Source organism: Onychostoma macrolepis, chromosome 19 (assembly GCF_012432095.1).
Source record: "Onychostoma macrolepis isolate SWU-2019 chromosome 19, ASM1243209v1, whole genome shotgun sequence".
NCBI lineage: Eukaryota > Metazoa > Chordata > Actinopteri > Cypriniformes > Cyprinidae > Onychostoma > Onychostoma macrolepis.
The window spans coordinates 31,289,946-31,362,034 of NC_081173.1; the positions used below are offsets into that span (position 1 = coordinate 31,289,946).

The 72,089-nt window shown below is 35.0% G+C and overlaps 4 protein-coding genes across 9 annotated transcripts in view; 1 reads left to right on the plus strand and 3 right to left on the minus strand.

Annotated features, from left to right (window-relative positions):
- Nucleotides 1–15,815: 15,815 nt before the first annotated feature.
- On the minus strand, nucleotides 15,816–25,464 carry LOC131525120 (uncharacterized). The gene is made up of 4 exons (XM_058752496.1): nucleotides 25,374–25,464; nucleotides 24,941–25,261; nucleotides 24,453–24,521; nucleotides 15,816–17,630 (listed from the first exon to the last, which is right to left on the minus strand). Exons 1-4 carry the CDS (start codon nucleotides 25,432–25,434, stop codon nucleotides 17,464–17,466), a joined length of 618 nt encoding a protein of 205 aa, XP_058608479.1. The 5' UTR covers nucleotides 25,435–25,464; the 3' UTR covers nucleotides 15,816–17,463.
- Nucleotides 25,465–25,489: 25 nt separating this feature from the next.
- LOC131525118 (apolipoprotein L domain-containing protein 1-like) lies at nucleotides 25,490–34,434 on the plus strand. 3 transcript variants are annotated; one of them, XM_058752493.1, is made up of 4 exons: nucleotides 25,509–25,597; nucleotides 25,965–25,993; nucleotides 28,041–28,133; nucleotides 29,974–34,434. In XM_058752493.1, the coding sequence occupies exons 3-4, from the start codon at nucleotides 28,072–28,074 to the stop codon at nucleotides 31,103–31,105; spliced, it is 1,194 nt and encodes a 397-aa protein (XP_058608476.1). In that variant the 5' UTR covers nucleotides 25,509–25,597; nucleotides 25,965–25,993; nucleotides 28,041–28,071; the 3' UTR covers nucleotides 31,106–34,434. The 3 variants fall into 3 exon arrangements, with proteins under 3 accessions (XP_058608478.1, XP_058608476.1, XP_058608477.1); XM_058752495.1 differs by lacking the exon at nucleotides 28,041–28,133 and having other exon boundaries at nucleotides 25,490–25,597; XM_058752494.1 differs by lacking the exons at nucleotides 25,509–25,597; nucleotides 25,965–25,993 and having other exon boundaries at nucleotides 27,619–28,133.
- A 15,307-nt stretch (nucleotides 34,435–49,741) lies between these two features.
- LOC131525862 (uncharacterized) lies at nucleotides 49,742–55,990 on the minus strand. Of its 2 annotated transcripts, XM_058753830.1 has the most exons (3): nucleotides 55,900–55,990; nucleotides 51,857–51,890; nucleotides 49,742–51,033 (listed from the first exon to the last, which is right to left on the minus strand). In XM_058753830.1, the coding sequence occupies exons 2-3, from the start codon at nucleotides 51,865–51,867 to the stop codon at nucleotides 50,169–50,171; spliced, it is 876 nt and encodes a 291-aa protein (XP_058609813.1). In that variant the 5' UTR covers nucleotides 51,868–51,890; nucleotides 55,900–55,990; the 3' UTR covers nucleotides 49,742–50,168. The 2 variants fall into 2 exon arrangements, with proteins under 2 accessions (XP_058609813.1, XP_058609812.1); XM_058753829.1 differs by lacking the exon at nucleotides 55,900–55,990 and having other exon boundaries at nucleotides 51,857–52,515.
- A 12,989-nt stretch (nucleotides 55,991–68,979) lies between these two features.
- The window catches only part of LOC131526423 (uncharacterized), a 15,002-nt gene continuing 11,892 nt past the window's right edge, over nucleotides 68,980–72,089 (minus strand). For 2 of the 3 annotated variants that reach the window (XM_058754734.1, XM_058754732.1), the window contains one exon: nucleotides 68,980–71,548. In XM_058754734.1, coding sequence (XP_058610717.1) covers nucleotides 71,435–71,548 — 114 coding nt within the window. In that variant the 3' untranslated portion in view covers nucleotides 68,980–71,434. The other variant, XM_058754733.1, reaches the window with a different exon arrangement.

Below are 72,089 nucleotides of genomic sequence, written 5' to 3' on the forward strand. Positions count from 1 at the left end.
AACAGAAATATGTATCGGTATAACAGATACCTAATACTGAAATACTCTCTTTTAAATATATTTAATGTTTTTAGTTTTAGTGTTGATTTGACGGCCCACCCCAATAGCTGATACCGCGCTATATTTTTTTCATTGTTTTTGTACAGTTTTTTTAGTTGAAGACCATCCTCAGAGTTTGGTCAATCATGCGGCGAGTGAAAACGAGAACAAATACAGTATAAGATAATTAAAGGAAAGTCAAGAGAGTGTTTAAACGGACATTGTGGTGTACATATTACTGGTCTGTCTACAAAGAGGCCACGCGACACAAGGCCTCGATCTTACTGTTTTCTCTGTTACATGTACATCTATTTCATTTAGAGCTCATACAGTTACGCATTACAATTTGAAAATGGTGTGAAAACAATATTTTCTTTGTACGCATCTCTAAACGTGACTTTAATAAGTAAATCACAAATGTCATGTAGTTGATTCATTGAAAGGTGCATGTTATTGTCCGTTTTAGACGGTCTGCACCAACACACAGACACATGATTTAGGTATTCATCTGACCAAATGTTTTGATCTTGGGAAACACACAACACCAACTGAGAGTTGTCATGATTGTCTGCTCTTCTTTAAGAAAACATGCGGTCAGCAGTTTTTAACACGTCTTAATTCTCTTAATTTTTCACAATCGCAAATGTTTGTTTAGCTTAAATATTAGGGTTTTTTTTTGTTTTTGTTTTTTTGTCAGTTACAAAAGTGGCAGGCGTGATGCTTATATGTATTTTTTAAATAATTATGACAAAGTTACAGGTTTCTGGTACTTGGACGAACCCTTGACAGAGTGTTACTCGATCAGTCCTCTGCGTTGTCTTTTAATAAAATATTCCATTGAATGTCACTAAGACAAATTCTGTAAGAGCATTCATAAATGTATATAAATGTACAAATCTTTATAGAGACAATAAGAACAATACGGTCTAACATCACAAACACAAATGCTTGTTCTAACTCTTTCACACACCAGACTGGTCCCTGGTAAGTACCCCTAAAACTGAGAGATATCTTGACTTTGCACACTCTTCCTGTTTGAATTTGTTTACCGCTCTTGTTGTATTTTCCCCATCTAATGGTAATTGTTAGGCCTTGCACTTTGCCCCCTAGTTTTTTTGCTGTCTCTTTGTCTATATTTCTGCTCATTTGCTTGATTTAATAAATCACGGCTTCAACCCACCCGTCATCTTCATTCGTGACATTTACGTTATATTATTAATATTGTCCTAGTTTAGATATCAGATACGAGACCTATTTCCGTCTACACACAGATTTTCTTTTTAGAAAATTGATAAATACCGCAATCAGAGGTTTCCACTAATCATTTAAGAGATAATATCATGCGTTAAAGCGCACGTCTGTTAAACATCAACGATAGACGAACTGATTCAGTCTGCGTAGCCACGATACGTTACTCGAAACGTCTTAACAAAAATCCTAAAATATCTTAATATAAGAACCAAAATATCTTTCTGCGAGAACTATTTCTCTTTGACCAAAACACGAACCCGCAGCCCTCCGCTTTTGAGTGCAAGGCCCCATCTCAACAACCAACCAACAGCAGACACGTAGAAACAAGACCTCAACAATTTATTTCGCCCGAATGTACAAAAGATCCGTCACTACGGCTACGCTTCATCCCCTGCGAGCAAAGAGCCGCTGTTCCGGATAAACTCTAGATCTGCGAATACTGGGTTTGACAGCGCGGACGGCGAGCTACTGTAAGATCTTGTCAAACGTTATCTACATGGATCGACAGAATCAGCTACAAGAAATCAAATCGCCTGAGCCTGACTCGCTCTGCAATTTTTCAATTAATATTGCTTCGGCGGATCTGAACCATAAACCGGAAATTCCACCGGACCGTCGTGGATTAAAACAGTCAATCAAGATTCTAGGAAACGGCGACAACGCTCTATATCGATTAGGAAACAAAGTTTATCATTTGGAAAGAATCGAGTTCTGAAAAGGATGTCTGACGCCGAGCAAAAGCCGATGGAGCGTGGCGCTGAGGATGAGCAACTGGAGTGCGACTGTGGCGCGGGAAAAACGTGTCCTGTAAAAAGCGCCATAGACTCTATGTTTAAACAGCGTTACAGAGGACAAATGATCGAACTGATGACCGCGGTCATCGAGCATGCGTGCAATCCGAATCATGACTGTACAGGCGAAACTAAACGTGTAAAAAATCTCAAGAAAGAAATTAACTCTGTACGAAGCTTGAAAAATAACCCCTGGCCCGATTTGACCGGCATGTTTATTACCGGCAGAGGCTCAGTCTCTTTAACCGCCAGAAAAATTCTGGATGTTATGTGTGACGATGATATGGATATTAACGAGGTACTCTGTCTGTGTACTTATGTAACAGATTTATGCATGTCACTGGTCTCAAAAAATTATGAAACCATGACCTGTGAAATTGTCGGATCGTTGGTTGATTTTCTATTACAGCAAAACATGTTGGTTTGCAGAGATTTTCTTTTCTGGCTAGACCGCCTGTAATGTCATCGCTATTGTTTGTTTGTAACAGCAATTTGAAATCAATGTATATTCAACAATAAAGTGTTAAAACGTTTTTAAAAATGTGTATACGCCTTTTTCCGATACTACTTACATATGAGCAATTTACAAATATATTTTTCAAATCAATTTTCTAAAAAGAAAATCTGTGTGTAGACGGAAATAGGTCTCGTATCTGATATCTAAACTAGGACAATATTAATAATATAACGTAAATGTCTCGAATGAAGATGACGGGTGGGTTGAAGCCGTGATTTATTAAATCAAGCAAATGAGCAGAAATATAGACAAAGAGACAGCAAAAAAACTAGGGGGCAAAGTGCAAGGCCTAACAATTACCATTAGATGGGGAAAATACAACAAGAGCGGTAAACAAATTCAAACAGGAAGAGTGTGCAAAGTCAAGATATCTCTCAGTTTTAGGGGTACTTACCAGGGACCAGTCTGGTGTGTGAAAGAGTTAGAACAAGCATTTGTGTTTGTGATGTTAGACCGTATTGTTCTTATTGTCTCTATAAAGATTTGTACATTTATATACATTTATGAATGCTCTTACAGAATTTGTCTTAGTGACATTCAATGGAATATTTTATTAAAAGACAACGCAGAGGACTGATCGAGTAACACTCTGTCAAGGGTTCGTCCAAGTACCGGAAACCTGTAACTTTGTCATAATTATTTAAAAAATACATATAAGCATCACGCCTGCCACTTTTGTAACTGACAAAAAAACAAAAACAAAAAAAAAAACTAATATTTAAGCTAAACAAACATTTGCGATTGTGAAAAATTAAGAGAATTAAGACGTGTTAAAAACTGCTGACCGCATGTTTTCTTAAAGAAGAGCAGACAATCATGACAACTCTCAGTTGGTGTTGTGTGTGTTTCCCCAAGATCAAAACATTTGGTCAGATGAATACCTAAATCATGTGTCTGTGTGTTGGTGCAGACCGTCTAAAACGGACAATAACATGCACCTTTCAATGAATCAACTACATGACATTTGTGATTTACTTATTAAAGTCACGTTTAGAGATGCGTACAAAGAAAATATTGTTTTCACACCATTTTCAAATTGTAATGCGTAACTGTATGAGCTCTAAATGAAATAGATGTACATGTAACAGAGAAAACAGTAAGATCGAGGCCTTGTGTCGCGTGGCCTCTTTGTAGACAGACCAGTAATATGTACACCACAATGTCCGTTTAAACACTCTCTTGACTTTCCTTTAATTATCTTATACTGTATTTGTTCTCGTTTTCACTCGCCGCATGATTGACCAAACTCTGAGGATGGTCTTCAACTAAAAACTGTACAAAACAATGAAAAAATATAGCGCGGTATCAGCTATTGGGGTGGGCCGTCAAATCAACACTAAAACTAAAAACATTAAATATATTTAAAAGAGAGTATTTCAGTATTAGGTATCTGTTATACCGATACATATTTCTGTTGTGCAAACATATTTCCTCTATAAAAGCCTACGTCTGTGACCTTTTCATGGGCATGTAGTTTAACGTTATGGTTCTTAATTACGGTCACATTACAACGAGTCGACATAGTCCCTCTACCAAATCTGCCAAAAAGTGGACAAAACAGCAAAATTTTAGCAAGAGGCAGATGCTTATGCTTATGCTTATAAGGGTAGTACGCATAGGCCTAATATTTAATAGCAAATGGAAAACTTTGAAAGAAACGAGTCGTTGGTAAGACAAATAAAATGTGAATATCGTCATCAGCTATCTTGAACAAGAGGTCTAAATCTAGTGACGTAAGGAAAAAATATACACAAATGCCCACGAGCGTAATTGTCTGTATTCATACTGCGATTTTCTTAGAAACTGTGTCTCTTGAGATACATAGGGGTTTTTTTTGTTCTCACAAAATTCCTCGATATTTTGTGTCTGTAACCTTTTCAAGAAGATGTACAACATCAACTTTACTGAATGTGTGGCTTTCAGAGCGATGGCTAGATATGCTTCAGTTGTATGTGTAAATCAACAAGACTTAACATCCTACGAATATGGATATGGATAATTGTCCTAAAAAGTAATACGGACTTAGTCAAACGCTCTCAAGTCGAAATTTTCTTAATTTCATTTATTTCTATAAACACTGAATGCTGACCGCTCTAAGAGAGAGAAGGCCTCACCTAAAGCGTTAGACAAATGCATGAAACCACGATACACGAACAAAAATATTGAATAAAATATGATGAATGAATGTAAAATATGTTTTCTTTGTTCAGTTAAGAAGGTTCGTCTATTGGACCTTAGAAAATAAGAGCAAATCATTTTAAGATCAAATACTTTTAAATGTAGGTTTGTCAAAAAGAAAGAAGAATCTTTTATCTGGTTTAGTTGTGTTTAAAAAGGAAAAAAAAAGAAATAAAATAAAATAAAAATAAAATAAATAAATTGTCTTTCTTAAAAACATTGTGTCAAACTTAATTGGTAACCTGATTCTCACTTCCTCGTGTATTCATCACATATTTATCAGACTTACAAAAGTATCATGATCCTTCGTAGAAGTAATAAAAGTAAATCGTATAAAACAACGAGAACCGATTAATGATTTTGTTAGAACACAACGGGTATGAAACTACATTTGGTAATCTTTTATTCAAACTGTAAAGTAAGTTTATGCTTTAAAATCAGCAAGTATTATAGAAATGCACAATACTTGATTTTGGAAAAAGTTCTGATCTGAACTGCTGACCTTCCTGAATGGTGCCTCTGTGTGTGTGTGTGTGTGTGTGTGTGTGTGTGTGTGTGTGTGATTGGATGGGTGTGGGTGTGGTTGTGAGGATCTGTTTGGAGATGGCATTCCCTATTTTTAAAAACATTTGTCAACCTGATTTCTTTTGTAATATCATGTTTTGACCTTATATTTACTATGAATTGCATCTTTTGTAAAAATAAGAAAAGTAATAAATGAAAATTATATAGATTTACGAGACTTGTGAACCCTTAAAACTTAACATCAGTATTACCACTATTAGTAAGCAGTCTTAACAACAATGCATATGTTTAATACATATTGTAGATACATACATTTAATACATATTGTATTTTCATACCGTCTGACATTCATTTAGCTTGTTCTGTGCTTTTAAAAAGTAATTAAATATTCTCAGGGGGCCCATTGCTCCGCATAAGGCGTTCCTAACATGCGCCTATTCATTCAAGAGTAGTTTACAACCCAAAGAATGCGTGTCGTGGTCTGTAGTTGACTTAAACAAACATTTTAAATGAGCCGGAACGTTATGGGTAAAAGGATTGGTTCCTGCAAAAGTCATAAAATATCTCTTCAAAACGGATACATGACATTTTGTATATTTCTACATATATTATTCAGTAGATAACCAATAGTATATTGATAGTATAGACCTATGATATTTATCACACTGATAAAGGTCGTTTCAAAAAAAAGTATGAACATGTACAACTATATAAGCACCGAACTAGATCACAGGCTCACCCTAGTAATAGTCTAAGATAAGGAAACATTTTATTTAGCCTTTTAAGCGGGAAAATGCTTTGAAATAAAATAAACTAAGTACAATTTTAAATGATAAACTAAAATTTGAACAGGTACTGTTGAATAAAAATCATAATTAATGTTAAATTTGCAAACAGATAAGTAAAATATTTTATTTAAAAACCTGTAAGATTCCGTCTAAACAGTCTTTTAAGTTTGAAAGATCTTATTTACACTCTTAAGAGTATACCTAAATAATAATAATAATAATACATTTTTTTTTTTTTTAAGATGTCTTCGTTCACTCTGAAAAGGGGTAGCAGACTAACTTGACACATGAGCTGTTATGGACCGTAGAGACTCCTCCCGGTCTCTGAGTGGGCCTTGAGCGTTCAATCCATTTCACTACAATGTTTAGCCCTGGGAGGATCTGTGAGTTTTCTTTATATTTAATAAAGTTTATAACTTAAACGTTTTTTGTTTTATTTTTATATTTATCTATTTTGTTGGAAACATTTCATTCGTGGAATAGACGTCATTGCATAAAGATCCTGCCTACCTCTAAGCACTCTGAAAAATGTAAGGCGTTTTTATATTGTCATCTAAACCTATAGTAGATGTTTATTTTATACAGCGTATTATATATAACCAGTTTTATTTGCTACCATCTTCTCTAAAAGAAGAGAATGATGTGTTTTATAAGGTCAATAAACTTAAATAAATGCTAAATACATGTTTAAATGTATTATAAATGATTTGCTTCAGTAACATGTTACTATGGTGTCCTATACATTTTATTACCATATTATTTAAAATAGAGATAAGTCTCTCTTTAGCTTGAAATGTTTATGTATGTGCGTGCTTGTTTATATGATTTATCAGAACTCAAATTTGTATAGTGTCATGGAAGCTACACTGATATAACAATGTAGATGTGATTTATAATGAAATTTCTTGAATCGTCATAATTCAGATTGCTTAAAACAATATTTAATAAAAAAAAGTAAAGCATATGCAGAACATTGTGTGTGATGGGTATGTGTACAGTTTGTACAGTACAAAACCCCCAGAAAACATAAAAACCAACGTGAGCACGCTCATTTGTGTGTGTGTGTGTGTGTGTGTGTGTGTGTGTGTGTGTGAAAGAGAGAGCGAGAGAAACAAAGAGGGTGGGGGTGAGAAAGGGGACAGAGGAGCTTTTCCTACTTCAACCTCCCATTCGGACAATGGTCAACATCGCTCCCAGAATAATGTAAAACTAAATGGTTATTTTATACAGTATGTTATTTATAATCACATTTATTTATTTTTTTACCACCTTCTTTAAAAGAAGAGAATTATGTGTTTTATAAGTTCAGTGAACTTAATTAATTGTTGAATACTTTAAAATGTATGATAAATGATTTGCTTCGGTAGCATGTTTGTTATGACACATATAATTATTTATTACCATATTCATTAAAATAGAGATAAGTCTCTTTAGCTTGAAATGTTTAAGTGCGTGCTTGTTTATATGACTTATCATGATACAAATTGTATAATGACATAGGTATTACACTGATATGACAATGTGGTTTATGATGAAACTTCTTGAGTCCTCATAATTCAGATCGCTTAAAAAATATATTTTATTAAAAATGGTTGAATTTTGGTAGGCGTACAGTAAAAAATAATTTTGTCTATGGAATGTAGTAATACTCCAAATAATTGTACCCACGAGCATAACTTTTTTTTATAAGAAAAATAAAAAATAAAAAAGTTTACTGTGATGGGTAGGTTTAGGGGATGTAATATAAATATTAAAGGTTCTAAATATAATTTAGAAACTGCTTTGCAACAATTTGTTTTGTGAAAAACTATACAAATAAATGAATGGAATTTAAATGTCTATGGAAAGACTCCATAAAACAAGACCGAACATGTCAGGGCCCCAATAGCCCTTACCGTTTGCCTGTTAAAATATTAATTTTTTCACCCTTTACTTATTTCGACGTTGCTGGTTCCTCATTATACAATTTTTGTTACCTAAAACTAGTGTTGATGTTTTGCTTTGTTTTATATTGTGTGTGATCGCACAGTTTATTTATTTTCATCTCAAAGAAGAGAATACGACTCGGGACGAATGAATGCGCACGCGTGCGTGTGAGAGAGAGAGAGAGAGAGAGAGAGAGAGAGAGAGTGGCTGTGAAGGCCTTGAATGAGAAGGCCCGGAGGGCATTTTATGCCATCAAATCACGGTTTGGTCAATTAAAACTAACAACTAAAACATGGAATAAAATATATCACGCAATCATTAAACGAATTCTACTGTACGGGAGTGAAATTTGGGGACCAATAATACATTTTAAAAATGGGGTAAAACATCAATAGAAAAACTACAACTAGAAATGATCAAAAACATTTTAGGGGTCCATAGAGGTACGTCCAATGATCCCTGCTGAGCTGAATTAGGCTTATACCCGCTGAAGATTGAGATCCAGAAGAGATGTGTTCAGTTCTGGCATCACCTCTATCGATCCGATCCTGATTCAGTCCCATATTAAGCCCTCAGCAGAATCTCATCCTCTAAACACGCTCGCTCTTCAGCTAGTCCATAAAACCCAGCTCCTCACCGACTACAGCTACAACCCCAAAGACATTATTAAAGAAATTGGCAAAATCTGAAAGATACTCATGATGAATCTCTAAAAATACACTTTGACCTTCAAAATAAACTCCAATGCTACTCAATCCTAAACAGAAGCACTAAATTTGCCAATTATTCATTGATTAAACCATTTAAAGAAAGACAAATCCTCTCCAAATGCAGATGAAGTAACCATGATTTAGAAATAGAGAGAGAAGACACAGCCAAACATGGACAGAGCGAGAGCAGAGGATCTGTAGACACTGTGATCTACAGCAAATAGAGAACGAGAAACACTTTCTGCTGATGTGTCCTAAATAACACAATGTGAGGGAAACATTTCTCCCCAGATTTGAAGCCCTGATCCCATCAATTACTGAACTTAATGATACTGAGAAAATGCCCTTCTTACTTGGAGAAGATGATAACACAGCTGCACTCGCTGCTAAATATGTATTAACCATTCACAGTGTTAGATGTTAAACACGATTAACTTGAGACTGACTTACTTTATCTTTTCATTTATTTAGATGGATTTTATTGTTATTTAAATTCTTTTTATACAACCAACAGAATATATGTGTGAGCGTTGCTTGTGTCTTAAAATTGTTTATTTATTCTGCTTTTACCCTTAAAACCATTATCTTTTTCCATAGATAGAGAGAAAGAGCGTGAGGGTGGGGACAGAGAGAGAACTTTTTACAACTAAACACAATTTTTTGTATACCTCTCATTCGAAGAATGGGGTTCCTTGCGAGAGGAGGAAAAATTTTTTCTCTTGGAAAAATGTAAGAGGTTTTAATTTATTTCCAATTCATTATTAAGAGAATTATTTAATTTCATTTTATAGAGTCATCAGATTATATGTTTGTCTTAAAACTAACCTGATAAAATTGTTTATTTATTCTGCTTTTACCCTTAAATTCAATATATTTTTCTCAAGGACCCATAGATAGAGAGAGAACGTGAGGGTGGAGACAGATGCCTTTTTCCAACTAAACACTTTTTGTAAACCTCTCATTCATAGAATGGTAATGCTTGCAAGCGGAGGAAATATTTTTTCTCTTGAAGAAAAAATGTAAGAGGGTTTTAATTCATTCCCAATTCATTATTAGGAGTGTTATTTAATTACATTTATAAAACCAACAGAATATATGTCTGTCTTAAAACTGACCTGTTCAAATTTAATCTGTTCATCCTTTTACATACATCTCCCATAGAGAGAGAGAAAGAGTCCATAACACACCAGGCCTCGGAATGCAACCAGATACCGCTGCCATGTGGTCCACAGATGGGCAAACCCCCACCGGTTGAGCATAAAATCTTCAAAACAATACTTGACAGCTCATTTATGGTTTTACACTTGTACAAACAACATATCTCATCCCCGGATGACGTAGGAATTTCACGCATTCCAATCCTCACATCTGGAACGCATTAACGGGTCAAGGGGTCAACACGACGTGGGTGGTCGCTATGTGGGTGGGCCGTGTGGGGGAGGGGGAAAGGTCAAAAGGTCAAAGCAATAAATCTTTTTGTCACTATGTACTCCCTATATACTACTAATAATCTTTTGATTATTTATAATATCTTCTTAAAGAAAATTTTTAAAGAATGATTTTGGCACAATAGCTCGGCACAGAAGGGGGCGTCATTGTGCCAATACATATTCTGCATTCCCCATTTTTGTTCCCCTGCATAAAACCAGTTACTGTGAAAAAACACTATACATTTTTCTAAAGGAATTATTTACTTTATAAATGTCATAACCACTTTTGTTAGAGTAATTTTTTGTTTTTTAATGATGTCTTATAAAATTGAATTTATTAATATTGTAGTTTTGTTACTTTTTGTGTTATTTAACTTTAAAATTTAGAAGCAGCACAGTGTTTTATGGACTTTACACTCTTATTGTTCATTATATACCAAATGAATTATTACATGTTAAGGATAAAACACAATGTATTTTTATTACCTCACTGTGACTGTAATTCTTCTAATCAGATACAAATTCAAGATATGGGGGCAGAAAATGTTATGTACTTATAGAATTTCATATAGTTTCACACGAAGATCGAGCACCGTTTTTTTTTTTTTTTTTTTGCTCCAAAAACCATCATGATTACAAATTTGATTTTATAACACTTCAATAAACAAGAAGTTAACATTAAGAGACTTACGTTTACCTTACGTTTTAGACACCATATTTCCTGTTTTTGCTCTATTTCACTAACAGAAATAATTCCAAACACAGCCTCAGAGCTGTTTTGTGTCTCTGAGAAACATGAGGCGTTTCGTGCCTGAATGAATCAACTGTTTAAATTATTCGGTTCAATCGCAATGACTCACTTATTAACAGAGACTTGCTGCCACCTACTGGTGGTTTTAATTTCACATTTATAGTATTTTTTTTTATTTTTTAAATAATTTCAAATATCAGTATTCAACGTTTTATGAATCAAAACATTATTTATTCATTTGTAACTGCAGATTAAATTATTCCATGTCCCTCAGAGCTGCATTAAACAGTATGTAAATATATCTAAAAGCCACTTCAGATGCAGCTTCTGTGTTTCCTCTGCATTGCAAAGATGGATTTTGTTGATACTGATTTCATTTGTTTGGTAACAGCCCAAATATCTTCTTATAATAATTGTCTGATTAAATTTAACTCTAATTTAAAAAATTAAAATTTAAGTTTGAAAATTCATATATAAAAAAGTAAATATTAGCTTTTTTTAAACTAAAACAATGTGTTTTATATAACTACTACAATAAATAATTATATTTATAACTCAATAAAACAATTTTTTTTTTAATTATCTCTGGGCAAGTAACTTTTATACTCGGACAAGTAAATGACAAATTGACTTGTCCGAAAAACAATCTCATAACAATGCTTAATGTCAAGCCCTGCATTTACAGCAGCAGTTAAGCAGCAGAATCCAGCAGCAGAGTGTAGGTGTATTTGTGTTATTCTCATCCTTTCCTGAAGATAGTACTTTGAGATTTCAACATACACCTGCACAGGCTGCTGACTTCCACACTTTTCAAAACCTTCTCCACTCTTCTTCACCCTCCTCATCCTCAGCCTTCATCAACCTTAACAGCTGACGACTTTGCCACATTCTTCATAAACAAAACAACAACTATCAGCAGTCAATTCTCCCCATTACAAACTGACAAACACATCTTAACAAGCACACACGGAGGGGGTGCCATTCAAAACATTGAACTCCCATTAAAATCACCGAAGCTGTTACACTGTGGAATGAGTATATTACTTACAGATTCATACACACATCTGCACTTTATTGTTTCTGACGAGAGAATTTGCCAGAAAGAGGTATTAAGTCAGCAAACCAGTGATTTTAGCAATGCCTCATCTGAACACCTCTGATTGGTCATTGTATTCATAAGCTCAACAGCATCGTGTGTGATTGGTTATAATGCAGCGCTGTACAATTTGTGCCGGAACACGCCGGATCCGGATCCAGCACCTCCGAAATATGATTGGGCACCTCATTTTGTCGGATCCCCCTCCTCACGCACCAATATGAAAGACGTTTGTGCTGACCTATAGTGTGCATATATGAAAAATCCTCTATAATGGCTGCGCTTGCGGCACATCTACATTTGAAATAAAGAACCTGAGTGCGCAAAAGACGCGACATGTGGACTTCTTTGCTCTCACGTAATTTTGTATGTATTTGGCCACTTAGGCTCAACAACAAACTACGAAAAATAACTCAATATGATACCTGCTAGGCGGCTTTGAATGTGACCGTGAGCGGTCAGCCTTGAGACCGCCTCTGGAGCGCGCGAGTACCAGTTAGCTTAAAAAGACGTGCATTTTTGTGAAGATGCAACAATGACCCGATTAACTGTCCCGAAATGCGAGTGAAAGTCTTGGATCAGCGACAGCGTGCAGCAGCTCGTTGTATTGCAGACGAGATGCACTGATGTGAAGCGGCTTTGAGAGAGTGCACTGTAAAAAATTGCTGTAAAAAAACGGCCATATTCTGACAGTAACATCCTGTTTTTTCATTACAACAGTAAAATTCCGTAAAAAAATAATGAATTCTGGGCAATATTTGTTGTTTTCGAGAAAGTATCTTTCTGCAGTCCTGTGAAGTAACAGCCCCAGAGTCGACACTCAGAGACTGTGTTTCAAATCACACCCTACACCCTCATTCACTATTCCCTACATGAATTTACTAATATAGCCCACCTGACAGAGAGAATGAACACTAATGAGTGAATTCAGCCAATGATGAACAGCTGCTGTGAACAAGCAGAATCACTGGAGAAAAGAGAAAATGAAACTACAACTGACTTCAGCCACAGCCTTAGATGAAATCAACTGAAATAAAACAGCAGAAGATGATTAAACAACTCCACAAACAGCATTACAGTTTGACTTTATTTCTGCCACATATCTATAAAATTACTTGAGAATTAATAGACATTTAGATACTTTATTGAAAATGTTTTGTGTGACCTCACCATTATGGCGATCAGCGTTTGCTTTAATGGGCTCTTGTCTTGACCCTTGACTTTTTAATTTTAGATTTTTTTTTTTGGCTGTTATAATTGTGTTAGTAAAAAGCATATGTTATAACAACAAAAACCAAAAAAAAAAAAAAATTGTAAGTAAGTGTTTTGGATTGTAATCATCCTAAAGCAGCATGCTTCTCTGACCTTCTTCCATCTTTAATGAAGTGGTGTGGCTTTTTTTAATTAGTTTCATGTTCTGATATGTGCTATGATACTACAAAGCAATCTATTATGAAAAATTGTAAAACATCTTGTGCACAAAACCTTCAGTACTACGACATAATTGAGACACATACAGACATCAAGAATCAGCATATTAATCTCAACAATGGTGAGTCAAAATCTTCATGCTGCAATGCATGCTGGGTACCAGCACAGTACAAAACTCACCCATGACTCCCAGCATGCATTGCGACATGAATAAATTATGCCACTGAATTGTCCTCTTATTTTCTCTAATTCTTTCTATTTGCTTTTATAATTGCTTTTGTTTTTGTGTTGAGTTATAGTAGCGGGTTTTGTGATGTTCAGAGTTCATCTGTTTATTTATTTTGGTTGATAGTCACCACTGTTGAGATTCATACGCTGATTCTTGAGGTGTGTGTTTCATAGCACTTTGGAGCTTTTTTTTTTTTTAAATCGTCAGTAATGTTTTTAACAATTTCACATAAACGAGCAAAATCATCATGTAAATTATTTCATCACTTTGGTAACAGAAGAGACGCTGGAGAAAAAAAAATCAGTGAATATAATGTTTAATGATGGTTATGTCGTTAGCATAATATAATCAACAATATTACAGATTTTGTTTTGGTTCTTTTTGCCATAACACATGTGTTTTAAAACACATGTTTACAGCAATCAAAGAAAAGTTAATGTTAAAAAGTCAAGGTTCAAGAGCCCAACTAAAGCTAACACTGATCTCCATCATGGTAGTTAAAAAACAACTTGCATTTCTGTGAACTTCTGACAGAAATAGCATCAGTCTGGTTAGTAATGTGTGAAGTAATGCTGTTTTAGGAGTTGTTTAATCAGATCTTGAGAAATTTAATGTCTTCTTTATTTCAGTTGATTTCATCTAAGCTGTGGCTGAAGTCAGTTGTAGTTATTGTGTTTCTCTTTCATTCAGTGATTCTGCTTTTTAACAGCAGCTGTGCATCACTAATGCTCAATCATCACTTAATTAATCACAGAATTATCTCATTAACTTCAGCACTGATTCAGTGTTACTCTAACACTCTGTAGTGTGCACACATTACAAGTGTTCATTTAAAACTGAGGATTTTGTTGTGGACTTTAAAGGGTTAAAGATGTAAGAAGAGAAAAACACAGCATGGAATGTAATTTAACAGCAATAAACTGTAATTAATTTACGGCAACAAACTGTAGAAAAACAGTAACTTACTGGCAACCGTGCTGCCAGTAGATTACCGTTAATTCAAAGAAAAACAGCAATTTACTGTAAAACGTAACAGTCAGATTAACCAAACTAAAAAGTTATTTTTACTGAAATATTAGTAAAGGTCCACAGAAAACAGTAATGCAAAGTCATGAACTGATCAGGAGAGTAAATATTAATCTGAACTGTATTAATGTGTTTTTGTACAAGAGAGATCTGTTAGTTTAATGTAGTTTTGTGGGTCACCGTTGTGCTGGAGAGTAGAGCCTGTGCTTCAGTCAATGATGAGCCACAAACACTGATGTTCTGCTGCTTTTTATTTTTTATTTTAAACTGTGCAGTTGCTTAAGCAGCGATGATCTTTTTGTTAAGTGCTCCAGCACATGTGCTGTAGCTGATGATGAACTGAAACAATTTGAGTTAAAGACATGTTTTTAGTTATTTAAAGTGTTTGCAGTTTCATAGTAAGAAATATATTTTCTCAGTGGACTCAAATGATATAAGTTCACATTAATAATGCCATTTGAATACCACTATTTTAAAATTGAACTGTTTGAACCAATTGGAGCAGAGTTCATTTCCATGGTAGAATAACAGTAACAGGCTGTAAAAATTAAAAGCTGTAAATTAATGGTAGAGGGCTGTAAAATAACAGTACATTACTGGCAACTCTGCTGCCAGTACATTACTGTTATTTAACGGCACAATTTTTTACAGTGTGGAAGAGAGAAGACGCGGTCCAGCTGAATCACTCACGCTGTTTTCATCTCATTTAATCTGCTAAATTGAGTGGATTTATTTACTCATATAACCTACTTGCTATATTGAATAAATGTTTGCAGGAATTTCCCTCATTATAAACTTGAAAGCTGCGGGGATAAACTACGATATAAACAGTTCTTGTATTTCTGCTCGTCTCGTCTCTTTTTTTCTGTTCTTCTTTCTCTTTCTTTCAGTGATTCAGTTTGTTAACAGCAGGTGTTCTTCACTAATGCTCAATCATCACTCAATTACTAAACTAATTATTTCCTTAACTTTAACACTGCTTCTGTGTTACTTTTTTAACACTCTGAGTGTGGATTATATATACACTGGGAGTGTTGATTTAACACTGGAGGTTTTACTGTGTACAAATCATACAAAAATACAAACCAACAAAACAGAATTTCAAAAAAATGTTTTTATTTGTTTCGTTTTTCACAATACATTCTCTTTCAAATCAGATTTACAAATAATAACAATGCAAATACCAGACAAAGCAACATTGGTGAGGAAAAACTCTCCAGTAGATGATGATGATGATGAAATCACTGTAGGAGACACTATATGCTACATTAAAAAGAAATATTATTTAAACACACATATTTAAAAAGACAATTGTACAAAATATACAATTACATATAAACTATAAAATTGTACATCCACATTTAATTTGACACATATTCATGCTTTACAATGAATGTTTTTTTTTTTAAATTAATTTTTAGAATGTATTTTTTTGTGATTTTTAATTAGGGTTAGGGTTAACCCTAACCCTCTTGTGTCTGACGAGGTTTAGCATTGCTAATAATCAGGTTTTCTGTCAGAAAATGCACAAACACGTGTGATTTCTTAGTTTTACTGCTCTTTATTTGATCAGAACTCCCAACAAACACATTTAACATTGAAGACATTTTATTTGAACAAGCTTTATGTGCCATGGTATTTACACTCTCTTGAAATCAGCTTAAATGTACATATTAAAGTGCCCCTATTATGGATTTTTGAAAATTACCATTCATGCAGTGTGTAATGTAGCTGTATTTGAATGTAAACAGTCTGCGAAGTTGTAAAGCTGAAAGTGCAACATGAAGTTATTTGGTGAATTCCAAACAGAAGCCCTTTGAAGTGTGTTCTTTTAAGGGTGTAGGGCATTACTGTCTCGTATAAGCATTTGGAACTCCCTTGGTGAGGGCAATGACAGACCAAACGTTACCTTGACAACGCTGCATGTGCGTGCAGCATTCAGCACTCCATAAATTGTTGCAAATAAATATTTAATCTCATTATTATTATTTTATTTAAATATTGTCTCACTGTGTCTTATTTACTATTAAACCTTTTCAAACTAAACGTGCTTAAACTGACTTACAATACCATCTTAAATCATATTTCCATCACAGACAAAAAATATTTTGTATCAGATTAAAATAAAGACAAATTTAATCAGCCTATTCTACTTACGTTTGTATGTGAAGTGAAATTAACCCCAACTTTGCTTTAAAATGCATCGTAAGAGCTCCTAACTGAAGATCACATGATCACAAACAGAATTCAGTTCTGTGAAGTGACCATCGCATGTTCCCTTCGCTAACGGACTTCTGGAAGGGCCCTTCGTGAAGGCAATCAGTTGAACGTCCCTACAAATGGTGTCCCCTTCCCAAAGTGCCCTTGAAGGGCGCAAAAAAAACGTTTGGAATTCGCCCATTTTCTCTCAAAGAAACAAAGTCAAACAAATCTGACCAATCAGAGCAGAGTAGCCTCACACAAAGGAGGGGTTTGGAAAGATGAATCTTCGAACGAATCGTTTAAGAATCATGCACAAAAGAGTTAATGAAAGTGCATGTTTTTTGATCTTGCATGCATGCAAACCTATTGTTGAGGCCTCTCAAAACCAAATTATGAACCTTTCAAATAGCATAAAAGGGGCACTTTAATGCTCCTCGAGAGCTTTGCCACAACAGAAGTCTAAGTGAGATCTGAACCACATTGGTGAGTCACCATTCAGTGGTAACATACAACAATGCTGATTATTGTGATAGAGTAAAGCACACAAATTTAGTGTCATCTAGTTTTTTTTTTTCAATCAGTCAGACCAGCACGTTTGGCTGCGGTCCATCCTTTCTGCCAACCGTAAAAGTGAATGATTCCTCCTGTAATGACTGTAGACAGAAAAAGCACAAACACAGCCAGACCAACACCACCGAATATCATCACACGCTCCGTCAGCATCACCGCGACTATAGAGGCTACAGACAGACAGACAGATAAACCAATTAAACTACAGAACAAAGAAACAGATAGTTCAGACACTGATTCTACAGTTGTGCTGGGTTTGAACTGTGATAAAATTGCATTACAGTTTTTCTCGATTGCTAAGACACATTTCTTGAAAGCTGCTCTCCTTTTCTCTAAACTGTGAACACAAAACCCAATTTTCAAGCTACATTCACAAAACCTCAGACTCTTCTTGCAAAACCAAACTTTCACCTCAAAACAGTTCAATCTGTGCTCAAAACTGAACCATGTTGTCAAATCGTGCCCCGAGTCAATCAAAATTAAAAACACTACGTAGAAAAATAGAAAACACAATGCTCAGGACATGAAGCTGGAGAAATAAATGTTTATTGTTCACTGTAGGCTAAATGCATGTTGCAAAAAAATAAAAAACCTGTCCATTTAGCACTTGTACAAAAAGACAAAACAGAAATCTTGTGTATTTACACGTAGCACTTGTAAAAACAAACAGAAATATTATGCGTTTGCCACTTGTGTACAGTAAGGCCATGTAAAAATAAAGTACAAAAATATACATGGAATACTAGGTCTACAAACAGTTAGACCAACCCTCCATTACAATACTACAGTACATTGGTACAGTGATGTACTGAAACATATATTTACTTACAGTATACTGTGGTACAGTATATAGTATGTCATACAGTAATTGCTGTCAACATTTACATACTGTACTATAATGTCAAAAAAAGGTAATTACCTGTTCTCTTCTCTAAATCTTCGGATTATGGTGGACACAGTGAATCTACTGATGTTTGGTTGTACCCTTTGTCCAGCCTCCCTCATGCTCATACCATGGACAAGAACATGGTCAATCACAGTAGCTCTGATTTCATCAGATATTACTGTTCTTTGTCTTCGCTGACCACCTCGACCTCCTCTCACACGAACTCTTCCTCTCAGATTTCTATCCATTGTAGGGCCTCACAAACCAGTGCTCTCTGAACTGGCTTACTGTATATGTTCCCCAGAGGCGGACAATCCAGGGGTCAGAAAGTAAAAGTCCTGCCATATTTGTGTTCCACCCATGAACTCAGCAGCTGATTTCACCAGAGGAGGAACCAACTCATTCCTTTCAAGTCACAAGCAAGTCTCAAGTCAAATCCCAAGTCCTCAAAGAGTTAAAAGTTAATGAGATAATTAAGTGTCTCATTAAATGATGATTGTGCATTAGTGCTGAACACCTGCTGTTATTGAGAATTACAGAGGATCAGATATTAATGTTTTATTGGTTAAAATGTTACCACCATCACAGAGATCAGTGTTTGCTTTAGTTGGGCTCTTGGCCTTTGACTCCTGTGTTAGATTTTTTTTTGCAGCAATACATGTATTGCTGTAAAGTAAAGAGATCAGGGTTGCAAAACGAGCAACCATGTTTTTACAGCTGTACTGGCTGGTTTTTTTTTTATTTTGTTTTTTATGTTGTATGTTTAGGTTTTGAGAAGTCAACCCTGTGAAACTACAGCATGCAAGAAACCTGTTGTTCTAATAGTTACGATGAATTCATTTGAAATCTACTGTATTTAACGCATATAAACACTTGAACTCTTCTGGTATTTAGACGCACGCAGACATAATGAACCAGTATATGAATCTCAACAATGGTGACAAGCAACAAAATTCTTCATGCTGCAATGTATGCTGGGTAAGACCATAGTAAAAACTCCCATCATGCACTGCAGTATGAATTAATATTGTCACCACCGTTGAGAGGTGTTCATGTCTAAAAGCCTGAGCTGATGCAGTTCTTCCTCCTAATATGTAATCGCTACAGTAGCATTTGTTTAATAGGACTTTTTTTCCCCTGAATTTCAGTAATAGCTGAATATCACTCAATAAACCAAAGCAAGACACCTTCATGATGCTCATTCAAATGTTTTAAAAGCGGAAAACTTAAACTAATCTGCTACATCAAGTTCTTGATTCAGCAATGCGCAAATGTTTGCTGTGAAACAATATTGCACTTGCTTAAAAGCAAATTACTTTGGTTTACTAAAAGGGCCAAGAACCCAACTAAAGCAAACACTGATCTCTGTGATGGTGGCATCATTTTAACCAATAAAACATCAACATCCGATCCGCTGTAATTCTCAATAACAGCAGGTGTTCATCACTAATGCACAATCATCATTTAATTAGACACTTAATTATCTCATTAACTTTAACTCTTTGAGGACTTGGGATTTGACTCGAGACTTGCTTGTGACTTGAAAGGAATGACTTGGTTCCTCCTCTGGTGAAATCAGCTGCTGAGTTCATGGGTGGAACACAAATATGGCAGGACTTTTACTTTCTGACCCCTGGATTGTCCGCCTCTGATGTTCCCTCACATCATTAGCCACAAGTGTGATCAATTTTGAGTTGTTGTGTTCAAGTGGTGACACCCGTGCTTTAATTGTGTTTGACTTTTGTCACCTGTGCTCACCATTATGCAGCACGGGTGCATCACAATGAAAATGTGTTGGCAAGTTGTGTCTAAACAGGTGAAAAGTGCTTATGGTTTTGCCAAAAGAGTGATTGATTCAATCAGTGGGTTCAGGCAACTGAGCATTTGGTTCAGACAATAGGGTTTAGTGTTTTAGCAATTGAGAAAAACTGTAACATCTGTGATGCACAAGTAGTTATGTTGCTCAGTAATTATGAACAATTACACTTATTTTTAAAAAAAAAAGGGGTTTTTAATTTGCTTTGATGGATGCATGAAGAACCGTTAACATCCATGTAATATTTCCATTGGACAAATAGGTTCTCTGCGTAGCCTATAACAAATATATTACAGTTTTTCTGGATCGCTAACACACTGTAACTGATTCATTTGGCCCAATTTTCCAAACCATTCATACAGTTCTCGAAACAAAGACACATTTCTCAAAACTTTTAACACATTTCACCTGCTTTCACGCATGCTCCAATTTGCTCAGTGTTTTCTGCAAAACTCTACACAATAACAGCATCATTTTGCACAGGTTTAACCATGTTATCATTTAGAAAACACAAACACACAATATAACTACCTCAAGACTCACAAAACAAACACAAATAGCACAGATTTATCCGTGTTTGAACATTCAGTAGCAAAACTGATTACACAGCAGTCAGAATCTCAGGATGATATGAACAATATGAACAGGTGGTTATGTGTTTTGGAAAATTAATCCTGGTAGTGGGAGACAAACAGGAATAGGATGAGAAAAGAAAAATTACTGTAAGGGGATGAGGTCAAAGGTCATTTGTTCCTGATGAAATATAAAGCACTATAGTTGAGCATGTTCTTGTGCATGGAATGAGCATAAGGAAAGCTGCCTGCAGGATCAAATACTTACACATTACAATTACACTACATAGTAGCAGTACTTCAGATGAGATAACTTTCACTCACTGTAAAAAAAAATCTGTTAAATTTACGGAAAAATACCGGCAGCTGTGGTTGCCAAAATTTTACCGTGAAAAAGACGGTAGCAACATTTTAGGATTTACAGAACTGTTTAAATTTACAGTGAAAAACCGTATCTCATTAACTGATACAATGTTATTACACAAACCTTTCAGTTAAGTCATTTTATTTGCAGAAACCGATTACGCTTAAATTATCCAACAACCATTTGTTTATAAACTAATATTTATAATGTTTATGTAATGTGAGCATAAGAGTATTGAGAACTATTTTGTTTATGTCCATGAAGAAAAATTTATTGATTTATGCAAAGTCATCAATTCAACTCAAAACTCTTGCAAATAACAGCAGCACACATACGTGATTAAAATTAATAAAGAGATTCTCTTTACATCAATAACTACACAGTTACTGCCTTTAAATAAAGCAACACGCAGCATAACATCAGTGTCTCTCTGTCCGTCCTTGACTTAAACACAGGCTCTACTCTCCAGCACAATGGTGACCCACAAAACACAACAGGAAGTTGACTGTTAGGTTTTACAGTATTTTGCTGTTTATTTTCTTGATTTTACGGTGAAATACCGGCAGCTGTGGTTGCCAGTAATCTACTGTTTTTTTACAGTTTGTTCCGTAAATTAAATGTACGGTATATTTCTGTTAAAATTAAGTTCCACAGAATGTTTTGTCATCTCACAAATTTAACCCCTTTAATCCCACAGCAAAATCCTCAGTTTTAAAGAGCACTTCTATGTGTCCACACTACAGAGTGTTGAAGTAACACCGAAGCAGTGATGAATTAATGAGAGAATTAAGTGATTAATTAAATTAGGATTGAGTTTATTGATGAACACCTGCTGTTAACAAGTAGAATCATTGAAGGAACGAGAAACAAGAACAGAGAAACAAAACTTACAGCTAAAGCCAAGATGAAATCAACTGAAATAAAACACATGAAATCTCTCAGTATTTCAGAAGAGGGTGATTAAACAACTCCACACCAGCATCTTATTACTAACCACTTTTACTTTATTTCTGTCAAGTGTACAAAAGCTCTTATTGAGTTTTTAGTTGTTGTACTTTCATTTGAAGTCACCATATTGGCGATCAGTGAGTGCTTTAGTTGGAATCTTGAATCGTGACTCTTTAACATTGGGTTTTTGGTTGCTTTTAATTAGCTGTGTTTATTAAGCACAATTTTTAAAGCAAAAACACCAAATTAATCTATCATCATCGGAGACTGATGTTTGGGATGTCGAGACCATCATGATGTAGTTTAATTCACTGATTATCCCATGTTAAGTCTCCTGTTAAACATGTGATATGTTAATTGCACCATTAATTACTACAGTAATCAAATGTTGTGAAACAGTTCTAACCAGAATATGCACAAATAAATATATTGAACTACGGCAGAACTTAAACACACACAGACATCAGCAATCAGCGTATGAATCTCAAAATTGGTGACTATCAAAAACGATATTAAAAAATTAAAAAAACGGTTCAACTCTGAACATCACAAAACAGTTTACTGAAAAGTAACAACAAAAACAACACCAAAATAAAAGCAAATAAAGAAAATATTAAGAACATTCAGCTGCATAATTTATTCATGCTGCAGTGCATGCTGGGAGTTTTGTACTGGCACCCAGCATGCTTTGCAGCATGAATTGTTTTTTTTTTATTATTAATAGTCACCATTGTTGAGGTTCATGTGCTGATTCCTGATGTCTGTGTGTTTCTAGATGGTGCTGTAACTCTGAAGGTTTTGTGCATAAAAGGTTTTTAAATTCTATCATAAGGGTTTGTCAGCTTAACTTGTAATGTTACTACCATAAACAATATCAAATTAATTACAAATCACCCACATTGTTTGATACTAACTGAGATCAGTGCTCCAGGTCATTAGAAGATGATCACCACTTTTAAGTCTTAACCAAAACTACAAACTCTCTTGGCTTTTCTTGTCATAACGAATGTGCTTTACAAACACAGTTATAACAGCCAAAGAAAAACTAACTTTAAAGAGTCAAGGGTCAAGAGCATAACAAAAGCAACCACTGATCGCCAAAATGGTGAGATAAAACAAAACATTTGAAATAAAATATAAAGCTCTGTTAATTCGTAGATATCTGACAGAAATGAAGTCAAACTGGTTAGTAATAAGTGGAGCTGGTGATGCTGTTTGTGGAGTTGTTTAATCATCCTCTGTTGTTTTATTTCAGTTGATTTCATTTAAGGCTGTGGCTGTATGTCAGTTGTAGTTTTGTTTCTTGTTCTTTCCTTCAGTGATTGTGTTTGTTAACAGCAGATGTTCATCAGTGTCTGAATTCACTCATATGTTCTCAATCACTCTGTCTAGTGGACTATATAGTGAAGTAATGTAGGACTAGTGAATGAGGGTGTAGGGAGTGGTTTCAGACACAGTCTATGAATGTCGACTCTGAGACTACTTTCTCGAAAACAAAGGTTAGATCTATTACAGTTATTCACTGTATTTAGTAAGGAAACTTACTCTTAATCATTTAACAGATTATTACTGTGGTATTTTACAGTTTTTTACTGTTAAAATCACAATAATTTTTTACAGTGTGTTCTTTGTACTGTAAATACCGTATAGCACACAGCCTCAAACTCGTAACTGTTGAATTGATTTGTAGCCAAGTACTTTTTACATGTATTTGTGCAGAACTGAGAGTCGACTGGCAGAGAAAGTCTTTTCTCAGAAGACTAAGAAACTGCTATAGTATAACAAATAAGGATATTACCAATACTGTAATGCAACTTGGCAGAGGATGCTGTATTTATTTATTTACTGCTGTACAGAAACTGACAGGATATTCCAATGTGTGTTTACTGTATAGTCAGTTGTTTGGTTTATGTACTTTTCTCTTCAAGTGCTTTTCATCTACTGTAAGATAAGTTTACAGTAGTGTAATGAAAGTAAACTTTTCTTAAAGCTTATTGGTGAATTTTACTGTATCTGCACAACTCTATTTATGCTGTATACTGTAACAGACATTGACTAGCAAGATGTTTCCCAAAAGGAGGTTTTTGTGACAGTGTTTTGAATTGATCTCACTAGTGTTCTCTAGTCAGGAAAATAGTCTGTGTATTTGACAGCTTTGTGTGTCGTCTGAGCCCAAAGATTAGATTCTGACAAAAGAGAATATGTTTTTGACTAAAACGTTTGACTTTGACCTGGAAGTTTGAAGTTTGCACAAGTTGGTGTGTAGTTTTGAGATTGTGTTTATAGTTGTGAGAAAATGGTGAGTTGTTTCATGAATTGTGTGTTAGCAATCGAGAAAAACTGTAATGCACTTGTTGAGTTCCTGAAATAAAATAAAATACGAGCAAGAATGATTTCTGCTCTCACCTGTGATCTCAACATCCTCTGGCGGTTCTGTGACGGAATGAGCTTTGTCTTCTCTGTCTGTCAGCTCGTCTGAAAATATTTCAATTATATGATCACTTACTCAAACACAAAGAGTTTCAATATTATTATAACAGCAAATCCTCAACAACACACATGATTTTAGGAATCATTTACAGCATAAAAAAAGAACATCCACAGAATCTTTCTACTGCACAAAAGGTTCTTTATAGTGGAAAACAGTTCTACAGATGATTCAAATGTTCTTCACACTAAGAAAGCAATGCTTCTTTTATGAACTAATCACTAGAAGGTTCTTTATGGAAATAAAATGGTTCCTCTATGGCATTGCAGTAAAAAAAAAAAAAAAAAAACTTTATGGAAACTTTATTTGTGACATAGATGATTGAAATAAATTAAGAAACCGTCAAATAATTCTCGGCATTAAAAACATTATGAAGATTTGAGAGAAATTGAAAAGCTGTACTAACCCTCCATCACTAGTCTGATGGGTTTATCAAAGTGCATTTCATCTAAAAACATTGATGTTCCACAGAAATAAAGACCTGAATCTGACTCTGTTAGATCAGTAATAACTAGCGAGGCTGTGTTGGTCCCTATTCTTGTAAATATGCGATAGTTTTGATAGTTTTGAAAGGTATCAGAGATGGTAGACAGCAGTAGTGTTAGTCGTCCAGTATCAGGATTCTGGTGATACCAGGCCGTTCTGATTTTGCCGGTCATGTTGCAGTTCAGACTGATCTTTTCGTTCAGCCGGAATCGTAACAGAGTCACATCATGTCCTGAAACATCTGGAAAACATCATAAACTGATCATTTGAAATGATTTAGATAAAACATTAATTATATTTAAAAGATAAAAAAAAGATCAATAATGTGAAATTGTAAAGGAGAATAAATTTACCACTGGAGCTGATCTGAACAATCCTGTACGAAAAAACACAAAAGAGCATGACCTTCTCCATTGTCTTCCGTCTGTAAAAGCACTGATCAAACTGCAGATTTCATTGCAGTGCAGAGACACTAAACCACGTGTTTCCACTTCCTTTCTTAACGCTGTGCAAATCAACAACCTATAGTATCTCAAACTGTTTGAACCGATTGCCTTAAGTTTTAAAACCAATAAATGTGAGTACTGTAAACTCCTATACATTGAGTCACTTATATTTTTTAAGTGTTGTTTAGTCAATTAAAAGTTTACTTCACTCAGTCCGTTTGAATTCAGGTAATATAAGAGCTTATGTGTTAAATACTTTCAGTTTTGTTTTACTTTGTCACCGTTTGCTAGACTTTCAGTAATTTATGAAGTGTTGATGCCTGACCAAAAGATTCAATCAGAACTTTTACCATGTATGTTTTCATGTTTTAAAATATAAATCCAGTCTGTGTGTTTTTGTTATTATAGTAGGCTACAGTTGCATTTCTGTTTGTGGAAAACTAAACCTGCTATTGATGCTTTCTCCTTTTTCATAATCATGTCAACTGGAAAACAAAGTGAATTCAGTGGATACGCTTAAACCTAAGGTAAGCCAGTTTATTTTCTGTTTGGAAAAAAAGCACATTATTTAACCTCTTAACTGTCACCGTCCACCCTGTGGGACGCCTACCTTTACTTCACTATTTTACAATTAAATCCTAATCTAATCATGACAAACTATATATCGTTGGAAAGGTCTAAGACTCCTAAATAGGTATTTTACCACTTTTTCTGTTAAAAAATTATGTAGGAAAAGTAATAGATTAATTTATGACCAGAGGTGTCAAATCCAGGGTCAGAAAGTAAAAGTCCTGCCATGTGTTTATTCCACCCATGAACTCAGCAGCTGATTTCATCAGAGGAGGAACCAACTCATTCCTTTCAAGTCACAAGCAAGTTTCGAGTCAAATCCCAAGACCTCAACGAGTTGAGGTAATTAAGAGATAATTGAGAGACTAATTAAATGATGATTGTGCATTAGTGATGAACACCTGCTGTTATTGAGAATTACAGAGGATCAGATGTTGATGTTTTATTGGTTAAAATGATGCCACCATCATGTAGATCAGTGTTTGCTTTAGTTGGGCTCTTGACCCTTTTAGTAACTGAGAATGGATTGCTTTTAAGCAATTGCAATATTGCTTCACAACAAACATTCGCACATTGCTGAATTAAAAGCTTGAGGAAGCAGATGAGCTTACACTTTTGGCTTTTATGTCACTTGAATGAACATCATGAAGGTGTCTCTCTTTGGTTTATTTACTGACGTTCAGCTGTTACAGAGCTGCAGGAATTTACTATTAAACAAATGCCATCGTAATATTAAATATTGGAAAAAATTAAGAATTATATTGCTCAGGCTTTTAGACATGAACACTTATCATACGATCCTCAACAGTGGTGACAATAATTATTCATACTGTGGTGTTACCCAGCATGCATTGCAGCATGAAGCATTTTGTTGATTGTCACCATTGTTGAGATTCATACGCTGGTTCTTGATGTCTGTGTGTGTCTGAGTAGGACTGGAGTTTAAATGTTTAAATGCATTAGATTTAAAATTCTTTCTCTATAACTACTACAGCAGCAAATTCATTGCATACTGTGGTTTCACAGAGTTGTTTATTCAAAAGCAGAACATAAATTTAAAAAATGAAAAATGTTGTATGTGTATATATATATATATATACACAGTATATTGGATGCAAACAGGTAAGCACCTGATGATTACCTCATCATATGAAAACAACTAACAGTTGCTCACTGCACAGCACTGATCTCTCCGCTTTACAACAGCACATGCATTGCTACAGAGAGATCTAACACAGGAGTCAAGGGTCAAGAGCCCAACTAAAGCAAACACTGATCTACATGATGGTGGTATCATTTTAACCAATAAAACATCAACATCTGATCCTCTGTGATTCACAGTAACAGCAGGTGTTCATCACTAATGCACAATCATCATTTAATTAGTCTCTCAATTATCTCTTAATTACCTCAACTCGTTGAGGTCTTGGGATTTGACTCGAAACTTGCTTGTGACTTGAAAGGAATGAGTTGGTTCCTCCTCTGGTGAAATCAGCTGCTGAGTTCATGGGTGGAATAAACACATGGTAGGACTTTTACTTTCTGACCCTGGATTTGACACCTCTGTTTATGACAAGAGTGCACCTGAAAAAAATCTACATCATGACATGAATTCTGACCTTTGTCACAGAAAGTCTTCTTAGTTGCCTTTTTCTCTATCACGAATTAGAAATCATAAGAAATTATTTATCAGTAGAAAACTTAAAATTTCAAAATTCATCCTTTGAAACCCATTTTAAAATCAGACATTGCATTACCATGTAAATGGTACATTAAAATCATGTTACAAAATATTTTCATTCATGAATTATAAAAAATTAAGTTTGGATAGTGCACTATAATGTCTCTGTTCAAAACTGTGGGTGACAGTTAAGGGGTTAAGATAAGTGGCTATGCATGCAATATTTCCTATATAATTTTTCTTAATCACATAGTAAATACTTCTAAGAGCAATATTCATACTACTTGCTCATGAATTAGTTAATTAATTTTCACTTTGATCAGAGACTAGCAGAAATATATCTGTCTGTCAGTGATGGATCACTTCAAATCAGGGTTTGACACTTGTGGAAATCAACTAGAGGAGACATATAAACTGTAAGCATTTCTTGCTCTAAGCTTCAACTTTATAAATATGTATTATGTAATTTATGTTTGTATTACTTTTAGTTGTTAAAATGTGGTCACACAGTGTACTTTACCAGAACATGTTCTCTCTGTGGTAATCACGGTGTTATGGTTGGGACATGCGCGTACATGCAGAGGCGGACAATCCAGGGGTCAGAAAGTAAAAGTCCTGCCATATTTGTGTTCCACCCATGAACTCAGCAGCTGATTTCACCAGAGGAGGAACCAACTCATTCCTTTCAAGTCACAAGCAAGTCTCAAGTCAAATCCCAAGTCCTCAAAGAGTTAAAAGTTAATGAGATAATTAAGTGTCTCATTAAATGATGATTGTGCATTAGTGCTGAACACCTGCTGTTATTGAGAATTACAGAGGATCAGATATTAATGTTTTATTGGTTAAAATGTTACCACCATCACAGAGATCAGTGTTTGCTTTAGTTGGGCTCTTGGCCTTTGACTCCTGTGTTAGATTTTTTGCAGCAATACATGTATTGCTGTAAAGTAAAGAGATCAGGGTTGCAAAACGAGCAACCATGTTTTACAGCTGTACTGGCTGGTTTTTTTATTTTGTTTTTATGTTGTATGTTTAGGTTTTGAGAAGTCAACCCTGTGAAACTACAGCATGCAAGAAACCTGTTGTTCTAATAGTTACGATGAATTCATTTGAAATCTACTGTATTTAACGCATATAAACACTTGAACTCTTCTGGTATTTAGACGCACGCAGACATAATGAACCAGTATATGAATCTCAACAATGGTGACAAGCAACAAAATTCTTCATGCTGCAATGTATGCTGGGTAAGACCATAGTAAAAACTCCCATCATGCACTGCAGTATGAATTAATATTGTCACCACCATTGAGAGGTGTTCATGTCTAAAAGCCTGAGCTGATGCAGTTCTTCCTCCTAATATGTAATCGCTACAGTAGCATTTGTTTAATAGGACTTTTTTTCCCCTGAATTTCAGTAATAGCTGAATATCACTCAATAAACCAAAGCAAGACACCTTCATGATGCTCATTCAAATGTTTTAAAAGCGGAAAACTTAAACTAATCTGCTACATCAAGTTCTTGATTCAGCAATGCTCAAATGTTTGCTGTGAAACAATATTGCACTTGCTTAAAAGCAAATTACTTTGGTTTACTAAAAGGGCCAAGAACCCAACTAAAGCAAACACTGATCTCTGTGATGGTGGCATCATTTTAACCAATAAAACATCAACATCCGATCCGCTGTAATTCTCAATAACAGCAGGTGTTCATCACTAATGCACAATCATCATTTAATTAGACACTTAATTATCTCATTAACTTTAACTCTTTGAGGACTTGGGATTTGACTCGAGACTTGCTTGTGACTTGAAAGGAATGACTTGGTTCCTCCTCTGGTGAAATCAGCTGCTGAGTTCATGGGTGGAACACAAATATGGCAGGACTTTTACTTTCTGACCCCTGGATTGTCCGCCTCTGCGTACATGTATAAAAAAAAAAGGCTTTCCAGCAGATGTTAGACAATGACAGATTCACTGCATGTGATATTATAAACATGACTCCCCCAAACTATACTCATGCTTAAACTGTGTCAAATACATGAGAACAGAGAAATCGCAGTTTATTAATGATAATCCACTAATGATTATAAGCATGTTTGATTTGTATTTCTGGAAAATAACATTCAAAACATTTGTTGCCACATGGGAATCCAAGTAAAATTAATTGCCTGTGAGGGCATGCATGTCCCCAGTTGACTGATAACACTGGCTATTTATAAAATGCACAAATTTGAAATACTCTCTAATATTCCAGGAAGCTTCACATTTTTGATGTCTTCAAAACAAAGATAAACAAATTGAACTTAGATTTTGACAGAAAGCATCAGTCACTCACTGGTCAAATAGAGAAACTCACTACCATCACTGATGAACTGGAATCCATGCACAAGAACACTACAGTGGGCAGTTTGACAGGAGCAACAATGGGAGCAGCTGGAGGAATCGCATCTATAGTGGGTCTGGCTTTGGCCCCGGTCACATTAGGTGTTTCTTTAGGTCTTACTGCTGTTGGTGGTGTTCTTGGAGTAGCTGGAGGAGCAACAGGTGCAATATGCAACTACAGGAACAACACCGAGCAGAAACGCCTACGAGAGACTATTGAGGAGATCACCAGTGATTTCCAGAACACAATAAATGCAATGCTTGAGATTCTGAGAACAATAATTAACAGCACAGAGGACATTCAACAGCTGGTGCAGCAGGATATGAATCATATACCAGCAAGGATGATGGAGGGAGGAGTAGATAGAGTGAGAGGTGTTTCAGCCATTTTAGAACTTCCTAAAGCTGAAATGCCCCAAAAGAGTGAAGCGGCTAAACAGTTTGACGAAGCTGTTTATTGGACTAAAGCGGCTCGCACAGCCTTCCAGTCCTGTCCAGGTGCTGTCAAAAAAATTAGTTCATCTTCAGAGACTGTCAAAAACATTAATTTGACATCAAAGGTTGCCAAAACCATGCGTTTGTCTTCAGAGAAGGTCAGAATTGTCAGTGTGTCTGCAAAAACTGCAAAAGCTGTCCGTTCAGCAGCAGCGGTCAGTGGTGTAATCTCAGCTCTGTTTGTTGTTGTTGATGTTTACTGCATTGTTCAAAATTCAATGGAGATCCATGAAATGAATCAATCAGTAGGCAAAAGAACTGCTAAAAATATCAAATCAGATGATTTGAAATTCATTCATCAGATGAGAGAAACAGCGGCTAATTTTCAAAAGACTCTAAATGAAATTAAAGACGCTAGAGACACTGCTATCATAGAGTTTAATAGAGAGCTGAAAAACGGCACTTCTTTCCTGGTTAGACAAAAGCACAGAGGCAACTATAATGCTCTATTGAGAATTGTTCTGATCAGCATTATTCTTGTTTTCTTAATCTGTAGGTTTTTGGATTAACTCTTCACAAATAAACCACTTGATCTGGGTTGTATTTTGTTGCTGTTTTTTGTTATACATGTTACCATAGTGTAATGTAATTCAACCTTCACTGTGAAGAGAACTGTCATGAATTTTTCTCTACTTCTGGATCCAGTGTACTGTATAATTAACAAAAACTAGTACAAAGAAAACAAGGTGTGAAAAAAATATTTATATTCAAACATGTACAAATTGTGTTCAGATGGTGCTGTTTGCTGACAGTATCACTGTAAAAAATTGCTGTAAAAAAACGGCCATATTCTGACAGTAACATCCTGTTTTTTCATTACAACAGTAAAATTCCGTAAAAAAATAATGAATTCTGGGCAATATTTGTTGTTTTCGAGAAAGTATCTTTCTGCAGTCCTGTGAAGTAACAGCCCCAGAGTCGACACTCAGAGACTGTGTTTCAAATCACACCCTACACCCTCATTCACTATTCCCTACATGAATTTACTAATATAGCCCACCTGACAGAGAGAATGAACACTAATGAGTGAATTCAGCCAATGATGAACAGCTGCTGTGAACAAGCAGAATCACTGGAGAAAAGAGAAAAATGAAACTACAACTGACTTCAGCCACAGCCTTAGATGAAATCAACTGAAATAAAACAGCAGAAGATGATTAAACAACTCCACAAACAGCATTACAGTTTGACTTTATTTCTGCCACATATCTATAAAATTACTTGAGAATTAATAGACATTTAGATACTTTATTGAAAATGTTTTGTGTGACCTCACCATTATGGCGATCAGCGTTTGCTTTAATGGGCTCTTGTCTTGACCCTTGACTTTTTAATTTTAGATTTTTTTTTTTGGCTGTTATAATTGTGTTAGTAAAAAGCATATGTTATAACAACAAAAACCAAAAAAAAAAAAAATTGTAAGTAAGTGTTTTTGGATTGTAATCATCCTAAAGCAGCCTGCTTCTCTGACCTTCTTCCATCTTTAATGAAGTGGTGTGGCTTTTTTTAATTAGTTTCATGTTCTGATATGTGCTATGATACTACAAAGCAATCTATTATGAGAAATTGTAAAACATCTTGTGCACAAAACCTTCAGTACTACGACATAATTGAGACACATACAGACATCAAGAATCAGCATATTAATCTCAACAATGGTGAGTCAAAATCTTCATGCTGCAATGCATGCTGGGTACCAGCACAGTACAAAACTCACCCATGACTCCCAGCATGCATTGCGACATGAATAAATTATGCCACTGAATTGTCCTCTTATTTTCTCTAATTCTTTCTATTTGCTTTTATAATTGCTTTTGTTTTTGTGTTGAGTTATAGTAGCGGGTTTTGTGATGTTCAGAGTTCATCTGTTTATTTATTTTGGTTGATAGTCACCACTGTTGAGATTCATACACTGATTCTTGAGGTGTGTGTTTCATAGCACTTTGGAGCTTTTTTTTTTTAAAATCGTCAGTAATGTTTTTAACAATTTCACATAAACGAGCAAAATCATCATGTAAATTATTTCATCACTTTGGTAACAGAAGAGACGCTGGAGAAAAAAAAAATCAGTGAATATAATGTTTAATGATGGTTATGTCGTTAGCATAATATAATCAACAATATTACAGATTTTGTTTTGGTTTTTTTTGCCATAACACATGTGTTTTAAAACACATGTTTACAGCAATCAAAGAAAAGTTAATGTTAAAAAGTCAAGGTTCAAGAGCCCAACTAAAGCTAACACTGATCTCCATCATGGTAGTTAAAAAACAACTTGCATTTCTGTGAACTTCTGACAGAAATAGCATCAGTCTGGTTAGTAATGTGTGAAGTAATGCTGTTTTAGGAGTTGTTTAATCAGATCTTGAGAAATTTAATGTCTTCTTTATTTCAGTTGATTTCATCTAAGCTGTGGCTGAAGTCAGTTGTAGTTATTGTGTTTCTCTTTCATTCAGTGATTCTGCTTTTTAACAGCAGCTGTGCATCACTAATGCTCAATCATCACTTAATTAATCACAGAATTATCTCATTAACTTCAGCACTGATTCAGTGTTACTCTAACACTCTGTAGTGTGCACACATTACAAGTGTTCATTTAAAACTGAGGATTTTGTCGTGGACTTTAAAGGGTTAAAGATGTAAGAAGAGAAAAACACAGCATGGAATGTAATTTAACAGCAATAAACTGTAATTAATTTACGGCAACAAACTGTAGAAAAACAGTAACTTACTGGCAACCGTGCTGCCAGTAGATTACCGTTAATTCAAAGAAAAACAGCAATTTACTGTAAAACGTAACAGTCAGATTAACCAAACTAAAAAAGTTATTTTTACTGAAATATTAGTGAAGGTCCACAGAAAACAGTAATGCAAAGTCATGAACTGATCAGGAGAGTAAATATTAATCTGAACTGTATTAATGTGTTTTTGTACAAGAGAGATCTGTTAATTTAATGTAGTTTTGTGGGTCACCGTTGTGCTGGAGAGTAGAGCCTGTGCTTCAGTCAATGATGAGCCACAAACACTGATGTTCTGCTGCTTTTTATTTTTTATTTTAAACTGTGCAGTTGCTTAAGCAGCGATGATCTTTTTGTTAAGTGCTCCAGCACATGTGCTGTAGCTGATGATGAACTGAAACAATTTGAGTTAAAGACATGTTTTTAGTTATTTAAAGTGTTTGCAGTTTTATAGTAAGAAATATATTTTCTCAGTGGACTCAAATGATATAAGTTCACGTTAATAATGCCATTTGAATACCACTATTTTAAAATTGAACTGTTTGAACCAATTGGAGCAGAGTTCATTTCCATGGTAGAATAACAGTAACAGGCTGTAAAAATTAAAAGCTGTAAATTAATGGTAGAGGGCTGTAAAATAACAGTACATTACTGGCAACTCTGCTGCCAGTACATTACTGTTATTTAACGGCACAATTTTTTACAGTGTAGAGTCCAAGACAGTAAATAGCCTTGAAATGGACTTTAAATAAGACCCTGTTTAAACCTGCTATTAAGATGTGTTTTGGTTGATCGCTTATTGTGATTATTTTCTTTCCTTTTAAAATTTGTCGGCATTAAAAGGCATTGTGTCTATTTATCTTGTTAATCATTCTAATTCTTTTAGCCTCATGGGAAGCTCTAGGGAGAGGGTGCAACGTTTTCTTGTAAATATGTTCACCCCTGTTTTTGGTTAGCAAGAGAGTAGAGGGAAGCTTATGTTGTTTATTTCTTTTACCTGTTTAGGTTATTTAGTTCTCCTTCTGGCAGTTAGTAACCTTTTTGTTTGTTGTTTTAGCTAAGAACCTCTCCTAAAGATTAATTGCTTCCATTATTCTTATGTTGTGTTATTAAAACAAATAAATATTTGTATTTTCCACAACAAGTAATTGTCTTATTTCTGGGGTCTGAAGGGATGTTTTCTATTCTATTCCTCCATGTATTCTATTTGTTTCTCTTTTTGGTTAATTTTCACCTGTTACGCCCTCTCCCAACCCTAGACTGGGAGAACACTAGCAACCGTTTGACAGCATGAACACTGTCAAATGATACTGTGGCCATTCATTTGATCACTTCTTGCATTATGGCAGTAAATAATTTCATGAGTAACAACTTTTTAAAGTTAAACAAACATAAAACTATCCCATTAGTTAAAACTATCCTATAAGGGGAAGCCATGGCCTAATGGATAGAGAGTCGGACTTGTAACCCTAAGGTTCAAGTCTCAGGTCTCAGGTCCAGGTGTCAGGTTGTAGGTGGGGGGAGTGAATAACCAGTGCTCTCTCCTCCTTCAATACCACAACTGAGGTGCCCTTGAGCGAGGCACCGAACCCCCAACTGCTCCCCGGGCGCCGAAGAATAAATGGCTGCCCACTGCTCCGGGTGTGTGTTCACGGTGTGTGTGCGTTCACTGCTGTGTGTGTGCACGTTGGATAGGTTAAATGCAGAGCACAAATTCCCAGTATGGGTCACCATACTTGGCCGTATGTCACTTTCACTTTCACTTTCACTTTCACTTTAAATATCCTATTAGTCGATTAGTTGGTCCTAAGACTAAAAGAGCAATGTGGTTTAACAATTTGGCCAAATTGACTGGACGTCAATTTGTGGGAACGTCATATTAACTCGTGGCAATGTGATATTATGTCGTGGCCACGAGATCATTTTGTCGAGGTAACGACATCCTTATGTCGTGGTCTCGAGATGCTATGTTGAGGGTACAACATCCATTTCTCGTGGCTATGACTTCTTATGTTGAGGGAACAACATATTTTTCTCGTGGCCACGAGTTTAATGCGTAAACAAACCTACGTGACCATAGCAACCCAGGATTATCAGAGATGGATAAAACTTTTTTTTAACATTAAACGTTTCATTTAATATTTGTATATTTTTATCACTTTTATTGTTGTTTTTTACCTCCACCATCAATTCATAATTATTATTTCACAGTCTGTGAAAGTAATAATAATAATAATTATTATTATTATTATTATTATTAGGTTATATGAACTTGTTAGGGCTATATTTTTATATTTATTTAATATAAATATAATATTTTATTATTTCCTCTTTCAAATGGTGTATCGCTTTACCTAATTAACGTTCTGTATAATTATGCTGTTTGCTACCATATATATTGCAAATACTGTAAACGCCTGACAATTATGCCAATACTTTATGATTGCAGGCTATTTATGCCAGTGCATGATGATAAATGTGTTGTGTTTTCATTTACAAATGAAAGTACGTGAATGATTCATTCCTCAATGAAACACAAGGCAGTAGGCTATAATATTAATAATTATTAATTTGCAGAAAAAAAATATATATGTTAAATTCAACCTTTAAACTGTATGTCCAATTGGCTATAAATTCCAGTCAGCATAATCAAAGCTTTATTGGCATGTCAAGTATTTACAGTAGGCTTATTTACAAAACTAGTCAGAACGTTATGTAAAGAGATCGAAATGAAGGGGGAAAAAAACTAATATAAAAATATAATAATAGGCTAATAATAATAATAATGATGATGATGATGATGATGATGATAATAATACACAAATATTACGGAAAAAAATATTACATTAAAAAAGTTAATGGACAGTTAATGGAAAAATGTTTTCTTGTAGGTCTATTTGATTTTATGTACACTGTAAAAAATGATTGTGATTTTAACAGTAAAAAACTGCAAAATACCACAGTAATAACCTGTTAAATGATTAAGAGTAAGTTTCCTTACTATATACAGTGAATAACTGTAATAGATCTAACCTTTGTTTTCGAGAAAGTAGCCTCAGAGTCGACACTCATAGACTGTGTCTGAAACCACTCTCTACACCCTCATCACTAGTCCTACATTACTGCACTATATAGTCCACTAGACAGAGTGATTGAGAACATATGAGTGAATTCAGACACTGATGAACACCTGCTGTTAACAAACACAATCACTGAAGGAAAGAACAAGAAACAAAACTACGACTGACATACAGCCACAGCCTTAAATGAAATCAACTGAAATAAAACAGCAGAGGATGATTAAACAACTCCACAAACAGCATTACCAGCTCCACTTATTACTAACCAGTTTGACTTCATTTCTGTCATATATCTACAAATTAACAGAGGTTTATATTTTATTTCAAATGTTTTGTTTTATCTCACCATTTTGGCGATCAGTGGTTGCTTTTGTTATGCTCTTGACCCTTGACTCTTTAAGGTTAGTTTTTCTTTGGCTGTTATAATTGTGTTTGTAAAGCACATTAATTATGACAAGAAAAGCCAAGAGAGTTTGTAGTTTTGGTTCAAACTTAAAAGTGGTGGTCATCTTCTAATTACCTGAATCACTGATCTCAGCTAGTGTCGAACAATATGGGTGATTTGTGACTTTATGTTGTTTATGGTAGTAATATTACTTGACAAGTTAAGCTGACACACCATTTTGAAAGAATTTAAAACCTTTTATGCACAAAACCTTCAGAGTTACAGCACCATCTAGAAACACAGACATCAGGAATCAGCACATGAACCTCAACAATGGTGACTATTAATAATAAAAAAAACAATTCATGCTGCAAAGCATGCTGGGTCCCAGTACAAAACTCCCAGCATGCACTGCAGCATGAATAAATTATGCAGCAGAATGTTCTTAATATTTTCTTTATTTGCTTTTATTTTGGTGTTGTTTTTGTTGTTACTTTTCAGTAGACTGTTTTGTGATGTTCAGAGTTGAACCGTTTTTAAATTTTTAATATAGTTTTGATTGTCACCAATTTTGAGATTCATACGCTGATTGCTGATGTCTGTGTGTGTTTAATTTCTGCCGTAGTTCAATATATTTATTTGTGCATATTCTGGTTAGAACTGTTTCACAACATTTGATTACTGTATAAATTAATGGTGCAATTAACATATCACGTTTAACAAGAGACTTAACACAAGACAATCAGTGAATTAAACTACACCATGATGGTTTTGACATCACAAACATCAATCTCCGATGACGACAGATTAACTTGGTGTTTTTGCTTTAAAAACTGTGCTTAACAAACACAGCTAATTAAAAGCAACCAAACAAAAACCAACATTAAAGAGTCATGATTCAAGATCCCAACTAAAGCACCCACTGATCGCCAATATGGTGACTTCAAATGAAAGTACAACAACTAAAATCTCAATAAGAGCTTTTGTGCACATATGACATACATAAAGTAAAAGTGGTTAGTAATAAGATGCTGTTTGTGGAGTTGTTTAATCACCCTCTTCTGAAATACTGAGAGATTTCATGTGTTTTATTTCAGTTGATTTCATCTTGGCTTTAGCTGTAAGTTTTGTTTCTCTGCTCTTGTTTCTCATTCCTTCAATGATTCTACTTGTTAACAGCAGGTGTTCATCAATAAAGCTCAATCCTAATTTAATTAGTCACTTAATTCTCTCATTAATTCATCACTGCTTCAGTGTTACTTCAACACTCTGTAGTGTGGACACATAGAAGTGCTCTTTAAAACTGAGGATTTTGCTGTGGGATTAAAGGGGTTAAATTTGTGAGATGACAAAACATTCTGTGGAACGTAATTTTAACAGAAATATACCGTAAATTTAATTTACGGAACAAACTGTAAAAAACAGTAGATTACTGGCAACCACAGCTGCCGGTATTTCACCGTAAAATCAAGAAAATAAAACAGCAAAATACTGTAAAGCCTAACAGTCAACTTCCTGTTGTGTTTTGTGGGTCACCATTGTGCTGGAGAGTAGAGCCTGTGCTTAAGTCAAGGACGGACAGAGAGACACTGATGTTATGCTGCATGTTGCTTTGTTGAAAGGCAGTTACTGATGTAATGAGAATGTTCTTGCTAGTTTTAATCACGCATGTGTGTGTGCTGCTGTTATTTGCAAGAGTTTTGAGTTGAATTGATGACTTTGCATAAATCAGTACAATTTTCTTCTTGGGCTTAAACAAAATAGTTCTCAGTACTCTTATGCTCACATTACATAAACATTATAAATATTAGTTTATAAACAAATGGCAGTTGGATAATTTAAGCGTAGTCGGTTTCTGCTAATAAAATGACTTAACTGAAAGGTTTGTGTATTAACATTGTATCAGTTAATGAGATACGGTTTTTCACTGTAAATTTAAACAGTTCTGTAAATCCTAAAATGTTGCTACCGTCTTTTTCACGGTAAAATTCTGGCAACCACAGCTGCCGGTATTTTTCCGTAAATTGAACAGATTTTTTTTTACAGTGTACTTTATGTAACATTTAGCCTACACTGTAAAAAATTGCTGTAAAAAAACGGCCATATTCTGACAGTAACATCCTGTTTTTTCATTACAACAGTAAAATTCCGTAAAAAAATAATGAATTCTGGGTAATATTTGTTGTTTTCGAGAAAGTAGTCTTCTGCAGTCCTGTGAAGTAACAGCTCCCAGAGTCGACACTCAGAGGCTGTGTTTCAAATCACACCCTACACCCTCATTCACTATTCCCTACATGAGTTTACTAATATAGCCCACCTGACAGAGAGAATGAACACTAATGAGTGAATTCAGCCAATGATGAACAGCTGCTGTGAACAAGCAGAATCACTGGAGAAAAGAGAGAAATTAAACTGCAACTGACTTCAGCCACAGCCTTAGATGAAATCAACTGAAATAAAACAGCAGAGGATGATTAAACAACTCCACAAAAAGCATTACAATTTGACTTTATTTCTGCCACATATCTATAAAATTACTTGAGAATTAATAGACATTTAGATGCTTTATTGAAAATGTTTTGTGTGACCTCACCATTATGGCGATCAGTGTTTGCTTTAGTTGGGCTCTTGACCCTTGACTTTTTAATGTTAGATTTTTTTTTGGTTGTTGTAATTGTGTTAGTAAAAAGCATGTATTATAACAACAAAACCAAAAAAAAAAAAGTGAATGTTTTGATTGTAATCATCATGAAGCGGCCTGCTTCTCTGACCTTATTCCGTCTTTAATGAAGTGTGGCTTTTTTTAAACTAGTTTCGTGTTGTGATATGTGCTATGATACGACAAAGCAATCGATTATGAAAAATTGTAAAACATCTTCTGCACAAAACCTTCAGTACTGCGACATAATTGAGACACATACAGACAACAAGAATCAGCATATGAATCTAGACAATGGTCAGTCAAAATCTTCATGCTGCAATGCATGCTGGGTACCAGCACAGTACAAAACTCACCCATGACTCCCAGCATGCACTGCAACATGAGTAAATTATGCCGCTGAATTGTCCTCTTATTTTCTCTAATTCTTTCTATTTGCTTTTATTATTGCTTTTGTTTTTGTGTTGAGTTTTTGTAGCATGTTTTGTGATGTTCAGAGTTCATCTGTTTATTTATTTTGGTTGATTGTCACCACTGTTGAGATTCATACGCTGATTCTTGAGGTGTGTGTTTCATGACACTTTGGAGCCTTTTTTTTTTTTTTTTTTAAGTTGTCAGTAATGTTTTTAAGAATCTTGCATAAACTAGAGCAAAATAATGAGCAGACTGTTGTTACATCATCAATTTGGTAACAGAAGACACTGGAGAAAAAAAATCTGTGAATATAACGTTTAAACCTCTGTGTTATGTCATTAACAAAACACAATTAACAATATTACAGATTTTGTTTTGGTTCTTTTTGCCATAAAACATGTGTTTTAAAACACATGTTTACAACAACCAAAAAAAAAGTTAATGTTAAAAAGTCAAGGTTCAAGAGCCCAACTAAAGCTAACACTGATCTCCATCATGGTAGTTAAAAAAACAACTTCTTACAGAAATAGCATCAGTCTGGGCTGCGTTTCCCAAAAGCATCATAAGCTTAAGTACATCGTAGACCCATTGAAACCAATGGAGCTACGATCATCTTAAGCTTACGATGCTTTGGGGAAACCCAGCCCTGGTTAGTAATGTGTGAAGTAATGCTGATTTAGGAGTTGTTCAATCAGATATTGAGAGATTTAATGTTTTCTTTATTTTAGTTGATTTCATCTAAGCTGTGTCTGAAGTCAGTTTTAGTTCTTGTGTTTCTCTTTCTTTAGTGATTCTGCTTGATAACAGCAGCTGTTCATCACTAATGTTCAATCATCACTTAATTAATCTCAGAATTATCTCATTAACTTCACTGATTCAGTGTTACTCTAACACTCTGTAGTGTGCACACATTACAAGTGTTCATTTAAAACTGAGGATTTTGTCGTGGACTTTAAAGGGTTAAACGTGTAAGAAGAGAAAAAAACAGCACGAAATGTAATTTAACAGCAATAAACTGTAATTAATTTACGGCAACAAACTGTAGAAAAACAGTTACTTACTGGCAACCGTGCTGCCAGTACCGTCAATTCAAAGAAAAACAGCAATTTACTGTAAAACGTAACAGTCAGATTAACCAAACTAAAAAAGTTATTTTTACTGAAATATTAGTGAAGGTCCACAGAAAACAGTAATGCAAAGTCATGAACTGATCAGGAGAGTAAATATTAATCTGAACTGTATTAATGTGTTTTTGTACAAGAGAGATCTGTTAGTTTAATGTAGTTTTGTGGGTCACCGTTGTGCTGGAGAGTAGAGCCTATGCTTCAGTCAATGATGAGCCACAAACACTGATGTTCTGCTGCTTTATTTAAAGACAGTAACTGTAGAGTTGCTTAAGCAGCGATGATTTTTTTGTTAAGTGCTCCAGCGCATGTGCTGTAGCTGATGATGAACTGAAACAATTTGAGTTAAAGACATGTTTTTAGTTATTTAAAGTGTTTGTAGTTTTATAGTAAGAAATATATTTTCTCAGTGGACTCAAATGATATAAATTCACATTACAAATGCCATATGAATACTAATATTTTAAACTCAAACTGTTTGAACCAATTGGAGTTCATTTCCATGGTAGTATAACAGTAACATGCTGTAAAAATGAAAAGCTGTAAATTAATGGTAGAGGGCTGTAAAATAACAGTACATTACTGGCAACTCTGCTGCCAGTACATTACTGTTATTTAACGGCACAATTTTTTACAGTGATAAACTTAATTCGAATGCTGGTTACATCGCGTGCCATTGCCTACAGTCCGGTAGCTTATGGTCAATATAATAATTTAATTATGTCATAATTTCTATAATAATTAATATAATAATTTCTTAATTCAAAATAAAATATTAATGAATCCATCTCTGATTGCTATGGTCACGTAGGTTTGTTTACGCATTAAACTCGTGGCCACGAGAAAAATATGTTGTTCCCTCAACATAGCATCTCGAAGCCACGACATAAAGATGTCTTTGCCTCGACAAAACAATCTCATGGCCACGACATAATATCACGTTCCCTCAAGTTAATATGATGTTCCTACGAATTAATATCTCGTGGCCACGACATATTATCATGTTCCCACGAGTTAGTATGTCGTGACCACGACAAAACTAAGTGAACCCAAGACATCCCCTCCCGGGCACTATAGCTTTACACTGGCTTCCTTTCCATCTTTTTCCTGAATGCGGAGGTTGTGCCTGACTCGTAACTAAAAGGATGCTTTACATTTCCAGTCACCAGCATTTCTAGTCAAATTAGCATATTTTCCAAGCCGATAATCTAATGTTAAACCTATTAAAATGGTTTACAATGACTGTCTTTTGTCAGTTCTTCATCTGTCAGAGTGTGTAGATGACACAAGGCTGCCAAAGTCACCCATATTGAAAACAGATGGGCGCTTATAGAATAGGTTCTTGTGGAGACCTGGAACTGAAGAGCATCCAGTCGAAGTTAGAATTTGTAATGACGACGCTCATCATTTCCTAAGGAAAAAGGTGGATAAGTCCTCCTCATTACATACAAACCTAATTATATTGACAGTTCTCTTGTTTATTATACACTATCAAGAACTTTAAGATCATCTAATACTGCAGGTTCCCATGTATAGACAATAGAAAATCAGTGATGCGGCCTTTGCAAATAATGCTCCAAAATTATGGAATAGATTACCATCAGATAGGGAAAGCTAGTACACAGCGTTAGATTAACACTCAGTATTTATATAAGTGTTAAAAAGTTAACTACTTAATTAAAAAGGTTAATTATTAAGTGATCAGTCGAGTGACGATTGAGCATTAATGATGAACACCTGCTATTACAGAATTGGTGAAGGAACAATGAACAAGAGAAACCAAAGAACTACAACTGACTTCCAGCCAATGCCTTAGATGAAATCAACTGAAGATTAAGAAGACATTATGGGGCTGTTTAAACAAAACTTTTTATGTGTTTTGGCTGTTCATTTACACGACAACACAATTTTGGGGACCTGAAAATGCAAGCATTTGAAAATGGGTTACAAAGTGCAAAGTTTTGAAAACGATGCCTTTACCTTCTCCATGTAAACAACAAAAACGTGAATGTGTGAAAACACTGACGTCATGCACATGTGTATTATTTGTTCACACAGACATATTACGTTTTTGCTGGGTGTTTCTTGACATCGCCAACCACTAGCCTGGCTTGCATAATACAGATTTTTAGTCATTTTCACAGATTTGTGTGAATGGGGATCAATTTGACAACATTGTCATCTGTTTTTAGTACATCATTGTCATGCTAACATTCATCTCTCAATATCAGCAGAGGAGGAGTAAACAACCTTACAAACAGCATTATCAGCTTCACTTATACTAACCAGACTGACTTTATTTCTGTCAGACATCTACAGAAGCTCTTTTTGAGAATTAACAGAGCTTTAGGTGTCTTATTTAATGTTTAGTTTGAAGTAGTCAGCATTATGAAGATCAGTGTTTGCTTCAGTTGGGATCTTGACCCTCGACTTTATCTCTGGCTGTCCCCTTGAGATTTGGTCATTTGATGTTAAAAATAAAATTATATGTAAATTTTTACAACTAATATTATAATATAAGTTTGAAGTTCAAACCTGCTCATTATATAGAACGATCATATTCCGTCACAATACTTGACTGGTACTAAGAAACTGGAAATATTTTGCCAGGTCTGGCCTTTCTTCACAGTCTTCCAGTCTATTGTATTGTATCCATTTTAAAGTTTATTTATAAAGGTCTTCACAGTTGGTTTCCTCAATACATGTCTGATCTTTTCTATTACAATCGTACATCCAGACACCTCCGATCATTCATGTTACAGCTGAATGTCTTGCCACAAACTGAAAGGTCAGTGTGCCTTTTCAGTTGCTACTCCATGACACCGTATATTAAGTCAGTGCCCACATATGATGGTTTTAAATAACTCACTTATTTGTTGTTGATTTTTTATGTGCTTTATAAATGAAAGTGACTGACTGAATGAAACACCTTTTCTTATTTGTCACTTTGAAGAAAAGTGAAGTTAGAGAAGAGAAAAGATCCTGGAGCAATTAATGCAGATTTACTTTTATCCATTTTGCTCAGTATACAGTATTTAAAACATTTGATGTTTTGATGAATTTTAGTTGATGTATGAAGTCTGTTGATGTATAAATTCCAGAGGTGGGTAGTCCAGGGGCCAAAGAATAAAAGTCCTGCCATATTTTTGTTCCACCCATGAACTCAGCAGCTGATTTCACCAGAGGAGGAACCAAGTCATTCCTTTCAAGTCACAAGCAAGTCTCAAGTCAAATCCCAAGTCCTCAAAGAGTTAAGTTAATGAGATAATTAAGTGACTAATTAAATAATGATTGAGCATTAGTGATGAACACCTGCTGTTATTGAGAATTACAGAGGATCAGATGTTGATGTTTTATTGGTTAAAATGATGCCACCATCATGGAGATCAGTGTTTGCTTTAGTTGGGCTCTTGACCCTTAATTCCTGTGTTAAATCTTTCTTTGTAGCAATGTGAGATCAGTGTTCTACAGTGATCCGATGTTCACCCTGAGCTGGTTTGATTATATCCAAAATAACTTTTTTTTTTGTTTATTTCATTTATATGTTCAGGTTTTGCATAATCAACCCTGTGAAACTACAGCATACAAAGATAGTGTTTTTTTTTTTTAAATCTATGTAATGCATATAAAAATTTGAACTCCAGCAATATTTAGACACACACAGACATCAAGAACGAGCATATGAATCTCAACAATGGTGACAATCAACAAAATGCTTTACGCTGCAATGCATGAAAAACTCCCATCATGCAATGCAATATGAATAATTATTGTCACCACTGTTGAGGATGATATGATAAATGTTCATGTCTAAAAGCCTGATCCTTAAAAGGTTTTTTTTTTTTCTCTTTTCAAGATCAAAGTATTATGGTAGCATTTGCTTGATATGCCTCTTTTTTCAGTTCTGTAACAGTTAAATGTATTTAATAAACCAGAGAGATTTAAACTAAGAATGTTCACTCTTCATAAATTATAATCTGAAAAGATCAGCATAAACTAACCTGCTACTTCAAAGTTTGATTCAGCATTGCACAGATGTTTGCTGTGAAACAATAATGCAATTGTTTAGAAGCAAATTTCCCTAAATTACTAAAAGGCTCAAGAGCCCAGCTAAAACAAACACTGACCACAATTATGGTAGCAATGTTTTTTTTTTTTCTCCAGTTAATTTCATCCAAAGCTGTGGCTGAAGTAAATTGTAGTTCTTGTGTTTCTCTTTTCTTCAGTGATGTTGATTGTTAACATCAGGTGTTCATCACTAATGCTCAATCAGCACTTAATTAGTCACTTAATTATCTCATTAACTTTAACTCTTTGAGGACTTGGGATTTGACTTGAGACTTGCTTGTGACTTGAAAGGAATGTCTTGGTTCCTCCTCTGGTGAAATCAGCTGCTGAGTTCATGGGTGGAACAAACATATGGCAGGACTTTTACTCTTTGGCCCCTGGACTACCCACATCTGATAAATTCTGAAGTCTGGTCAATCAGGGTATTTTTCTTTCATTCATTTTTTTTTTTTTTTTTATTTAATATTGAAAAAAGAAAAATGAGAAAATGGCTCCTTTTTCGTTTTTTCATTTTTTTCCAGAAAAAAATAATAATCGAAAAACGAGAATTCAGCTTCAGTTTTTTCGTTTTTCGTTCAGGGATAGAAAAATTAAAAACAGCTTTGATATTCGATTTCTACATGTGGGCGGGAATGAAATGCCCCTTTCTGCTGATTGGTCAGCTGAAGATCAATCCTTAAATGCATGGATGACCAAGAATTTTCTTAAATTAAACACTGATAAAACAGATCTACTTTTGATTGGCCCTCCTAAATGTACATCCCGTCTCTGTATTGGCAAAATTAATATTGCTGGTTCTTGTGTTCAACCTTCCACCTCCGTTAAAAACCTAGGTATACTTTTAGATTCTTCCCTGTCTTTCTCTTCTCATATTGCATAACTCACTGCATCTGCCTTTTTACACCTTTGAAATATTGCTCGTTTACGTTCATTTTTAAATATCAATAATAAAAACCTTATTCGGAAAGGCACGGGTAATGGCTTCAAAACGAATAACGGATTTATCCGAATAACAGAAAAAAATATTCGGCAGAAACAATTACGTGTTTGCTGCAGCACTACATTAGTGAGGACTGTTGTTAAGATTTGTGCAATATTAATGGATAGTACTGCTTTGATAGCGTTTGACACAGTTTGGTACAGATAATATCACGGTGATCATTGAGTTTGTGTAACGAATGTGATCTCCTCAGCAATACACTATCCGCGCGCTCCTTTTTTGATTGCTGCTGTCAGTGCCGGTGAAGAAGTGTTGCCAGATATTGCTACAAAAAAAACCAAACACAAATAATCTCCTGAAAAATGCACCAAAATAAGTTTAAATCTTGTATTTTGCAAATAGGAAATAGAATCTCTAACCTCAACCTTCATCTTCCCACTTTATTAATGCCCTAATTACTTTATTAACGCTGTTACATTAAGTATTAAAACAAGTCCAGCGATGTTTAAAATAACTAGATCTGGCAACATGGCGGAGCGGAGGCTGCACTTGCGCCAAGCTCCTTCACTCTTTCTAGTCAGCCACATGCAGAGGCGGACAATCCAGGGGTCAGAAAGTAAAAGTCCTGCCATATTTTTGTTCCACCCATGAACTCAGCAGCTGATTTCACCAGAGGAGGAACCAAGTCATTCCTTTCAAGTCACAAGCAAGTCTCAAGTCAAATCCCAAGTCCTCAAAGAGTTAAAGTTAATGAGATAATTAAGTGACTAATTAAATGATGATTGTGCATTAGTGATGAACACCTGCTGTTATTGACAATTACAGAGGATCAGATGTTGATGTTTTATTGGTTAAAATGATGCCACCATCATGGAGATCAGTGTTTGCTTTAGTTGGGCTCTTGGCCTTTGACTCCTGTGTTAGATCTCTCTTTGCAGCATTACATGTGTTGCTGTAAAGTAAAGCGATCAGGGCTGCACAATGAGCAACCATGCTTTTACAGTTGTACTGATTGTTTGTTTTTCTTCTTTATGTTGTATGTTTAGGTTTTGAGAAGTCAACCCTGTGAAACAGCATGTGAAGAACTTGTTCTAATAGTTATGAATTCATTTGAAATTGACTGTATTTAATGCATATAAACACTTAAACTCTTTTGGTATTTAGACGCACGCAGACATAATGAACCAGTATATGAATCTCAACAATGGTGACAACCAACAAAATTCTTCATGCTGCAATGTATGCTGGGTAAGACCGTAGTAAAAACTCCCATCATGCACTGCAGTATGAATTATTATTGTCACCACCGTTGAGGATCGTATGATAAATGTTCATGTCTAAAAGCCTGAGCTGATGCAGTTCTTCCTCCTAATATGTAATCACTACAGTAGCATTTGTTTGATAGGATCTTTTATTCCTGAAATTAAATAGCTGAATATCACTCAATAAACCAAAGCGAGACACCTTCATGATGCTCAGTCAAATGATTTAAAAGCAGAAAGCATAAGCTAATCTGCTACATCAAGTTCTTTGCTGTGAAACAACATTGCACTTGCTTAAAAGCAAATTACTTTGATTTGCTAAAAGTGCCAAGAGCCCAACTAAAGCAAACACTGATCTCCATGATGGTGGCATCATTTTAACCAATAAAACATCAACATCTGATCCTCTGTGATTCTCAATAACAGCAGGTGTTCATCACTAATGCACAATCATCATTTAATTAGTCACTTAATTATCTCATTAACTTTAACTCTTTGAGGACTTGGGATTTGACTTGAGACTTGCTTGTGACTTGAAAGGAATGACTTGGTTCCTCCTCTGGTGAAATCAGCTGCAGAGTTCATGGGTGGAACAAAAATATGGCAGGACTTTTACTTTCTGACCCCTGGATTGTCCGCCTCTGGCCACATGAATTTATTCAGCGACATGATTTTAAATAATTTTTCATGTTTTCAAATTTTATTTTTGAACATGAAACATTTACGGAGGTCTGGACCTCATAGCTGGCTATGGGCCTGGATGTGTAAATTGAATGAGTGTAAAAACGCATTACATTTACCCTTTTCGTGAATGGCATTACATTTAATTACACAAGACAAAGAAAAGCGATGTTCGAACAAGGCTTTTGGAGTATCTAAATTATTTGTTACATTCTGTTGATAAAAAAATAAAAATAATAATAATAATAAAAAAATAAAAAACACTCATAAATGATCACAGACTCCTGCAACACATGATCTAAAGTTCAAGCGAGCTTTATTGTCATTCTGCTATGATAGGCTACTGAACACTTTTTTTCCATTTCTACTAGTGGTCTTATTTAAGATTATGGATGCTTGTCTCTTGTCAAATTTGTGCACAAAGTTTCACTGGAAATTTTTTGATAAAGTTTTAAATAGAAGATATTTACAGTTATAATTTTAATAAAAAATAATACTTTCTTTAGTTATACAAGGCATGTTTGTTAAATGAAAACTACGAATTGAACAGATTTGCATTTAAAATGGTATTTTCATGTAATTTGACGAACTTCTGGTGTAAGCCACGCCCACTTCCGGATCTATCCGAATACAGATACAGATACAAATAATTTTGAGATTGTCACAGATACAGATATAGATACAAATAATAGCTCCGCTGCACACCCCTACAGTCTACTACTCTTATGAGAGTTTGTTGACATGTAGTTGCAACATTACTTAAGTGTCAACAGAATGTTCAAAAGGGACCATCAAAATAAAGTGTTACCCAGATTTGTGCAAAACTTTGGCGATATTTTCTAAATGTCGATAAAATAGCATTCCAAAATTACGCTGTTTCCATTAACCAATGTTACGTAAAACGTAACCTTTTGCCTCTCGCGATAAGTCATGGCAACGGATTTTAGTGGGATTTTGACGGATTTTGCCTATATTTCTTCAAAGGAGGTGTATATGCGTGTATCTTTACACAAGCAGCGTGGAGAGCCACTTCAGAAACGTGCGTGGCATGGCTGGTATAAACACAAGTATTGACTAGAGTGGCCACAGTCAGCTTCAGTGGCCATATTAGAGCCAAACTGCACTGCAGACGTGTGCAGACTACAGTAAATTATTTCATACACTATGTGACCTGTAAATGCAAAAAATTTGAATTCTCTTTTGAAAGGTAATGGAAACGCAGCTCATGGTTTCACCCCTCAGTATATATCGGATCTCATTCACACCTACACCCGTACACCCGTTGCTCTGTATCTGGCCTATTACTAGTCCCTCGGTACAAACTAACATAATTTGCTTGTGGGGCCTTCTGTACTGCTGACCCCACCCCTGGAATTCTCTTCCCCAGCATATTCAGAACCTTTTATCATTACATGAATTCAAAGCTCATTTGAAAACGTATCTGTTTACTTTGTTTTTCTAGTTTTCCTGTCTTCTGATCTGGTTGTTTTGTGTTCTCTACACTCAATGTTTACGTATGCAAATGTATTAGTACTCTGATCGTAATGTATATGTTTTCTAATTTTCCTTCTTCTATTCTGGTTGTGTTTGTGTTCTTTGCACCCGATGTGTATGTATGCCTATCCTTATTTTTGTTGTTATGTTTATGGATTCATGATTGTAAAGCGTCCTTGAGTTTCTTGGAAGGTGCTATATAAAATAAACATTATTATTGTTATTATTAAACAAAATTGGTTTATTTTAGCTTCAGTCTATTTTCAGTTAATTTTAACAAATACCTTCCTATAAAAGATCACACAATTTGGTGACTATGTTGGTGAGATCAGATGTCCATTTATTTTGCAATAGCTATTTTGGTCTTTACATTACAAAACAGTAATATACACAACAAAAAGAGCAAATAAAACGGATGCCCATAGAATTTCAGAAGAAATAAAAAGATCTTCAGTGCAAGTGGTTCATTTACAAAGACTGCTTGTAAATAGAGTTCATCCGAGGTCATACAGAACCAGAAAAACATGAAAAAGGAAAAAACTACATTATTTAATTATCACATATTACAAAATGATTGACAAAACATATGTGCTTTACCTTATTTTCCATACCATTTTCTGCAAATGAAAAACTGTAATGTGAGAGTTTGCATGTATCACTAACTCTTCAGTTTTCAAGATTCCAGTTTAAAGTGTGCCGATAAATTTACAAAACTAAACAGAGCAGTTCAGTCATTTCTAAAATGATTTTCTTGACTGATTTGTAATGCTCTGTTAATAGCGTCTCTAGCGCATTTAATTTCATCCAGAGTCTCCTGAAAATTAGCAGCTGTTTCTTTCATTCGACAAATAAATTGAAAAGTTTCTGATTTGATTTCTTCTGCTTTTCTCTTTTTTTCTGAATTCATTTCAGAGAGCTCTGCTGAATTACAAAAAATGGTGTAAACATCAAGGACAAAAAATAGAGCTGAGATTGACGCAGAGAGTCTGCCAACCACTTGAAGTGTTTTGGCAGCTCTTGCGAACACTTTCCCAATTTTAGTAGTTCGAAGCACAGATAAAAGTTTAAAAATGCTTGAAGTGGTTTTCACAGCTTTAACACTTGTCAGTATTGCCTTATTTTGAAGAGAATACATGTTCTCCACTTTCTGAAGATTTTCTATGGTTTCAGAAATTGTATTCAGATGCTCAATCATTGGGTCGGCTGTGTTCTTGAAATCATTGATGATATTCTCAATAGTCTGACGCATGTTTTTCTGCTTGTACATGTTAGTGATGTTACACGCTGCACCTATTACTCCTCCAGTTACTCCAACACCCATAGCAGTAACACCAGCGGCACCAGTAACAGCTATAGAAGCACCAAATGTAAATGGGGCCAAAGCTATACCCAGCAATGTAATTCCTCCTAGTGCTCCTATTGATGCTCCGAACAAACTGCCCTTCGTAGTGTTCTTGTGCATGGATTCAAGTTCTTTGGTGATGTCATCCAGTTTCTTTATTTGATCTGTGAGAATTTTATGATTTCTGTTGTATTCTGAGTTGAGTTTCTCAATGCTTTGTAGCAGTTCATTACTGAGGTCTTCAAATTTCCTGAAATATCAAAACGTTTTGTGAGAAGTAGACAACAATGGATATTTGGAAAAAAATTCTATTAACCATTATGCAATTTATGATTAGCATGCTGCACTTTTGCAGTATAGCAAACTAACAACACTAAGCTAAAACTTCATATTAAGGGCTCCATTGATGAATTTAGTTAATTCATTGGCTGCGCTCCACTTCAGCTTTTTATGTCCTTCCCCTGCTAACTTCCCTCCATCTTGGATGTTACGTTATACGAGTGTCCTCTACTGGCAGAACCGCACCAGTTCAGTTGACAGTTTTTATGCACCATTGCATGTTTGGGATGCTTAAATATATAAAATGCACAAACAAAAATAAGAATACAGTAATCTATGTATTAACAGTCAATTTAAAGTGTCTACAAGTAATATGTCAAATTAATTTACCTCACAATTATGTAAGACTGGGGTAAATTAAGCAAGATTTGCTGAGATGCCACAGTCATGTTGTATTGTGGTCCATGGAGCTGCTGAATATGTTAATTTGCTAATATCAGTGTAGTACTCTTGCTCCCTCGGTTAAAATTAGAAGTGTCTGTCCATATAAACTTTCCCTGTTTGTGTCTAAAAGTGAATTACAATTCATCCATGGACTGTGTTAAATAAAACTGCAATTATTTATCACTTAGTTCATCATTTTAGTTTTAATAAAGTTAATAGGTCATTTGAACTAATGTAGTTAACTAATGTTAACCGTGAAGCCTTGTAAATTATGTACTCATAATAATAATAATCAGTTGATTAAAAAAGTAATAAAGATAAAGTCAAAGTTTTGAACAAGAAATACTTACTGCTGGGACATCTCGTCTGGTTGATTCACTCTGCCTGTATTGGACATTAAACATTTTCAAAGATTATTCTAACATTAATGCATAACTTACAATATACAGTTCTGTGATAAAAGTATGTGGTAATGTACAGTTGTGCTCAAAGGTTTATATACATGCAGAATCTGCAAAAATGTGGATAATTTTTTATAAAATAAGAGGAATTGAAAAAAAAATGCATGCTATTTCATACAGTATGTAGTACTGTTCTGAATAAGTTGTTTGACTTTCCAGCAGTGATTGTATGATTTTGAGATTCCTCTTTTCACATTGGGTTAAGGTACTCATACACAACTATTACAAAAGGTTAAAATGTTCACTGATGCTCCAGAAGGAAATACAATTAGGAGTTGGAGGGTGAAAACTTTGAACAGGATGATGATGTGTAAGTAAAACATTGTTTTTCCTTCTGGAGCATCAGTGAATGTTTGCAGTTTTTGTTACAGTTGTGTCCAAGTCTTCCAGTTGACAGTATTAGTATTCAATGGTATGTAAACTTTACAACAGGTAACATTTTTATAAATTCAGCTATTATTTTGGACTGTGTAAACAACTGTAATAAATAAAAAAAATAAAAAAAAATAAAAAAATTTCACTGTAAGACATACAGACAGACTTGTATAGCTTTTTTTTTTTTTTTTTTAATATAAAACACCTTGTTTCAAAGCAACTTTACAAGTTGTTTGTCAATCAGGGTGTAGGGCAGGGGTTCTCAACTCTGGCCCGCGAGATCCACTTTCCTGCAGAGTTTAGCGCCAACCTTGATCAAACTCACCTGCCTGTAGCTTTCTATTAAGAAATGAAGCTTGTTCAGGTGTGTTTGATTAGGGTTGGACATGAATTCTGCAGGAAAGTGGATCTCACAGGCCAGATTTGAGAACCCCTGGTGTAGGATAATTACAGAGGTCCCAAATTTATAATAGTTCGGGGGCATCCCAAAAATGAGAAAATATTGATTTCTCTGAACCATGTATGTGCAACAAAAAAGTGCACATTCATTATTATCTTATGATGTAAGCAGCTTTGTTAATGTTTCCTGTCCCCTCACATTGACAGGTACAAAATATTACATTATACATTACAAAAATATAGGCCCATTTTCAGTTAAAAATGGCGAAATTATACAAAGGTTAATAAAGTTTTCATGCTCGATTATTTTTGTCAGTTAATAAAAATAGAATATTTTCACGTGTCATCAATCCAGAAGTCAGCCATATTGGCGGCACTGAATGTAAACAATGCCACTGAACCGAGAGGAACTTTGGCTGATTATTGCTGCTGAAAAGGGTCAATTATTGTCATGTTTTGGGCTGTACTAATTGGTCGGACTTGACAAGAATCGTTGGGTCACAGAGGTGGGTAGTAACGAGTTACATTTACTTCGTTACATTTACTTGAGTAAATTTTTTGGGCAACTAATACTTTTAGAGTATATTTAAAAATGGGTACTTTTACTCTTACTCGAGTACATTTTTAGTGAAAAAACGGTACTTTTACTTCGTTACTGTGGGCGACGCTCCTCTCGTTATTTTATCTTAATGCAATACAAGTTAAAAATCCTTCGATTTATTCCAAGCGCGCCGTCTACTTTTTTTCTGGGCAATGAGCGATGCCCGTTCGCGAATGATTCATTCTTTTGAGTCAATTCTGTTCAAGGCTTGATCAAACCAGTTGGCAAACCAGTGAATCGGTTCGCGAATCAGTTTGAATGATTCGTTCAGTTCCCTGCCGCACGCGCTGAGTCGTCTGAAGCGGTTCTCACTCAGAGTTGTAACATCAAGAGCGTTGAAGACATGGCTTTGGATCTACAGTCAGTTGAAAGCGAATCTGCAAAGGCTGGTTTGCTAGCTACGAAGATCTTTATTAGATGAACACCGCGTGTGCTGTCGGTTCCACAGGTATAGATTCGATTACAATACGATACCATGACATTACCAGTTTGTTGTACATGTACCTTACACATTAAATACATTGTATAATTTATTCATTAAATAAGCTGTCACAGAGTATGAAATAAACACCCGCCAAACCCGCGTTAGTTCCAGGAGGAATGCCTTGCCCAGACACAATTAATATTGATATTTTCACAATATTTACGCTTGCAGAAATAAAGGCTACATTTGTTTACATTTTGCAGAACAGACGGAAGAAGATCCGTCAATGTGCATTTGTTTCGTTATGTTCAGATGTTCTGTAGCGGTCATGTGAGGAGTTTTCACTCTTCTCCGAGGTTATATACATTTATAATACATAATTAAACTTTAAAATATAATTTAATTTAACTCAGTGATGCAAATCAGAATTTGTATCAGCTGTTACTTCAGTTTTCAGAGTCATATGATCATTCAAATATATTGATTTATCGTTGTTGAAAAAACAAAACAAAAAACAGCATATGCTGGTTAGGTATGTTTTGAGGCTGGGATGCTGGTTTATATATCTAAATAAAAATATAGTATAATCAGTATATGATCCAAAGTAACTAGTAACTGACTACTTGAGTAGTTTTTTTATCCGATACTTTTTTACTCTTACTCAAGTAACTATTCAGACTATTACTTTTACTTTTACTTGAGTAAATATTTCTTCAAGTACTTTTACTTTTACTTGAGTACAGTTTTTGGGTACTCTACCCACCTCTGTTGGGTCATCAGTACACGACAAAGGAGCCAGCTCGTACGGATCTTTACCACCTATTCACAGCAGGGGCTTTTGCACCAGAGCAACCTTTTCATTGTTCCTGGAACCACTGGCAGAAGGACCTGCTTTCTGGCGTGTTCATACCGCAGGAACTAGGAACATTTTAAAGGTCTCTGTTCGATTGGTAAATTGGTCTCAATTTCACAGTAGTCACTTGTATTATGAGAAATACTGAAAACTTAAAGTTAACTTTGCCCTTCTGTTGCGGGCGGTCTCCTTTCAAAATCTGATAAACATTGCTCTACACCAGGTGTGACCATTTGGGTGTGCAAGAACAGCTCCTACAGGAAGCTTCTCATCCCCCATACACAGATGTAATCTGTGGGGGTCTACCTACATCCTCTGACTAACATCAGACTGGCGAGTTTGTGATCGTGAGATCTACGCAAAACCCGGGGCATGAGACTCTGTGCGACATTAGGTCCCCAGTGAACGAATAATTGAAAGTATGGGATGTCTAGAATAATCAAATATCTAAACTAATATATAATCAATATTTGTGATCAGTTTTTAATTAGAAGTACAGTGTAAATTTAATGATCACTTGAAATCAGAGTCAGATTGAACACGGAGCTAGACTAAAATTGAAACTAAATCCTGATAAATTCAGAAGTGCAAGTAAAAGACCGAATGCACATTAAACCTTCAACCAGGCCACTGGATTTCATTGTTTGGGCTAGCGGGTGGATCCTTACATGTACATTGATTGGCCAAACTCACACAAAACCCCGGCACCCAGCATTTTTAAAAGGCCATGTAAACATATTTACTCCATGAACATGAAAATAGCAGTTGTGGGCCGTCAGGGCCAGCAAATCCTTCTCTGCGGACCTAAACACTATCAGAATCACTGACTTAGTTTTAATAGGCCTCTATTTTTTTCCATGAATGTGTATTAAATTATTTCCAATAGTCTATTCTCTTCATTTCATAGCTTTTCTCTTGGTTGCGCTGCTTCCAGTAGTGTATGCTTATATTAGAGCTTTTATCCAATCATATTTCAGCAATCGTGTTGTTGTAAATTTAATAGACAGTTATTTCATAATATGTTTTAAAAATCATGTAATTGACTTTTGCCAGTGTAAACTAATTTCTTATACAAAAGTAATGTGAACAAAAACAATATTTCAAAATGCTAATGATTAAATAGCTTGAGCAGGAAATCACATGAATGTAGAAAATGAAAGGTTTTCAGTTTAATTTAATTAATGCATCATCCCAACATTAAATAATAATAATAATAATAAAATATGCCCAAGCAATTCATGGCCGAAAAATTTTAAATAAATAAATAAATACATACATACATAAATAATTACTTATGACTCACGCTGTACTGAAGGATGAATTCAATACTGTGATCTGAAACACTGCTGCTTAAGGTCACCGGTCTGTGGTGTGTAGTCTTTCAAACCCTATCAGGATGATAAAAACATAAAAGTTATAAAATATAAATAATTTTATTTCACCCACTGAATTAAAACTGCTGTTAGTACTAGCACACCACACACACACTGTAAAATTTTAAATTTGTTAATCATTATTCTTTTCAACTTGTTTGTTGTTTTGGAAAACAGGGCTCGACATTAAAGTTGTTGTTCACTTCCAGAACAAAAATTTACAGATAATGTACTCACCCCCTTGTCATCTAAGATGTTCATGTCTTTCTTTCTTCAGTCGTAAAGAAATTATGTTTTTTGAGCAAAAGAGTTCAGGATTTCTCTCCATATAATGGACTTCTATAGTGCCCCCATGTTTGAACTTCCAAATTGCAATTTAAATGCAGCTTCAAAGGTTTATAAACGATCCCAGCTGAGGAAGAAGGGTCTTATCTAGCGAAACGATCAGTTATTTTATAAAAAAAAATATATAAAAAAATGATTGGCATACAATTTATATGCTTTTTAACCTCAAATGCCCGTCTTGTCTAGCTCTGCGCAAACTCTGTTTTTTCCAGTTCATGATAGTTAGGGTAGGTCTAAAAACTCCCATCTCATTTTCTCCTCCAACTTCAAAATCATCTTTAAACTCAGGGGCACCATAGAAGTCCATTATATGGAGAGAAATCTTGAAATGTTTTCCTCAAAAAACATAATTTCTTTACGACTGAAGAAAGAAAGACATGAACATCTTGGATGACAAGGGGGTGAGTAGGCCTACATTATCTGTAAATTTTTGTTCTGGAAGTGAACTACTCCTTTAATGCTTGACCGGGACAAGAAGTGGATTATATAAAAATCCAAGTGAATGAGAATTTTACTTTTCCAACAGGACAAGTAGTTAGTCTGATTAAAACGTCTGTGACAAAAATAACCAGAGAAGCATTAAACGCAAGAATTCGGTGTAAACAGCGATTGATAATGGTATTTGCGGCAAATGATAATGTATTTCTACTAACAAGGTCACGCTCGCACTGTCTCTTTGAGAGACTCACATGGAGAAATCAAAACAAATGTGTAAATGCACACATAGCACAGAAGCTGCTTAAAACGTTTATTTAAAACAAATGATATAGTTAAGCAAAATAAAACAACTGTTAACACAAATCAGCTGTTCTGATTAATTATATCGATTGCAAATATTACATTTATTGTATAGTTCAGTAAACAAGCAGTTAAAATATTACAGTAAGTAATTACAGTAAATACAGTAATATTACAGTAAGTAAATGTCACTTACATTCTTGACAATATTGACTGTTTTTGTCCTATTTCACCAACTAAAATTGTTCAGAAGATCACAGCATAACTATTGCGTATTCTCAATCTCAATGCAACTGAATGATTCAGCGTTTTGAATGAATAATTTGAAATATGTATAATTGGCTAATTATTTTCATTTTTAAACGTATAAGTGCATTTTCCATAACATTTCTTATTTTTATATTAACAATATATATATAAAAACTTCTCAAAGTATTAAATGGTTTTATTGTAACCATTTAGTGGTTTATCCATTTAGTGTTTTATTATAATTACATTTTTTGATCAAATGCAAGAATTTGACTTGAAGGATGACATTTAATAAGGTTAAATGTTAAGGTCAGGTAAATAACGACTTTGCGTAAATTTAAAAATATGGCGATTTAAGTAAAATATGATAGAACACTGATGAAAATATTGCTTCAGAATTAATTATATTTACACCGCCAAAAATCTCGGACAAGTAACTTTTTTTACTCGGACAAGTGAATGACCGATTTACTTGTCCGAAGGACAAGCACATGACAAGGCTTAATGTCAAGCCCTGAAAAAAAAAAGAACTTTTTGAATTAAAATGTGAATTTTGAACTAATTAACATCATGGACATTTTTTCTCCAGTTTTAACAAAGTGTTGTATCATTTCTAAACTAAACAACCAAAATATATAATCACCTGTGTGTATAATCAGGAATGTAATCAGTTGGAGACACAAATTTAAGTATGATCTTACCAACCTGGAGTCAGTGAAGAGCATCTGAAGAGTGATTCTCTCTGACTGAAGTACTGTTCTATTTATATGCACCATTTTTTTTATCCCCCTGAGCACAATTTGAGTATAGAAGGAACAACATACTTTCACATCTCTATAATGTTATACTGTTGAGAAATGATCAGGTTCATCTTTTGTGTTTGGGAACGGTTTATTTTCTCTTTCACTATAGGCTATCGTTTTCCAGAAGACATTGCTTTTCCAGAAAACTAATTCAACATGTCCTGAAATATCTGGGTAGTTTCTCTCACTGTATTAATGAATTTCAGTGTTGTCTCAGATAATTTTTTCAGTTCAGCATTTTCTTTAAAAATTACATAACTTATTGCAATTCATTATAACATATTATAAACAAACAAGAATTTGCATTCATTGCATGCACATGGTCTCAATATAAGTGCTACGGGCAAAACGATGGAAAGACATTTATAATTTTGCTGCTTCAAGGGACAGATTTATTAACAGCAGTGCATCTTTCATGATTTATCACCTGAATGTATTGATGATGATCTTGTGTTTGCCACATTAATAGCCATGATGCTAACATGGCTTTAAAAAAATTAAACATAAACTAACAGCAGTGCAAACCCTCTTCTGGTGTTAAAAAAACTACTGTCAGGATTTAATAAGAATTATTTACTAAAATTAGTGCTGAAAAAGCATGGACAGAGTTATTTTTCTGGCTGACATTATTGCATATGCATTTGTAGGCAGTCGTGGCCTAATGGTTAATCGGGCTTGTAACCCGAAGGTCACCGGTTCGATTCTTGCACCAGCAGGAATTGAAGGAGGGGATTGTGAATGAACAGTGATCTCATCCATCTTCAATACCACGAATGAGGTGCCCTTGAGCAAGGCACCAAACCCCATTGCTCCCCAGCCGCTGGAGCTGCTCCGGGTGTGTGTCTCATTTGTAAGTCACTTTGGACAAAAGCGTCTGCTAAATGATTAAATGTAAATTTGTAGGATATTCCTTTTCAGATGCTAAATTTATAGGAGGAGAATATTTAAATGAGTCACACAATGTAATTTACTAAGATTTGTGCTAGTTAGTTTACCAGTATGTGTGCCATTATTTAATGCCCCCAAAAAACATGTCTTAAAGCAGGCACTAGTTTGCACTGCTCTTGATAGATTGCATTGGTCTCTGTGTGTGCGCTTTGTCAGTAAATCACCCACAGAAATTTCCATTCCCATCGGTGCTTTTATGGAATTGCACTCTAATACAAATTTGCCATTTAGTAAATCTGGCCCTTTTACATGCTAATATATTATATTGCTCATTATCAGGTTGACTAGTTAGCTGGCTAGTAGCTAGTAGTAACTAACTAATAATGTGACCAAAAAAAAAAAAAAAAAGAACAAATCTTGTAAAGTAACTACAAAATCACTCTGAGATGTGGTCACTTCAAAATAAGTGAAATGGATATTGATGTTATGTGAACAAAATTATGTTTGTGTTACTTTATTGATTCATATAATTGATACCGATGTATGAATAAATCATATAAATCCAACACAATTTTTTTTTTCATTGAGTATCAGAGTAATGTTCTTTACAGATCCACAACTAAACATGCATTTTTGAAACCTGCTGAGCAGGGTTCGACATTAAGTCTATACTTAAGTAATGTTCAAGTATATTTTTTAGTATACTTCATGTAGTACGTATACTAATATCTATGTACTAGCAGTATACTTGTAAGTGTATTATTTCAATACCGCTTGGGACTAAATTGGCCCACATTTTAGTATATAAATGTATACTTTTAAGTATACTTTACATGTAACAGTAGTACATTTTTGAGTACACAACTAGTTTACATATGTTTATAGTTTGTACTGCAGTTATACTAGAAGTGAACTTACATATACTGATAGTTTATACTAGTTAAATACTTGTAGCACATGTTTTAGTTTATAAAAGTACACTTTGAAGTATACTCTCAGTAAGCTACTAGTTTAGTAGTTTTATACTGCAGGTATACTTGTAAGTTTTCTTTACGTGAACTTGACATCATACTTTAAGTATTACTACTATTGTTCCTATTTAAGTATTAATGTTTATACATTAATTATACCTTTAACTGTACTTGAACTCTTTCCCCCCAGAATTTGAACAGTTGCCAACCAGCACCAATATTTATGATCATTTTCATGAAACTTTCATGGCCCCCAAAATAATCTGTTGTATGAATATCTGAACATAAAATACAGTATATCAAAAGAAAGAACAGAGCATCTGCTTTTAAACAACAACAACATTTTAGTCTAGCTTCATACAGTCTTTTTTTAACAACACTTGAATGAAAGTTTCATAAACAAACAAACAAACAAACAAACAACATTTTGAACAAAAATCGGAGAAAAAAAGACAATGTCTGAATTGGATTCAGAATGATAATCAAAACGTACATCAAGTCCATCAACACACCCAAATTTTGACTGGCATTACCTTTTTATGGGTCAATATTTCATTCCATAACGTTACATAATTTTGATTTATATGCTGTTTAATTTTGATAATCGTGTTAGATTATTATGTTTGCAAACAATGCTTCTGTTTTGTTTCTTCTTCCTTCTTCTTTGCTTGTGTTGTCGATTGGAAGATTCTGTAGTCTTTCAGAAGATTAGCTCCCCCTAGTGTATAACAACAAAACATGGATTGCTGGAGTACAAGTATAGGCCGAATACGCGACACGATGTAGGACGTAACGTAAGTGTTTTGAACTGCGAGAGGCATTATGCATTCTTCATAGACCGCGGTCTGCTGAAAGCTGTATGTTTTGCTTTAAAAAGTTTAAAATATACATATTTTTCTTACACAAACGCATCGATTCGCTTCAGAAAGCCTAACCCCTCGGAGCCGTGTGGAGCAGTCTTATGATGAATAGATGCACTTTTTTGAGCTTCACTGCCATTATAAAGCTTGGAAGAGCCAGGATAAATTTTAAAATGACTGTTCGTCTGAAAGAAGAAAGTCATATACACCTAGGATGGCTTGAGGGTGAGTAAATCATGGGGTAATTTTCATTTTTGGGTGAACTATCTCTTTAATGTTGAGCCCTGTGCTGGGTATTTAATTAAATCAAAGCACACATGTATGGATGTGCAATTCTTTCTAGTTGGCAGGAGTTGCTGAGAAAAACCAATGTACTGGAACAAGTAAAGGGGACTTCAGCATTGCAAGATAGTGAAAATGATTCATCTTTTTGGGATGGCACTTACTATTATGAAAATCCCCTACTCTCTGACGACAACCTAAGGTTGACCTTTGTACTTTACACTGAGGACTTTGAGGTTTCACATCCTCTTGGACTTCTCGTAAAACAGTGCCACTGACATCTAGTACACAATGCCACTGACTTTAGCTAACATTCCAGCTTTGTTTCCCACACAATTTTAATGGCCTAAGGCATTTTGTCTTTGCCAGACATGCAGACTAGAGAAGTGGCAACTGCCCTTACAAAAAAATATTTATACTCTCAAGTTCCTTTTGTAAGTATGCTTAAATAAAGTTCAAGTATATTTTAAGTACTTTATGAAGTATCAATATACTAGTATACTTGTAAGAGTACTATTTCAAAACTACTTGGAACTAAATTGGCTTACTTTTTAGTGTATAAAGGTATACTTTAAGTGTAACAGTAGTAAACTTAATCATTTAATAATCATTTAATTAGTCACTTAATTATCTCATTAACTTTAACTCTTTGAGGACTTGGGATTTGACTCGAAGACTTGCTTGTGACTTGAAAGGAATGACTTGGTTCCTCCTCTGGTGAAATCAGCTGCTGAGTTCATGGGTGGAATAAACGTATGGCAGGACTTTTACTCTTTGGCCCCTGGACTACCCACCTCTGACGCTTGCCCACAAGATTTTAATGTAGTAGTATGAAGCAGACATGCCTCTGTGGGCTCACTCTACAACTCGCCACTCTTTACTGAGGTGGGAACTTTGTCTACATAGCTATTTTTTTCCTATAAGATGGAACACACATTCAGCTTCTGCTTTTCAACCTCTACCCGGTTAATTTTATAAGCTTCTCTACTCAGCAATGGGATGAAAACTTTGCCTTTTATTTTTTGATGAAACCAAAAGCTTTACTGGGTTCTTTCGCTCACACACTCTCTCTCTCGCTCACTCTTTCTGTCTCTTTAGTTATCATTCATATTCAAATTCATTCAAATAAATGTAATCTTACCATGCTACTTTATTTCACTTCAGAACTCCACATCTAACGAGCCATAGATTAAATGTCAAATTAAATTAATCTTTATTTTGCGGCCTGTATTAGTTCAGTCTGATTTCGTGCTGCAAAACATCCATGATAACCGTTAACTTTTTAATGCTGGCAAGTATCATGGGCCCCAAACGCGAAAAATATAAACAAAAATTAATAGCATGGCTATTCAAAACCAGAGGGTCTACCATGAGTAAAGCTATGACAGTCAATCATTTTGGGTGGTTATTAATGTAAACACAGATAACAGATACCACGTCTAAAGTAAATGTAAACAGAAGGGCCAAAAAATCAGATATGGTCAAAGATCGGATCTGTGCATCAAGACTTGCAGTGTAAAGGCAGCCTTTAGATGGAGTAGGTCACCACCATCAGTCCTGTACCTCTTCCTGGTTCCACATGTTTTTCAGTAACGTCAGGCAGTTTTGATTTTCATGCTGCTTAAAGGGATAGTTCACCCAAAATTGAAAATGTGATGTTTATCTGCTTACCCCCAGGGCATCCAAGATGTAGGTGACTTCGTTTCTTCAGTAGAACACAAACGAAGATTTTAACTCAAACCGTTGCAGTCTGTCAGTCATATAATGCCAGTCAATGGGCACGAGAGTAAAAAAAAAACCATAATAGACAGACAAAACCAAATTACACCCTGCGGCTGGTGATGATACATTGAGGTCTTAAGACACAAAATGATCGGCCTGTGCAAGAAACTGAACAGTATTTATATCATTTTTTACCTCTGATGTACCACAATGTACTTGTAACTGTCCTGAGCGCATTCACAACTCTCGGTGCGTGCTCTGGCACATAGATATAAGTAGATGCCTCAATAGTGACGGTTTCTATGGGTCGCAATACGTAAGAATCTAAGTATATATCTACCTATATATCAATGTGCCAGAGCACGTTGACGCGTCACGCACCCAGAGTTGTGAATTCGCTCAGGACAGTTCGTGCAGGGGCAGTTTCTCCATTAGGGCGATCGGGCGACGCACCACCAAAGGGAGTGATTTTTTTTTTTTTCACATTCGATCACAGTGTTACACTAGCTTTCACTCTTCTGTACTGTTTGTCCTGCCTCTGGAAATATAGTCCAATCAGCATCGAGTCCTGTGTAGTACCGCCCCTTTTTGGTTGATTTCTGTCAGACTGAGAATCGCCCCAAAGTGTTCCCATAGACTTCCATACAAAGATTTTTTTTTTTTTTAAACTGCAGGCACTGCAATGCAATCTCCATGGGTTCCGGGAGGGCTAGCACTAACATGCTTTCTTCATCATGCGTAACCTTAACTTGTGCAGTGACAGGTCGGAACAAACATACCGCTAATAAGAAGAATTATGAAGTCAGGACTAGTCTGTATGGGCTTACCAGTGAAGTTTTGATTTATGAGGATTGTAATGGAGGTAAAGACAATTACAGTCAGTGACATACTTGAATCGTAACTTACATTATTAGAAGCGTGCGAGTCCGTTATTAGTATGCAAATAAACAAACCATGTATTTATGAGCACATTTCAGTATGATCGCATGTCTTGCAAGTGTTTTATAATGGACACTCGCTGAAGAAGCGTGTTTTTATAGGAGTTTGCAATGTACAGTGGTCTACTGGCATCAAAATTCACTCTGACAGAGAAACTGTTCACTGGTCATGTTGAGCTGCCTTCAGATCACCACACACAACAAATTCATGTTTTTATTTACTTTTTTAAATTTGTGTTTTGCTCTGTTTAATAATTCTGAATACAGATCCGTGTATATTTATATAAATTTAAGGCGGCTGGGATAGTGGTCTGTCGGCGTCTCCGTGTGGTCCTGCTTGGTACTGCAGCTTGACTTGTAGTCATTTATATATGTATAGAAAATAGTCTAAACAAGTGTAACATTTATTTTTCTCACAGATTTTGCTGTTGCACTGTATACATCAATTATGCATTATTATTAAAATTAAAAACAAAATGTTTTTTTAAATTTTTAATTAAAAAAACGCAACAGTCGGGATCACTAATAGTTATGCCCCCAACATTTGCATAAATCCACCCATGTTCTAGGCCAGCCGCCAGCCGAACCATCAGAAGTTCTGCAGGTATTGTAAATAAACAAGCACGGACAACAGCGAAAATGGCAGATCATGGAAATAAATGTTATGTTCCAGGCTGTGCAGGGGATGTGAAGTGCAGGGATGGGTTGGTGTCTGTATTCAGAAAGGCACGGAAAACAAATAATGCAAGCCACTAAAGGGACATGGTTAGCTCCTTGCTAGCGGTAGCCTGTTACACTGCAGTACATAAGATTTCACTTACCACGTAAACAGAGTAAGGAGAGATGACTGAGGATGATGGCGAATGATTTACAGATCCTGAGCGCCACTGACAAGCATCTGATCTCATAAAATGTGTGGTAAGTACTGCCGCTCCATCGTATAAACATAAACATAGTTCGTGCGATCGCCTATCTTGAAAGCGAAAGTGAAACTATAACGCGATCAACCGATCATTCAAAAGCAGTTTCAATGCCCTGGCTATTAATAACGGTTCCCTGATGCCTGCGATGGATTCTGATTGGGCGTCAGTGTTTGTATCTTCATCAGCTGGAAAAAAATCGTTCTGAAAGTGATTCCAACGATATCGTTTCTCTGTGCCTTTATCATTATAGCTGTGGTGTGGACTCTGCTGTTCTTTAATATTGAGAACAATTTTTAGAACCATATCTTTATCATTATCTTTATAGTTATCGTGCTGGGTGTGAATGGGCCTTTAGTCACTTGCAGTAACCGGTAATGCTCCGTGACGCTTTTGTTGGTCCCTGTAATGCTGGTTGCAGTTCCTGTGCTAACTGTAATATGTTGCCTGGCAGTCTGTACTTAAAGTGTTTTGTCATCAAAATGCCTTCTTCATTTTCAATTATTAGTAAATGTAATACCATTGTTGGACAGTGCAATTGTAAGCGTTTTTTTCCGTTAGCTTTCAGATAATTTTGAAGTTAGGACAGCTGTGGGGTTGCCCTAAAGTTAAGACAGTTTTTTAGGATTTTTTGGAGAAGCACACGGCTGCAGCCTGCAGATCGAGGCGGGGCTGCACGTGTCGCCCCACCCACAATGCTTCTCATTGGTTAGTGGCAAAGTAATGATGTAGATCAAGGCGGGGCTGTATCTGGGGCGGGGCTGCACGTCTCGTCCCGCCTACAACTGTTCTCATTGATTAGTGGCGTCAAGTCATAATGTCGATTCTAGCAGTTTTTCATTTACGCTGTTCTTCGCTACATCTCTTGTCTAATTTGTTTAATTACAATTTTTAATTCTAAAGTGGCGTTTACTGTGTTGTTAAAATGAAATGTGAAGTAGTTTCAAAATAAAATCGCATAACTTTACTCACTCATCCATGTCACGCAAGGTGTGAAGGTCTGCTTTTAAATTAACCAGGTCTGCATTTCCCAAAAGCATCAGTCCTAATGCCGCCTTCACGTTCTGTCGGAAATTCGATAATTCTCACTATTGAAGTTGTGATTATGAAATGGAAGAGCATTCATGATTACATAGGAAACTCGTATTTAAGATAATTCCGAGAGTACTTGAAGGCAGCATTAGAAACGTTAGTGTGTGTGGTTTTGGTGGGATTATGATTAGGATATAGTGTTCCCAAAATAAGCCCCTTAAAAAGAAATACAGTGGTAAAACTGAACCAGCAGAAGTAATATACACTGTAAAACCTAACAGTTAGGTTAACTCAAACCGTTTGAGGAAACTTATTGTCTTAAAATATTTAATTTTTTAAAAAGTAATAGTTATGAGTACTCTGAACTTATTTCAGTTGAGTTCACTAAATAAGATATATGCCCAACAAGTCACGGTAACTCAAACCGTTTGAGTAAACCAATTGCCTTAAAAACCCAAGTTAGGATAACTCAAACCATTTGATGAAACTTATTGTCTTAAAACTTTTAAGTTTTTAAATCTAACAATTATGAGTGCACTGAACTTATTTCAGTTGAGTTCACTAAAATAAGATATACATTGCAGTTAAGTAATTAAGTGATTAATTAAGTGCTGATTGAGCATTAGTGATGAACACCTGCTGTTAACAAACACAATCACTGACAGAAAGAGAAACACAAGAACAACAACTGACTTTAGACACATGCTTATCAACTGAAATAAAATGCATTAAATCTAAAAATCTGATTAAACAATCCCACAAACAGCATCACCAGCTCCACTTATTAATAACAAGACTGACATCTACAGAATATCTTATTGAGAATTAACTAAGGTTTAGATGTTGATTTATTGTTTAAATTGAAGTAACCATGTTAGAGATCAGTGTCTGATTTAGTTGGGCTCTTGACCCTTGACTTCTGTGTTAGTAGTTCTGTTTCTTCTTTTTCTCTGGCTGTTATAACCATATGTTCTTTGAACATGTTTGTTATAACTCAAAAGCCCAGAGGAAATGATCAGTAGTTGGTTGTTATATATTCATAATGACAATCATCTGTTAGTGAGCTGATTTCATAGAGATTTAACATAGACTCATCGTGTCTAATTTCTCATTGAATGAACATATTGATTATAGTAAGATTATTCTAAGAGCCACTGGTTCTGTGATAGTCAGTTAATATAAAGGACTTTCCAAACAGTTTGTCCACAAAAAGTTTTAATCTATGGTAGCAATTGGACTCACACAGACATCAAGAACCAGCTTGTGAACCTTAACAATGGTGACCATTAAAAAATAAATTTAAAAAAAATCATGCAGCAATGCATGCTGGGAGCCATGGATGAATTTTGTACTATGCTAGTACCCAGTATGCATTGCAAAATTATTATTATATTTTTTTAATGGTCACCATTGTTGAGGTTCATAAGCTGATACTTGATGTCTGTGTGAGTCTAATTGCTACCATAGATTAAAACTTTTTGTAGACAAACTGTTTAGAAAGTCCTTTCTGTTAACTGACTGTCACCGAACCAGTGGCTTTTAGAATCGCTTTTACTACAATGAATACATTCATTTAACCAGAGGTTAGACACACAATGAGTTGTGTTTATTCTCAATGAGATCAGCTCACTAATAGATGACTGTCATTATAAATATACAACAACCAACTACTGATCACTTCATCTGGACATTTGAGTTGTAACAAATATGTTTGAAAAACACATGGTTACAACAACCAGAGAAAAAGCGAAAACAAAAAAAAAAACTACTAACACAGAGGTCAAGGGTCAAGAGCCCAACTAAAGCAGACACTGATCTCTAACATGGTTACTTCAAATGAAAATAAATCAACATCTAAACCTTAGTTAATTCTCAATAAGATCTTCTGTAGATGTCTGACTGAAATAAAGTCAGTCTGGTTATTAATAAGTGGAGCTGGTGATGCTGTTTGTGGGGTTGTTCGATCAGATCTTGAGATTTAATGTATTTTATTTCAGTTGATTTCATCTAAGCATGTGTCTAAAGTCAGTTGTAGTTCTTGTGTTTCTCTTTCTGTCAGTGATTCTGTTTGTTAACAGCAGGTGTTCATTACTAATGCTCAATCAGCACTTAATTAATCACTTAATTACTTAACTGCAATGTATATCTTATCTTAGTGAACTCAACTGAAATAAGTTCAGAGTACTCATCACTATTAGTTTAAAAAAACTTAAATGTTTGAAGGCAATCAGTTTCCTCAAACTTTTGAGTTACCCTAACTTGTTGGGTTTTACAGTGATAGGACAAGTTCATATTAACAATAGCTATACAAATTTATATTGTTTTTCTGTGAATAAAATGATTAAATGTAAAATATTTCGTATACATCTATTAAAATAAACAGTAAACTACATTTAATAATAATAATTCAACAAAAAGTATGATTAAGTTTAACAGTCCTTGAAAGTAGAGCTCGCTTTTTATATTACATACTGTTATGCTGCTATACAGTATATGCACTAGAGCAGGTGCCCAATCCTGCTCCTGGAGGACCACTGTCCTGCAGAGTTCGGCTCCATCCCCAATAAACACACCTGAACCAGCCAATCATGATCTCATTTGCAGAGGTGGGTAGTCCAGGGGCCAAAGAGTAAAAGTCCTGCCATATTTTTTGAACAAACATATGGCAGGACTTTTACTCTTTGGCCCCTGGACTACCCACCTCTGCTCATTTGGCATACTAGAAACTTCTAGGCAGGTGTGTTGAGGCAAGTTAGAGCTAAATTCTGCTCTAGAATTTAGGTATGAATTAAACTTTCATACCTAAATAAATAACAAGGAAATAATTGTCTTGGCATGTTATTCATATACAAACAATGCTGGTATTTTTTACCATAAGCTTTTCATTGTCAAGTAAATCCAAAAATGATTAATTTGTTAACAATATGGTTCATTAGTTAACATGAACTAATAATGAACTGCACTTATACAGCATTTATTAATCTTTGTTAATGTTAATCTCAACATTTACTAATACATTATTGATCTTGCTAACATTAGTTAATGCTCTGTTAACTAACATGAACAAACAATAAAGAAGTGTATTTTCAATAACTAACGTAAACGAAGATTAGTAAATACAATAACAAATGTATTGTTCATGGTTAGTTCATGTTAGTTAATACATTAATGTTTAATGAACCTTATTGTAAAGTGTGACCATTAATTTTAATAACATCTTAAGATATGACACTTGCTGAGAATGTTTAACTTTTATTTAAATGTTAATAATACATGTAACAGTAAAGCATACTGAAATTAAAATAAAAAAAATGACCATAAATAACTTATAAGTGGTAAATGACCAATGCACATGATTAGAAATAACTTAAAAGTTGTAAATAAACTATATTTGTTGACATTGCAATGTGACAAGTCAAAAGCAGAAATTGGATTCTTGCTTGGAAATGTACATAATGAAACGTTTTCCAAAAATTAACAAATTTACAATGTATTGTTTGATACTATATATGTTTACCAGGTATAAGTAATTAACGGGTTCACAGTTTTGTTTTATATAATTAAGTATTAATACCATGTAGGTCTATTGTTTCAACAGCATTTCCTATTTACCGCGGCGTCGACATTATCGTGGCATCGATTACTTTGCCACTAACCAATGAGAATCATTGTGGACGGGGTGACACGTGCAGCCCCGCCCCAGGTGCAGCCCCGCCTCGATCTGCAGGCTGCAGCCGGGTGTACTTGGACTCCCTTAACCAAAAACAATGAGAAAAGATGTTTCAAAATAAAATGGCGTCTATATCTTGAGTATATATCTTTACAAAAGATATATACACAAGTTAACAGCAAATAATTCACAATCAGAATCCAAAATCGTAGTCAATCAGGCATGGGTCAAGTTAACAAGGAATATCACAAAACAAATTAAAAAAAACACTATCACAGAATTTCAATCACCCACACTATCTCTCTGGTAAGACACTCAGAGACTTGAACAAACGACGACGGCACAATCATCCACACTGCAAAAAAAATTCAGTAGGTTTTACAAAATAATTCTGGCAACTCTGTGTAGCTTCGCAACAAGCAGAAATACGTGCCAATATATAGAAGGTGCACAGGGTCATTCATGCAAACACAAAACACCATCATGGTAACACACATGATACTTGAATAATGCAATAAACTTTCATTAAACAACAGATGATGTAACATGAATCCCAAATGTACATAAAAGTGTCACGGAGGGAATTCTGGGAATATCAGTTTACAGTTTTTGACTGTAAATTATACATTGATTTGTTATTTTCACTTCTAAAAACTGTACAATTAACAGCATTTTACTGTAAAATTACATTAAATGTCTGGTTAGATCTTTTACAGTTTTCCCCTGTATATAGTACAGGAACTCACTGTTAACATATTAACAGTTTTTTTCAGTAGCGTTTTTACAAAATATTACAGTTAAAAATACACTTATTTTTACAGTGCACCATTGTGTTTGGGGCAGTCCTTATATCTGGGTCAGGTGAGGAGGAGAATGAATCGCAGCCTCCAGTAAATTATCTCAAGGAACCGCTCATCTGAAACACAAACATACACATACACAGAGAGAACACAAGAGGGCAACATGGAAACAGCAAACAAATGACTTAGGCTCATAACACTGACGATCCGATCTGCTTGATCAGATCACGGTGATCACATGTTAAATGACACTGTTATGACAGTGATTAAGGATAATGTCTTTGTTTCTCCTCAGACGAGATGTCTGTGAAAATTGGTAAGGAATTGAAGTTGGATATTTTAGTTTTCCACAAACAAACAAAGCTATTGGATAATGCAGCATAAAAACACACAAGTTGGCTTTATATTTTAAAATATGACAACATCCACAGTAAACGTTCTGCATGTGTTCAGGAATCAAAACCTCAATGTATCACATCCACTGTAGTAAGCTTGCGCTGTGCTGCCGTTTGAACTTTGAGCCGAGTGGATAAACAGTCCCTGTGGCGTGCTTTCAATGAGCAGTGCTGTTTCGCTCCACGTTTGGCGCATAAACATATCAAACTCATGTTATCGTTTTATCGAAGAAAAATTATGTTCAGTTACTGACATACTCCATGCACTTGAGTTCAAGAGATTTTACTTCCTTTAGTGCAAAGTGGCTTTGTACAGTACAATTTTGATTATAAATTCATTACTTTTTGTATAATAAACTGTGCGTTTTTCAGAGGAATGAGGGCGTATGGGCAAATGAACGCCACCTGTGACCCTTCATAAAAGCTTAAAGACTGACAGATATTTTCCAGGAAGTGGTTTTCAGGTGTTGCCTGCAAAGGCGGTGAGAAATTTCCAACAGAAACCTACAGAAACCACATGAGATTTTGCATTCCTGTCTGAGCCACATGTACAACAATTTTACAATAAAAAATGTATTGTATTTATTTTATTGTATTTATTTTATTATATCTAATATTAACATACCCTAAATTAACTACAATAGGAACACATTGCACATGGTAAATATGTTGATTATTTACACTGAGAATAACACTGCCTTCCTGAACACATGAAGTCCTTTATCACTTTAAATCACTGTAAGGGTTTAGCTTTATTAAACTTTATTAAAAGGTCACTTTTATTCTGATTGTGGATGTGCAGACTCATATCCGGCTGATGGTTTATTGACTACACCATAAATGGTGTGATCAGTTTCAGTTTTGGGGGTTTTGGTTGCTGCTGAATGATACAGTAGATAGTGGATGGTGCATTTGGCTTGCTCTTCTCTGTGAGTGATGCACTCTGAAATAAAGCACAACAAAATCAGCTGCAGTTCATTTAACCCTTGTGCGTCAATTAAAAAAAAGTTGCACATAGGTCCATAGTGGACAAAAATGTCCATGTCAAAAAACTGTCATAAAAAAAAAAAATTAAGATTGGGAGCACAGAGTTAGGTCTATACTTGCTATAAAATCAAAGCCATAAATCTAAACAAGTTGTGTTCCAAATATGAGGTTGATATCTCAAAAAATTAGCTAAGATTTTGTTTGGGCGCAGTACCAAATTTTCCCCATTAGATGCCAGCAAAACTCCACTGGTGCACACAGTTTTTCTCTCTCAAATATTATAAGAACACACACTCACACATTTTTTTTTTATATGACACACATACAAACCACACTCTGACATCCATACCAACACACCCACACAATTATAGTTGCATTATTTATCCAATTGGCTCTATAATATGCAGAAGCAGAAAACAGGAATAAATCGAGTATTTGCTTTACAGGCCAAACCTGAAAAAAATGGCACCATCTGGAAAAAATAGTAAAAAATTAAA

Excerpts from the sequence above, each read along its gene's own strand:
- LOC131525120 (XM_058752496.1), bottom strand. The coding sequence starts at position 25,434 with ATGGAGAAGGTCATGCTCTTTTGTGTTTTTTCGTACAGGATTGTTCAG. Across the intron at positions 25,262-25,373 it reads TGTTCAGATCAGCTCCAGTG|ATGTTTCAGGACATGATGTG; the intron begins GTAAATTTATTC and ends GATGTTTTCCAG. Across the intron at positions 17,631-24,452 it reads AGAGGATGTTGAGATCACAG|CCTCTATAGTCGCGGTGATG; the intron begins GTGAGAGCAGAA and ends GTCTGTCTGTAG.
- LOC131525118 (XM_058752493.1), top strand. The coding sequence starts at position 28,072 with ATGGATCACTTCAAATCAGGGTTTGACACTTGTGGAAATCAACTAGAG. Across the intron at positions 28,134-29,973 it reads CTAGAGGAGACATATAAACT|GAAGCTTCACATTTTTGATG; the intron begins GTAAGCATTTCT and ends CTAATATTCCAG.
- LOC131525862 (XM_058753829.1), bottom strand. The coding sequence starts at position 51,903 with ATGTCCAATACAGGCAGAGTGAATCAACCAGACGAGATGTCCCAGCA. Across the intron at positions 51,034-51,856 it reads CCAGACGAGATGTCCCAGCA|GAAATTTGAAGACCTCAGTA; the intron begins GTAAGTATTTCT and ends TTGATATTTCAG.